The sequence below is a fragment of the Mesocricetus auratus genome, unplaced genomic scaffold (genome assembly GCF_017639785.1).
Source record: "Mesocricetus auratus isolate SY011 unplaced genomic scaffold, BCM_Maur_2.0 Super-Scaffold_100010, whole genome shotgun sequence".
Classification (NCBI taxonomy): Eukaryota; Metazoa; Chordata; class Mammalia; order Rodentia; family Cricetidae; genus Mesocricetus; species Mesocricetus auratus.
This window is the reverse complement of record NW_024429194.1, coordinates 59917881-59989969: the sequence shown is the minus strand read 5'-3', so window position 1 is coordinate 59989969 and position 72089 is coordinate 59917881. Positions and strand designations below refer to the sequence as shown.

The 72089-nt window shown below is 41.3% G+C and overlaps 1 protein-coding gene across 1 annotated transcript; it reads left to right on the top strand.

Annotated features, from left to right (window-relative positions):
- Positions 1-36196: 36196 nt before the first annotated feature.
- On the top strand, positions 36197-60901 carry Wdr75 (WD repeat domain 75). Its single transcript, XM_005084482.4, has 21 exons — positions 36197-36350; positions 39328-39457; positions 40656-40721; positions 42338-42428; positions 44481-44605; positions 45934-46004; positions 47015-47134; positions 47914-48002; positions 49184-49342; positions 50091-50150; positions 50237-50352; positions 51726-51901; positions 53185-53342; positions 53790-53970; positions 54940-55034; positions 56197-56292; positions 56853-57022; positions 57494-57553; positions 59644-59790; positions 60098-60189; positions 60576-60901. The coding sequence occupies exons 1-21, from the start codon at positions 36268-36270 to the stop codon at positions 60778-60780; spliced, it is 2490 nt and encodes an 829-aa protein (XP_005084539.1). The 5' UTR covers positions 36197-36267; the 3' UTR covers positions 60781-60901.
- Positions 60902-72089: the final 11188 nt, after the last annotated feature.

Sequence of the window (72089 nt, the reverse complement as noted above, 5' to 3'; positions counted from 1 at the left end):
GGTCAGATTAACTCAAGATGGTTTCTCTTCTAGCACTGCTCATTTACCTGCAAATTTCCTAATTTCATTTTTCTTATCAGCTGAATTTTATTCCCTTGTGTAAATGTACCACATTTTCACTATCCATTCATCAGTTGATGGGCATCTAGACTGTTTCCAATTTGGGGCTATTATGAATAGAGCAGCAATGAACACAGATAAGCAAGAATCTTTATTACAGGATGTAGAGTCCTTTTGGTATATGCCCAGAGTGGCATGGCTGGATCTTGAGTTAGATCTATTTTCAGCATTTTGAAGACTCACCACACTGATTTCCATAGTGGCTAAACCATCAGGCCCTTATACCAGCAGTGAATAAGTGTCCCCTGTCCTTGCATCCTCACCAACACGTGCTGTCCTTTGTTTTACTGACTTTGTCATTCTGACTGGCTAGGATTACATGTCAAAGCATCTCAATTTCCTGATAGCTAAGGAAGTTGCCCCTTAAAAAGTATTGCTCAACCATTTTTGCTTCATATTTTGATAAATGTTTAGTCTATACCCTATTTTTTCAGTTGTTTGTTTTCTTGATGCTCCATGTTTTTAGTCCATTGTATAGTCCAGATACTAACCCTGTAAGATGTGTAATTGGTAAAGCTTTTTTCATTTTTCTATATGCTGTCTCTTTGCTCAGGTTCCTTTGCTGTACAGAAACTTTTTAGCTTCGTGAGATTCATCTCTTGATTGGTCTTAATACTAACACTATTGAGGTCCTATTTAGAAAATCATTTCCAGATTCAGAATGCCTGGTCTTATGTTGATGTGCTTGACCATTTGGAGTTTGAGTTTTATGAAGGCTGGTAGATGTGAATCTATTCTCATTCTTTTACATGCAGCTATCCAGTTTGACCAGCAACATTTGCTGAAGAACCTGTGTGTATTTTGTTTGTTTGTCAAAAATTAGATGACTGTAGGTGTGTGAACTTATATCTGAGTCTTGATTCCATTGATCAACACACCTCTTTTCATTCCAATACCGTGCTGTTCTAATTACCATAACTCTTGAACAACTTGAGATCAGGATAGTGTACCACTAGCAGTTCTTTTATTATTCAGGATTGCTTTAGCTAGCCTGAGTTTTTTGTGTTTTCATAAAAGCTGAACATTGTTCTTTCAAGGTCTGTGAAGAATAATGAAATTTGATGGGGATTGTATTGAATCTGTAGGTTACTTTGGTAGGATGTCTATTTTCACAATATTAATCTTACCAATCCATGAGCATGGGAGATCTTTCCATCTTCTAATGTCTTCTTCAACTGCTTTCTTCAGTGTCTTAAAGTTTTTATTGTTACAAATCGTTCACTTTCTTGTGGTAATCCTAAAGCTCACGAAAGAAAACCCAACTGAGCCAAGTTTGAAGCAAACTTTATTCAAATACTGACCAGGTTGATGGACTCTGGCTAGGTTCATCCCTGGGTTCCCAGGGAATGGCCACCATGAGTCACATTTTACAGGGACTTAAAAAGGCAAATCCCAGGATTCATTGCATTTCCCATCATGTCCAATCAGATGCAAGCACACATCCTGATGTATTTCCTGCTCGTGTATCTCCTATCTACCTCCAGTTAAGCACATCCTGTGTAAACAAACTTGTTTAGGAAAGCAAAAACATGTGACTTGTTATTTCCCAAAAACTACAGCTCCTAGCATCCCAGGAAATTATATTGTCTTTGAGCAAGTAGGGTTTATGAGTTAACTTTGGCTCCTATGCTTTGTCAGAGTCATTTCCAGATATTTTGAGGCTATTGTTAAAGGTGTCGTTTCCCTGATTTCTTCCTAAGCATGTCTGTCATTTGTGTATAAGAAGAATAAGGATTTTTGTGTATTAAATTTTATGTTCTACTACTTTGCTGAAAGTATTTATTACTATGTGTCCTTCTTTTACACAGAATGACACATTGATTCCAATTTGTACTATCCATATGGTCCTGGATGTGGAGCCAGCCAGTGAGTTTAGTCAAACTCCCTGGGGATACACACTTAAAGATTATACTTCCTCAACTAGTCATTAACTGTCCATAGTTCCCCAGTTAGGTTGGTGACTTGTGAAACCCTTCCATTGCTAGAATGTTGACTGCAGAAGCTATTTTTTTCTTTTTTCTTTCTTTTTTTAACAGAACTCAAAGCATTTTAGCATTAGAGTTTCATAAACAGGAAATAGTTCAGCATTAGAGTTATACTGACAATAGATTTTCACATTAAATGAAACTAAAAGCAGCCATATAATGTAAACACACATTTAACCAATAAAATGTTTACATATAAAATATAACCTATTGCTTTCAAAATGAGTGCCACATTTCAAGCTATTGGGTTTTTTTCATTTTATTGAAAATAGGTATTTTCTCCCACATGATATATAGTGATTACTCCTTTACTCTTTGCAGTTCCTCTCCACCTCCTCTCCCATCCCCTTTCCATCTCTCACGAAAAAACAAATAGACTTCCAAGGGATAAAAATGAAATATAACAAAGTAAGTTATAAAATAAAACAAAACTGACATATTGAAGGGGTAGATCTGTGTAATCCACTAGAAATGTGGGGGAGGCCACAGCAAGTGGTCTGACACAGAATTCTAGATAAAACTGCTTTTTGGAGGATGAGACTGGGGGATTGGATTTAGAGACGCAAAGGGAGAGATGGAGATCTGCTGTCAGTCTGCCTACTTCCCTCAGAAGCTAATTTCTTAAAATAATAATTGTTATCATTAAGTTGCTTAGTTAAAATGTGAACTGAAAAGGTAAGCCATTAGTCAGGGAAAATTATCCGTTCTCAAGTTTCAAAGATTTTATTTTTAGTAATAGTAAAATAATTATTTTTAAAACTTATTTATTTATTCCACATCCCTATAGAACTTCTCCTCCCTCCTCTCCTCCCAACCTCTCCTCTACACCTCCACACCATTCCATCCCCCAATCCACCGTCCTCCGGTTTTGTTCAGGAAAAGACAGGTCTCCTGTTGGGGGAAGTCCTGTGCATTTGTCAATAAAGTACTGTTGAGCCTATAGGAAACCTAGATAGGAGGGACTAGGAGTCGAGGAGGATTCTGGGAAAGAGAAAGACAAGAGAGTTCGAGATGTGACGCCATGGGGAAGGAAGCCGGGAACTATTCTCCGGTAAGAGACATACTTAGATTAACAATTATGGGGTAATTACTTAAGGCAGAGCTAGCCAGTAAGAGACAAGCAAGGCCAACAGCTTCATAATTAATATAGCCTCCTGTGTGTTTATTTGGGACTAATGCGGCTCTGGAACCAGGCGGGCAGAAAGGCTTCTCTCAAAGAAAAAGCTTCTCTTAACAGAATGGTTGTCAGAAGCGGGATTGAATTTCCACGCAAAACAACAAAAGCTTTAAAGGAATTTTAGAAACAGAAGAACGGAGAGAAGCATAGATTTTGGTAGCAGCATTTTCTCAGGTGTGCTCTGTTTTGCTATCGACAAGCCGAGATTCATGTGGCTCGCTTACCCCGAGTCTTCCTGACTCGGCATAAAAAGAAAAAAAAAAAAAACCAACAAGGTTGTTTTAAGAGACTCTGCTAACGATTTAAAGTTGTATGTACAGCTGGAAGTGGCAGCTTTTGCTGGATGTCAGCATGGACTGAGGCGGTAAGCTGGAGTCACGCTTACGCCCGCCATCTTGAAACGGCAGTTTAAAACAGCCGCAGTTTTACAGATAAGACACGTGGCCAGAAAAACGTAAAGATTTACAGTAAAGTCAGACTTGGATAAACAAAACTTTTAAAGGTTTACAGTGTGTTTAAAAATATATGTGAGATTGAGAGAGAAAATGAAACGGCAAAGTGGTAAATAAATACAAAAGCTGGCGTTGTGGTGGCGCACGCAGGTAGGAATTGCTCCAGAGGCAGAGGCAGGCGGATTTCCAAAGAGACACCCTGTCTCAGAGAAAAAGAAATAAAAGTGAAAGGAATAAAGTAATAATAAATAAATAAGCCACGTAAAGATGGAAAATACACAGAGAGTCTGGATACTGTACGCTATTGTGTTTTTCAGTTTTTTCATTGCTAAGGAAGGAACAGCTACTGAGGTACACTTGATTATAAATGCTGCTGAATTAATTCAACTTATATCTTTCGAAAATGCCTTGACCTCAAAATTTAAGCATAAGGATATGTTACTCGGAAAAGGAGTTTTTATTTATGTTTCTACAGAAAATGAAAAGCTAAGGATTCCTTCCAGGCTTTTGTGGTTTGACGAACCAAGACCCCCGGAAGCAGTGGACCAGGTGTTCCAACAATTGAAACAGCGAAGATGATGCAGTCTTACAGACCATGAAAATATGGACTTATACAGGTTTCTGAGTTTTGTAATGATCCCCATGGTATAAACAGCGCCCCCTTCCAGCAGGAAGCAGTTTGGAATGAGCGACGTCCCAATTCCCATCTTGTTTATAAATCTTTGTTTTCATTTAAATGGGATTGTTTATAATTGGTTAATGATCACAGCCAATCTACTTTTTAATGGTAAAAAGGGGAATTGTGGTATGGGTATTGTTTTTCATTTATTGATACAAATTCAAGGTCAATTTTGTGATGTTTATATTTCTCCTCTTGATTAAGTATTGTGCTTATACTGATCTTTTAAAATGTAATGCATAATTGAATACAGACTATAGATAGTTACTTATAACAGAATTTATAGTTACATAAGTTAGGTTTTCTAGATATACAGAAAAATATTTGAGATAGATAAACAGTCTTCAAACCTCTCAAAGACCTTCAGAAAATGGCATTTAAAATGGTTTAGGGCTTTTCTTGACATTGAGAAATGTCTGCTCCTGGCAGCACCAATTACGTCTGAGAGGAAGATGGGCATCGAAGAAACTTGTTATGGAGTTTGCTTTCAACATGGCAAGATTAGCCATTTGGGCAAGAAACTGCTCTTGCCTATACTGCTTGACTGTTGTTGTATAATCTGGACATGCAGGACCCACAGGAAAGTGACTGCTGAACTCAGTCTTACAGGATTCCTGCTTCATGAAGAGTCTACGAGACTTTCTGCAGGACACAGAAAAATGACTGACAGACTGCTGATGCAGATGGACAGTTTTGAAATTTCCTGCTTTGCTGAGAAGTGTTCCAGACACATTGTGGCCTATGGGCTGAAGATGGATGCCCGGACAATACAGAGGAACTTTGGGTGACTGTCCAGATAGCAAGATGTCTCTGTCAATCCTAGTGTTTATATATTATCCTTCTGTGGTCTTTGATGGAGTTGAAGACAGATAGTTATAATTATAGTTTTCCTTAGTTATGATAAAAGAAAAGCTACATATAGGACTTTGTACTCACAAGGATGGGATGGATGATATTTTCTTTAAATCTTGCTAAATGTTGATAGACAAAATATTACAACTGTATTCTTACTTGATAACTGTTCTGTTGTATATGATTTGACTATGTCAAAGTTAAGACCTTTCTTTTTGTTTAAACAGAAAAGAGGAGATGTTGGGGGAAGTCCTGTGCATTTGTCAATAAAGTACTGTTGAGCCTATAGGAAACCTAGATAGGAGGGACTAGGAGTCGAGGAGGATTCTGGGAAAGAGAAAGACAAGAGAGTTCGAGATGTGACGCCATGGGGAAGGAAGCCGGGAACTATTCTCCGGTAAGAGACATACTTAGATTAACAATTATGGGGTAATTACTTAAGGCAGAGCTAGCCAGTAAGAGACAAGCAAGGCCAACAGCTTCATAATTAATATAGCCTCCTGTGTGTTTATTTGGGACTAATGCGGCTCTGGAACCAGGCGGGCAGAAAGGCTTCTCTCAAAGAAAAAGCTTCCTGTGCGCTGTCTTTTATGCCTTCCCCCGTAACGCCCCTAGCCATGCCCAAAAGTGGGCCTGGCTAGTGACGTAGTTCCGCCTACGTACGTATACGTCTTTACGTCCAGCCGTATACGTCTTTAGTCCTGCCTAAAGTGGGTGTGGTTAGCGGTGTGGTAAACCGCCCTTTCATTACCTCATCTGTATGCGCCTCTAGTAAGTCACATGTTAAATGGCGGCATAGACTTAGTAAGTCACATGTTTAATGGCGGCATCAGACTTCCTCCTACAGTCTCCCATGGATATCAACAAAATATTGCGTATCAAATTGCAGTAAGAATAAATTATGCACCTCCCCATGTGTCAGTACCCAGAAAAGTGACCCAGTATGAGGGAAAAAAGCCAGTAAAAGAGTCAGAGACAGCCCCTGCTCCTACTGTTAGGAGTCCCACAAGTGGACCAAGCTATGCAACTGTTAATATGTGTGCATAGGTCAATCCTATGCAGCCCCTAATTGTTGGTTCAGACTCTGAGTACCTGTGAGGCCAGGTTAGTTGATTCTGAGTTTTCTTGTTATGTCCTTGACCCCTCTGTGTCCTACAATCCTTTCTCCCACTCTTCTGCAGGATTCCCCATAATCCACCTAAAGTTTGCCTGTGGGTCTGCATCTGTTTCCATCAGTTGCTGGATGACGCCTCTCTGATGACAATTGTATTAGGCACCAATCTATGAGTATAGCAGAATATCGTTAGGTATCAATAGATTGACATTTTTTCCAGCCTAAAACCCATGCCAGGAGAGTAAGCCCACCCCAGACACTGTCTGGAGCACAGGACCCACAAGCTGGATGACCCAGAGACCTGGGAAAGAATCAAAGACTTTTTAAAACTTTTTTGAAATACACTTCAAAGCACTGATATTGTTCTGACATTGAATTTTGGCTAGACTCTTTAAGATGGCATTTAAGATTAAAATGCAACCCCCACCCGTCTTTAACACATGATATCAGACCGATGTGCTGATGTAAATGAAATTGAGATTGATACTTGAAGTTGCACAGGCTCCGAGCTGGTGTCACAGTGAGGATCATGGAGAACATTGAGTTACATTGATTCTTCTGTGCAGGTTGTAAAATGGTATAAAAGAATCTGAATGCCTCTGATTTAGCCTATTTTCCAGAGACTGGCTGTTACTTTGCCATCAGCTTAGAGGCTGAAGCTCTGTCTACTCTATTTTAGCGGCTGCCAATGCCCCACTGGTTAGGCTGTGGCATGGCAGGACTTCCCATTCCATCAGCAACTGTTCTATGACTGCCACCAAATGTAGTTTTTAACTAAGTCTCTATCATTCTATCTATCGATAAAGACTCCGGAATGAGCTGTTGGGTTGAAAACCTGCTAGCTCAGAGAGGCAGAGAAGCAAGCAGTTAAAACAGGAAGAGAGTGTCTGGCAGTCCCAAGTCAAAAAGACCACCAAACTCTACTACTTCCTATGGGTCTCTCTGTCTCTTCCTGACTCCCTCATACTCTCTATGGCTAACTCCTGTCAACTAGTTGCTGCCTCCACCTTCTGACTCAAGGTTGGTTTTATTTACACAGTCTCAGGGTTCACAGTGTGATCAAACGTCCCTCAACAACTGGCAAACTTTAAATGAGAAGATATTGTTTGTTCTTGCAAAGTAAAATAAGTTCATTTACAAAGCTGGGGAGATGGCTAGTGGGGGGGACCACAGTATGGATGCCCATATTCATATAAATACATAAACAGTGGGCAGATGTGGTGGCCCATCAATCCTAGGCCTCTGGGGAAAGAGGCAGAGGGATCCCAGAGCAAGCTAGATAACTAAAGTAGCTGAATAAGTGTAAGCTCATTGAGGGTCCTTGCCTTGATACATAAGATAAAAAGCAATCAAGAAAGACACCTGGCAGCAGCCTCTGGCATCCACCCACATGTGCTACCACACATGAACGTGCATACATACATATATACACAACACAAATATGAGGGGGAAAAGGAATCTCCCTGTTTCCTGAAATAAAGGCTGATTGCTGCATGTCACAATGTACAAAAGTGGGGCTGAACAAAGTTAATGGAGTGAAAAATGTAACTTACCCTAGATTCTCCTTTAGGAACTGAAACAGCTCAATAGCTGACATATTTAATATGTACACTGTGCCTCAAATGCATATACTGTTCTCATATAACAAATAGTCACTCATTTTGGAAACATGGATCTCAAAGGTCTTTTCTGGTACACTCAGAGACTGTATCCTTCTTATTCTGCAGCATAAAATGAACAATATAGTTTGCTCTTTTAAAGTCTTTGATTTCACATGTACCATACAAATCAAAACTTCATTTTTATGGATGATGTTTTAACTAACTGAGCACCAATTCTTTCCATTCAAAAACTATACTTTCTTATATTAAGTGCATACTAAAAATTGCTAAATTTGGCATCATTTTAGAGGGTTTTCAGTAGGAAATAACTTTTCTGAGCTATTCATGTTCAGCTGCAGAACAAGTCTGTCTTTATGAAAATGCTTGCAGGGCTGGAGAGATGATTCAGTGGCTAAGAATACTTGCTGCTGTTGCAGAGGACTAGCGCTCAGTTCCTATCACCCACAGGGGGCAGCTCACAACCTTCTAAACTCCAGCTGTAGGTGATCAGGCACCCTCTTCTGGCCTCCAAGGGCATCTACACACACATCCACATAACCACACACACACATAGACACAAATGTGAAATAAATCTTTAGGAGCTGAATATATGCTATGCGGAACTGCTATTAGCAGTTGGTGGCTGCTAGGGAGGTAAAGTCACTTTCTTTGGAAGGGTGGTTACTCGCAGGCTCCCCACAACCCAGAAGATGACCCGTGTGTAAGAGCAGCACTAGCTGAACTTGATAGATTAAATTTTTCTAATTAATTAAAAAATTGGGAGGATATGGAATTGGAGATGTGATGAGGGTTCTTGAGGGAGTTGTAGGGAAAGACTGAGGGGTGGGTAAAACCAAGATATATTGTCTACATGTGTGAACCTTGAAAAGAATAAAAGTTAATAATGTTTTTAAATATAAGGAGCTTAAAAAAGGCATTCTAAGTTCAGACATGAGGCTTAATTTAATCACTCGATTCCTTGTCACCTGAATTTGTGGGAACCGTGAATTTATGGGAAAGCTGCTGTTGTCCTAAGAATGAATACCCTTACACCTCTGCTCGTGAATTTTGATCTAGCCAGAACTAGAAATGTGGTCAACATGGAGGAGACACCTGCTCCACAACGTAGGAAAGTCCTCCTGTGACCCTTTATTTCATCACTTTCATGACATGGAACTATTACCTACTCTTTTAAACTCGCAAAATGGAATCAGAGTTTGTGTGTCCTTACCTCTGTTGTCAAAGACAGCTCTTCATACTCCAGTCTTACAGGAAAAATAGTCACATGCCCTAACAAGCAAACTATTTCCCTTCATCACCAGTCACCTAAGCTATAGACAACTTTGGACCCAGCCTTACAGTGGTTAGAGGTAGAAAAAGAAGGAAAAGAATAAAACAGGATAAGAATTCACTGCCATGGTGATAGTGAGAAGAACAGTAAATCATATGCAGAATGTGGCCCACAGCATGGGCAAGCATTTGAAGGACCATCTGTTTCCTAACCCTGCCTGGGGAACCTGCCAAGACCCAGTGATGAATTCTCCAATCACCTGGCAGCTTGGGGATTTAGTCTAGAGAATACTTAAGACATTCCACTTCCATGAATGAGAGACAAGGCTGCAGTTCTACTCTCTGGCGGGCTGTCCCACAGTCATATCCTCTAGTTCTACTCTCGTGCGGGTTGCCTCACAGTTCTGCCCTGTTGCTGCTGTTTTCTGCACGGTATCCTCCCCCAAAAAGTGAGACTTCCCTGTCTTAAGAAAGAGATTGAAACAAACTCTTTGTGAATGTGTTCCATAACATCAGATATATGCCCCTAGAAGTCACAGCCCCACACTTTTGTCAACTTTCTTAAAATATTCAAATGCTAACAGAAACCCACCAAGAAAATTCAGTGGTTACATTCCATAGGTCTAAGATCCCAATGATTTTTCCAACTTTTGAATCTCGTGATATCTATTTTATTCTTTAACACTTAAAAGGTAAGTATAAGATGAAAGGGAACTAATCCCTAAGTGGGAGTAGATCTCACTCTGGAAGTAGCTGGGAAAATTCACTCTAGATATAGCTGGGAAAAGTCAACTTTCACATTCTTATTAACTCACATTTTAATATTTTAATAAGCTCAAACACTGGCTAGAGGAAAAGAGGTCTACCTGTTTGTACTCTATTTCACATCTCTTCTTAGTTTTATGTGAGTCCCATTTACAACCAGAGATAAACATTAGTCAATTGTGGCTTACTATCTGTCTGCTGTCTGCTGAGTGAAGGGAATTTGGCAAGAAATGCTGTGGATAACAGAAAATTCAAAGTGCAGTCCCCTAGACTACAACAACACAAACCAGCTCCTAATCTACAAAGAAGGATTAACCGTAGAGTTGAGAAATAGCTACTCTTCATTCTTCTAACCCTGGAACGTCACATTGCTCTGCTGTCTCTAGTCTGAAGATAGTATAGTTTATAGGCACGAGAACTATATTGCCAGGATTCTTTCAATGTTTCTGTTACAGTGGCAAGATATCCTATGCTCTTCATAGAATGCAGGACTCTCAGCACAGTACAAACTCCCCAATGCCAACCTGCCCTTACAGCCTTCAAAGACATTTTATTCTGTATGCTGAATTTTCACTCTTTTCCAGCCATATATGTTATAGTCCCTGTCTTTGAAGGCCATCTCTCTGCATTTTGTATTGTTAGTCAGAATGAATCCCTACTTGGGCTTACTTCCTAATGACAAGTTCCCATGACAAGCAAGCCTATGCGATTGCTTAAACCGTTACTGATTATTACTGTGTTCACTTCTCAAGGGCAAATCCTGTAGCAAAAGACTTACAATGTTCCTGAGCAATGGATGGAGACCTTAACCTGCATACAGTAGACAATGTAATACAAAAGGTAGCTCAGGATATGGACTGAATGTGGACCTTAACATTTATACAGTCAACAAAGCAATGTAAAAGACAGCTCAGGATACGGACTGAGAAACACTGAAAAGATTTTAAAGAATGATGAGGCATTCCCTTAGGTTCTCCATAAAAAGCTTTTTTTTCCTTTAAAACATGAGTACTTTTGGAAATGGATGTTACGAAATGAACTTTCTTTATTTTCACCGAATTCTTATTTTTCACTTTAAAATATATATAACTATATGTTTTTAAAACATCGGTTATCCTTATTTATGATGTGCAGCTAGGAAACCAGAGAAAAACACACCAATTGGTTGTCCAGAGCCAAATGGTCAACCCTGGAAACATTTATACAGGTAGCATTAGGTAGGCTGAAAATGTTATATTTTAGTAATATATATGTTAATGCATATATATGCATGCAATAACAATTTGTTTAAAAAAAAGGAGAGTCCATGAATTTCAATACACCCATTCAGTACCCTATTGGTGTACCCTTGTGGATATGCTGACATTTATTAGTTTTTTCAGGATAATTGCTTAATATGTGTGATATCTCAGTTTCCATGTCTAGAAAATAATAATAGTTTTAAGTACTTCACAGAAGTACTTAAAGACAGACCAGCATAAGTTAGTTTAGTTAGTTAGTTAGTTAGTTAGCTAACTAGCTAGCTAGTTCCTGGGTCATGGGAAATTCTTCAAGTATTAATGTCAATTATCAATTTTCAATTGAGATTACTGTCAATATCACTATTACTATTTGGAAAATAGGACTGACCACGAAAAATAAAGGAAAACCACATTTAAAAAGTCTAATGATGCCCATGTGTGTGATTCATTACCTTTTAATAATTTCTGCATTAGAATGTAAGACTATTGTCTCCTTCAGAATGCCCTATACCTAGGCCACTGGGAGCCATCAAACAAGCACATATTTTTAAATTTCTTAACATCAGTTTTAGCACATTTTGCCACAGATTATATTCTTATCCTCATACTCCTTAACATGAAACCAAGTTCTCCCCTCTGCCTAGTTCCTCCAGAGGATGCAGTCCTTGAATTCTTACAAGAAAATTTCCATAGGTAAAACATCTATCTGCAAGTAAACATAATGGCCCAGCTTGACCTCTAGACACATGGCTGATAAAGGATTTGAAAAAATGGTTTACACTGTTTTTACTTATGTATTAAAACCTAGTTATAAAGGAGCTATTCAGATACAAGATGTCAAGAAGAAGCAGTTAATATGTGAATGCAGCTTCTAAGGCATGGGGCATTCATCATGGTGATGCAGAACTATCCCCTCTTCCCTGTGTTGCAACAAGCATCTCACAAATCATCACAGAAGCACTGAGAGGAAGTGAACCCTGAATTATAGACACTGAAGAACCTGGCAGAATCACTTCCGGTAAACTAAGAGAGAAGAGAAGTGGGATTGACCTCCTGTCTCAACTACTAAGAGGGCTGGAGAGATGGCTCAGCAGTTAAGAGCATACATACAGTTCTTGGGTTTAGTTCCCAGTGCCAATATGGTGGCTCCCAACCAGCCCAATTGCAGTTCCAGGGCATCTGATGCCCTCTTCTGAATTCTGAGGGATTTCTGGTATATTCGTGCTGCACCTACATACATGCAGTTAAAACAATCATATGCATACAACAAAAAATAGCAATAATAATAGATTCTAAGGACAACCAAGACTGAACATGTATTAACTAGCCCTGTTTGTGTTGGTGAAGGTCGTGCTCAGCAGAAAAACGTGTTTGGAGATTGAGTAATGTCTACATTATAAGAGTATTTTCAGGCTCCACAATATTCTTAAGTGGTTAAGGTTTTCCTACCATCTTCAGGCTATTGATCTCAAGTGTTAATTGAAATTCATTTTCTTTAAAAGTGCTATTTGACTGTAAAGGTAATGGCTGTGAATGCGCATGACAAGAAGAGACTGTTAAGTTTCTTAATCCTTTGCCCTGAGCCTGGAACTTGTAAGAAGACAAGGCAGGAGGCAGGGGCAATGTTTATGTCACTCGAAACAGGGCTGCGGCTGTTTTGCGTCAAACGAATGGTTGTAAAACTGTACAAAGCTTAGTTCAAAATACCTAAAAGCCGGCTCCCTGTGCGTTGAGAAGGAACAGCCACCTTCTTAAAAATGGTTCTAAGCTATTTACTGGCCAGCGTTTTAATGTGGCCATGATCTAAAGTTTTAATCACTAAAGATAAGGCTCTTAATGCCTTTGAAAAGTCCAAAACCCTGCAGCAACTGAGCAGCTGGGTATGATTAAAAATGTAAATAGGCTCAGGAGACAGATTCCATTTCCAGGCCCTCTGTTTATGAATCACCCACCCAGAGACATAATTCTAGGGGAAAGAGAATTTCCTTCCAAAGCAAAAAATACATTAAGTCACAGCGGTGGTCTGCAGCATTGTGCTGCACAACCAGGCTCAGCTTTCTTTGCCATAAGATCTTTGTAATGTTGATGTGTAATCAGGAAACGTGGGCTTCTCTGGCTTTCATTTTCATGGGAAAGGAAAATATTAAGGCTGCCTTTCCAGCACTTGCAACTTGGGCTCCAGATCTTGCTGTGGCAGATGAAAGATTTTTTTTTTATCCAGGAAGCTGTATGCTTGGTGGTAAAACGCAGCATGTTACAGAAGGGTGTGCAAACCAAGATTAGGCCAGCCAGCTGTTTACATGACCTCTGTGATCCAGAGGCAAGTGTTTGGTTTAAAGATCAAGACAGAATCCACTCTAATCTGAAGTGGCTGAGACTGCACAGGGTGGCACAGGAGTCACCCAGCTGTCACCTACTGCCAGAAGCCAACCCTTAATCTCCCTACTCACTGAGGACAAAGATAAGTGAACATCAACCCAGGTAAAACTGAGTTACCTGAAATCAGGCGCTCTGACCAAAGCTGAAGAGAAAGACAAGTTACTTCAAACACAAACAGTACCTCAAACACACAGCCAAATATATACCTGCAAAATACACACACACACATACACACACACACACACACACATACACATGCACACGCACACTCGTGCACACACTACTATGCCTGGTCACGGCTGTTTTTCCTTTCCCTCTCAGATAGTGTGATACTGAGAAAAGTAAATGCATACATAGTATTAACATGTAAAAAGAATTGACATGCTACATTCAAATCAGACATGGAAAATCTGTAGCTATTAATTCTTAAAAGTACTCTGAATAGCATATGATATGAAGCATAAAAAGAATAACCCCTAGAGACTACGGTGGACTTTAATAATCATACCTAAATTGAAATGACGAGACTTGCACTATTTCATCTTTTTATAATCACCCTGGACCCTGAATAGCAGCCATGTAGGATAGACTCACCATCACCATCCCCACCATTTCACTGACCTCCTGTAGAACACAGTCGCAACTGCACATGTGATGAAGGCGTGCCATGTAAATCTTGACACAGCTAACTATCCAGACTGTCCTGAGATATCCAGGCTTGTGAGTCAGCAGTGTGTTTTGCTATAACAAATTGAATTGTTTATTTAACACTCCGTTTACCTTTTGTTGCTGACATCTAACCTGGAAATAACAAAGCAAAGAGTAAGTGAGCAGAGCCCCAGCCAAATACTCTACAAAGCTAGTTTTCACAGCTGCTGTCGTTACCTGAAAGCCAGGATTGTTCTTTGCCTTCTTGAAGTCTTATGTAAAACTTCATGGTGTTCTCTCTTACCCAGAGATACATTTTCTCTGTGTCTTCTTTGAAGTCTTATGTAAAACTTCATGGTGTTCTCTCTTACCCAGAGATACATTTTCTCTGTGTCTTTGGTTTTGCTATGTTTGCTTCAAGACAAAATTATGGTAACAAAATGACACCATTTTGGTGCCATGGAATTACAGAGACACCTTATACTTTGAGTTTTTGGGCTTACCTTTACTACTAAGTCATGCACCCCAGCCATTGAAAATTACATGTCTAATTGCCCAACTAAAGCTGAAGGATTAAAGTAACAAAAGGTCATTGCTAATTAGTTAATACTATCTCTGAGAAGTCATTAAGATGAGAGGCAAATTACTACTTCTAATTGGGAGGAAGAGTAGCATGCTAATAATTATAAAAATTCAGATTTAGCTACCCCTTAATTACTCAAAATTTTTCCCTTACTGGTAAAATGTAAAATTAAAGTAAAACATAAGCTTTAAAATACCCTTTTACAGGACTGAATTTGTGACAAGATAATTTAATTAACCAATTATTTTTCAAGAGACTTTCCCTAATTAAATCACTGAAGCTTTCATGGTTATGAAATAACTGAAACAGACTAGAAAACCTAAAGAATTTTAAAATCATTTTCTCTCTACTTCAAACCACAGTTTTATGGAAACTTGAAGATGGCAAGAGTGCATAGAGTATATTTGTTTTAGAATTATAATTCAGGCAGAAAAAAACAAAAGCTAAATCATGTTCAATATCAGGCACTCAATGAAATCAAGCAGAATGGATGCTTCTTTTCCTGTCTTAGAAGCAAATACGTAAAATAACAGTAGAGCGGGTTCCCAGTGCTTTTAAAGATGCCCATACAGATCCCAAACAGTAATTTACTTCTCTCTCATGTATTCAAGACCAAAAGACATGTGATTTGAGACTGAAATAAATACAACACAAGCAAAGCAAAACGTAGGTTTAAATTTAGAGAGCAAGTGACATATTTCCATCAATGAGTCTAAAAAGCAATTTAACACAATTTATTTTTGAACATTTTGCACTTCGTTTTACTTTGCAAGGAACACTCTGTGTAATCAAACTGTTCCTTGGTTGTTATTAATGTACTCTAGCACTACCATGTACTCATCAAACTGGACATTTAGAAAGGTCAAATGGTCAATTAATCACTAATGTAGCTTTACCATCATGTACCTGCAACACTGTTTATGAAAGCTTAGCTTCTGGGTTAAGAAGATAAATATGAACGTGAACGATTCATTAAACCAGTGGTTTTTTTTTTCAGTCTTTATATACCAAAGCAGCCATTTCTCAGCGGTTGGGATATGATAAAATGTATAACAACACAAACATTCTGTTAATACACATGATAATGTCCACAGTTCTAATCCCCTGATATATTTTACATATGCAATTAGAAGGTAAATATTTAAATTTTCATTCTAGAAAGTCCTGCATTATCATCTTGAAATCATATCAGTCAAAGCACTTCAAAGTTATAATTCTCTGTTTTTAATTAAAGAAAGTTTTATCTTCCTATTTCCAGTCTTTTCCAACAAGGCTCTTAGCCACATCTGTCTCTCTGCTCTCATCACCTAATCTCTGTGGAGCCTCCCGAGAGCTCTAGGAACTGGACCAGCAGAGCTCATCTGTGCTCCATACACAAGCGAGTGCACATTCCACCCGTCTACCTGGAAAACATGCTGTTCTTTCAGCTCCCCGGACATCCCCTCTATTTCAATGCCTGATCACAGCACCACTTGCTCTGTTCACGCTTCCCGGTGCCTCAGAATTATGGGCTGCTTCTTCTTTGCTGTCAGAGATTTGAACTGTGGTTCATTGTCGGTGTTTCATAACTGCTACATTCAATGTTCCTTAAGAAGGAGACTCTTTTCTCCAACCCAGGAGTCAACCTTAAACTCATGTACATTGGAGCAACCCTAAATGGACTCAGTAGGTCACACACACACACACACACACAAATAATAATAATAATAATTACAGAAGATGTTATGGATGTTAAAGGGAGCAGGGACATATTTTGGAGTTGGGGTGTTATGAGAAGGGTGGAAATAACACAAAATAGTACTCATGTCAGAAATTCTCAAAAATTACAAAATATTAAAAAGAGTGAGAACCCTTAATTACCTTTTTTTTCACAGTATTAAAGACTAACCCTAGAATTTCCAATTTGTAGGCAAATACCCTACCACTAAGTGCCTTTATTTGAAACGGTTTCATTACACTGCCCAATAGGTTTCGAACTCACATTGTTGGCAGCCTCTCAAGAAGTTCTACCAGCATAATCCATTAGGTACACATTTCAACACATGTCTCTGAAAAGAGAAAGGGAATGGGGGAACAGGAAGAAGAAAAGGAAACCGAGGAAAAAAGAGGATAGATGAGTAGGTGGCTCAGATCCGCCATCCAGGCTGGCACAGGCAGACCCTAAGGGTGGCCAATGACAAGTTCTGGGCCCACCTGGGCACCAGTGTCACTTAAAACGAACCTCCTCACCGCACTGAGACCTCACCTCAGAGTAAACTCAGCCAGGGGGGCTGAAGATACACCTCAGTGGTGCTGTCCCTGATGACCATTCCTGAGTGTGATCCTCCTTCACTCGCCAGTACCCTAACATGATAGTTCCAATCGTTTTTCCTGGCGCTGGGGTGGGGGGGCGATTACTGGAAATACAAATCATCACAAGATTCGACATGTTGGTCATCAGCAAAGCACAGACACAGGAAGACACTTGAAATGCATATACCAATATAAGTCTTTAATATTTGCAATGGGAGCAGCTAAGAAGTCATATATATATTGCATAAACACCCATTTGAACTGAGCATTGGGACATAGGAATCAGAGCTATTACTTAAAAGTGACAAAATCAGGAAGATCTAGTTTGTGTTTTACCAAAACTTGCATTACTGGGCTTCCTAAATAGACAAAGCCGAAAAGTTTATAGAGATGGAAAGAAAACCATACTGGTATTAAAGACGTTTCAAACAGACTCCAACATTTATTTGGGGCAACTGTTTCCCAGGGATGAATTGCTTCACAATAATGAGGTCAAGCACACTGGATGGTTCTCCAGAGGCCTTCTCTATTCACAAGGTCTTTCAAAATCAAGTGGGAGTGGAGGAGGAGGCTAGGGAACGGCTCCTGCATGAGCCAAATGCATTCTCAGAGCACTAACATCTGTTTCAGTTTACATAGTTGAAGTATGACACTGCACATGGAAATTAAACCCAGGCACCAGGCCGAAAACGCAGCCTTTGTGCAAAAAATCTGCGTCTACAGCTGGAAATGCTAGAGATTCACCTCCTACAGAGTATAATATCGTGTGAGCCACCAATGACCCCACTCTCAGAAACCCAGATGTCACAAAGCATCATCCTAACTCTCATGAAACTTTTTTAGGAGAGGAATTTAAGATGCGTTTCTCTAGAAAAGGGGTTTAAAAACCAAATATCTTTATCATTACTTTAGTCTAAGAACTTCCTACTCTATTTCATTTCCCAAGTTTCTTTGTTGTTTAGGTAGATTATCCTAATACTTTTCAGTTCAGATAGGTTCTGGTAGATACATACACGCAAACCATCGACTGCAATGACGTGCCTTTGCTGCCCCCAAGTGGTCTTCTTGTATTTCTACAGTTACGGTTGAAGTTTTTAAGCGATCGCGTCTTCACGTTTGATTCTGAAGCGCTTTACATCGCCTCAGACTTTAGACAGGAAAGGACTGCTAAAGACTCGAAGACTGAAGGATCTGTTCACAGATACTTTGCACAGTAAAAAACAATTGATAAATTAATAGTAAGTAGGAGCCAACAGCACAAGAAGTACATATTATCTTGGGTCAAAACATGAACAAATAGAGTATAATGTGCAGCCATTCAAGAGTTACTGTAAAAGTCGTTGGCAATGTGTTAGCACCCATTGAGAGTATTTAAATGTTGCGAGCAGAAACTAGGAAGGTTCGTGCAAACATTCACAGAGGAGAACTGAGACGCCACGTACCTACTGGAAAGAGTAGATACAAACTATTTGAAAGTAAATTATCTCCAAAACTGGAAGTAATCTAGTCGGTCATGTCCTCTAATCCTGTACTCTGACGAGGCGATTTAAAACTACAGAGCCCCGAAATGAAAGAAAAGCAGACAATGCCCACCACGTCTCCTGGAGAAAAAGTTTAGAAGTTTAGAAGTTTAACAAGTTTAGAAAACTAACAAAATGGAGTTTGCACGGACGAGAAACCTGCTCTCGGTGTTTTACTTAGGCCTTGTGTCCTGATGAGGTGCGCTGTGAGAGTGAGAACCTCCCAGAAAGCAAAGAAACTCGACTCCCACAGTTCAGCACAGCTCTGCTGAACCACCCGGAAACACAGGGTAGCACAAAGGACGAGGATTCGGGACAGCTGCCTGGGGAATGAGTCTCGGAGGCAAGCACGAAACTCCAGAACTTGACCTGTTTTCTCAGAAAATTATTGGTACTTTTAATGGCTTAATGTGGACTAGATATTACCGGATGTCCTTCTTTCCTTTCTTTCTTTTTTTAATGGAGTCATGGAGCACCACAAAAAAATAAAGAATCCTCACAGTAAGGCTCAAATAGCAACTTCTCAGTCCTCACACATGTGAAGTGGCAGGAAATGTACGTAGCCCTCCAGAGAGAATAGCAATTCTAAAAAACCCACACTAAACTTCACACTGTAACTCAGTGTGTTTTCCTCGTTGTAATGCTGTAGGCCCGATGTTGGTAATCATGACAAAGGCGGGGTTTCCCACTGCGGTTCAGAAGGGCACAGCGCCCTCTCACGGCCAAACGGCTTCCTGCCACCTTTGAGATCTCTAAGAGCCGTTGAGGGTTCAAACCAGACAAGACCCCTGGAGCTATTTGCAATTGACAGCTGCTAGCAAAGGGGAAATCAGTTTTCTTCCACTGAGTGTCACTGGGATATCAGCCACACTCCAGGGCGGGCCCCATGCCCAGGAGTAATTGGCCAACACAAACTGAACTCCATGTTTTGGGCGATGTTGCTTGTTTGTTGTAGGGGGCGCTGTTTATTTTGGGGGGGATGCTTTTTGTTCCACTTTTCTGTTGTTGCTGTATTTTTTTTTTTTTTTGGTCTTACTGGGTTTTCGTTTCCGATTTTCATTTTCTGTTTTGTTTGGAAATTTTTGGAAAGAAAGTATGAAGTTGGGTGGGTGAGTGGGGAGAAACTGGAAAGAGTTTGGAAAAGGAGGAAATGTGACCAAAATATTTTTTAATGTTGAAAAATAATGCTTAGGAAACTTTAAGTCTTTTGCTTTACTCCAAAGGAGGAAATATATGACGAGGGGGGGGGGGGTGTTATTGGTCCTGCCTCAACTGAATGTGCCAGGCTTTGTTGAAGTGGGTGCAGGGTGGGTTGGGGGAGGTGGGTAGACGGGAGGATGAGAGGGAGAGGGAACTGTGCTTAGTGTGTAAAATGAATTTTAAAAAAAATTTTTTAAATCCCATACCCCCTCCCCCCCAAAAAACTGTAGAAGAAAATAAAAAGTCTTTTGCCACCTAGTGGCCACTGCTTAGTCAAGGGAAGCAGCAACATTAAATAGAAAAGTCTTTTTGTTTTTTGTTTTTTTGTTTTTTGTTTTTTTGAGACAGGGTTTCTCTGTATTGTTTCAGAGGTTGTCCTGGAACTTGCTCTGTAGACCAAGCTGGCCTCGAACTCACAGAGATCCGCCTGCCTCTGCCTCCCGAGTGCTGGGATTAAAGGCGTGCGCCACCAACGCCCGGCTTTGTTTTCTTTTTTATTTACTCTTCTCTCATATAATACATCCTGACGGAAGTTTCCCCCATGCCTCCCCTCCTCTTCTCCCAGTCGCCCACACACACACCTCCCCACGCCCCCAGATCCACACCTCCTCCAAGCTACAGAGCTGTAACATACATGCAGAGGGCTAGGTCAGACCCATGCAGGCTCCCCGATTCTTGGTTCAGTCTCTGTGAACCCTATGGGTCCTGCTTAACTGAGCCTGTGGACCATGTTCTTGTACTATCCTTATCTCCCTCTGGTTCCTACAATCCGTCCTCCCCTCTTCCACAGTATCCCCTGAGCTCTGCCTAATATTTGGCTATCAGTTGCTGGATGAAGCCTCGGTGATGAAGACTATGGTTACTGTCTACTGGTAGAGCCAAGTGTCACTAGGAATCAGTTCATCTGGTTTTTTTTTTCACTCATGTTTGGCTCTATTTTGAGTCTCAGGGCTATCCAGCCTCTGGGTCCTGGCCCTCAGGGGTGGGCTCCGTCTAGTGCCATGGGTCTCGAGTTGGACCAGTCATTGGTTGTCCTCTCCTGCAATTCTGTACCACCTTTTACCCTTGCACATCTTGCAGGCAGGACAAACTGTAGGTCAAAGGTTTTGTGGCTGCATTTGTGTATTAGTAAGGGTTCTCTAGAGTCACAGAACTTATGGAATGTAGATGTGTGTGTATACGTGGAATTTATTGGAACGATATACAGGCTGCAGTTCAACTAATCCAGCAATGCTGGCTGTGAATGGGAAATGCAAGAATCAAGCAGTTGCTCACTCCCACAAAGCTGGCTGTCTCAGCTGCTCTTCTGTCCATCCTTGAACCCTGAAGGTGTAGACCCAATGCCAGTGGAGGAATGGATGTACTGGCAAGGCAAAGGCAAGCAGGCAAAGAAGGAAATCTTGCTTCTTCCATTATCCTTACACAGGCTTCCAGCAGGAGGTGTGACTCAGATTAAAGGTGTGTCTTCCCATCTCAAGATCCAGATCAAAAGTTTGTGTCTTCCAGCCTCAAGACCAGGATCACCAGTGTGACCTCCATTTCTGTATTATAATTCACTCCAGACATAGTCAAGTTGACAACTAAGAATAACCATCAAAATTGGCGTCTGAATCCATCCACTGAAAGTCTTGCCTATTACAGGAGATAATACAGGATGGTTCAGGCCCTGTATCCCCTCTGCAGAAAAGTTTTTTAAATATGTAGGCAGGATTCCAATGAGCCTCCTGCCTCAGCCTCATACATGATGTCTTATATAGAGAACTTGGGCACTCAAGAATTGTTGAATATATAGGGGGATCCTAGAACTGTACCCCATGAAGACTCAGAGACAACTGCAACCCAGTTCATAAGAATAAGGCCTGCCAAAGGGTATTTCTCTCTCTGATTACATGTAACCTCACTTAAGAAACAGAGCACTCAGACCCAGTATCTATTAACAAGTCACTGTGGCTTGCAAGTTCAGTTCCTGTAACCTAAAGTCTTAGGTGACTATATCTGGTAGATTCCAGGCTTCAGAAACTCTGTACAGTTCCTTGGGGTTTCTCTGAGACATTTTCACACAGTGTCACTTCTAAGATGCGGCCTGGGTGTCTTGAGATTTTAAAGTTATCCATTTAATTTGGTTTGATTTGACTGCTCATCTCATCTAATTGGTGCAGAAAGCATCCTCCTAAAGAGCTGTAGAGGCCTTGCTTCCAGGGCTCATGTGGAGCACACACTCAGTTGTGGAAGAGATGACACATGTCAGAAAAGACAGACTGACAGCATGTCAGAAAAGACAGACTGGCAGCTTCCTCGTCAGATGCTGATGTGGTGTTTATGGTGCATCCTTGCTCAGATGCAACTTAAAGTGAGCAGTTGTTTGAGTATACTATTGTCTCAGTTAGTGCTCTACGATTCTGAAGAGACACTGCTTTCCATTGCCTGGCCCCCATACACTTGTAGTCATAGCTTAACACAAAATTAATTTGTCCAACTTCAAGTCTCCATAGTGTATCACAATCTCCACACCATGTAAAGTCTACTTCAGAAGGAAGCCTCTTTGATAAGGGAGTAGAGATACACATATCTGTAGGTATAAGAACTTGTACTTAGAATGCAGCCAGGAAATAAAATGGCTTAGCAAAGTAACCGTAATAGATACTCCTACAAGATCTAAAACCTCACCAGCCAGGGGTGACTAGCTGGGTCATAAGTCCTCTTAGATAGTTGTTGGTTACCACCGAAACATATTGCACCAGTATTTCACCTTTATCTTGCATCCCAAGTGCGTGGTGTGTGTATTTCGCAACAGGGATTTACCTCCAACTTTTCAGAGGCAACCAAGGGTAATGGCAGGAGTCTATGTTGTTTTGGGAGTCTCTTGGACTTCCCTGGTCAATAACTTGAAAAGAGGTTTCTTGTGCATAGCACTGAGGTTTTTGTTAGATAGTCTACGGCTCTTCGGTGTAGCAATATCATCCCAAGTGGCACAATCTCACTTACAATATACACATACATAATATACATATTCTTGCATATATGATATGTAATGTTAGGTAAAAACAAAATGATATATTTCTTATGGCTTTTTCAAGCATCCTCAGTGTAACAAGAATTTTTAGGACCCAGGAGTCATAGCAGAGGTTCCCAGCACTGTTTTCAGGCTATTCCTAATCACTTGTCCTTCAAAAACCCTTGACATCAAAATGAACAGATTGCATTCTTATTGTAGACTCACTTACTGGCCAGTGCACCACTGACAGCTCAGAAGACTGATTTTCTACAGTATGAAAGGGAAGGATATCATAGGATCTTTTTTAGCATTCGTCTTTATTACGTTAGTACTACTGTTTTCCAGCATGACCTTTGTTTCTTTCTTCTTCCATCTCTTTCTTCAAATTCCCATTGACCTTACATGTTACAGACTTTTTCCAATGAAGCCTTAGCATAAAATTCCTCTTTCTTAGCCGGGCATTGGTGGCACACGCCTTTAATCCCAGCACTCGGGAGGCAGAGGCAGGAGGGTCTTGAATTCAGTGTAAGCCTGGGCTAGATAGTGAGATCCTCCACAATTAAATCTTTGTAGAAAAGCAAATATCAAAGCAACCAATCTCAATTCAAAATGAGTGAGAAAAGACTCCTGTTTCTGGCTCTTACAGACATCATGTCCTAGCCATATTATTGTAAAACAAACAAACAAACAAAAACAAGATTTGAAAATGCTTGCTTCAACGCCGGGCATTGGTGGCACACACCTTTAATCCCAGCACTCAGGAGGCAGAGGCAGGCAGATCTCTGTAAGTTCAAGGCCACCCTGCTCTCCAGAGCGAGTTCCAGGACAGCTTCCAAAGCAATACAGAGAAATCCTGTCTCGAAAAACCAAAAAAAGCTACACAGTCTAAACACAGAACTGCTTCACATCTGATTTAATTACATTTTCATTGTCATATATTAAAAGGGTAAAAACAATAAAAATATTTTTCAGAGTTAAACTCATCTGTACCACCTTTCAACTCAGAAACACCAATAGTTATACTTTCCTTTTGATTGTACTTAATGGGATAAACTGAAGACTGAAACAACAGTCAGGTCAATAGTATTGCTAACATGTGCCCCTAAACTAAATGATTTGTTGACACTAAAATAGCAAAGGTTTATAGGAAATAGAGAAGACACTGTCTAATCAGGCAATAACAACAATGTAACTTCTCCTCTTAAAAGACAATGAATGAGGGATGTTCTCTCAGCCTGGACTCTTGTGGGAGGGCTTGGGCCCTGCCCTATATGAAATGACAGACTCTGGAGATCCACCATGGAGGGAGATTGAGTAGGGGACTGGGAGGCCTGGTGGGGAGGGTGGGGGAGGAAGGGAGGGAGAGGGAGCTGGGATTGACATGTGAAACAAGTTGTTTCTAACTTAAATTAAATAAATAAAATAAATAAAAAGACAATGAATGAAGATGCCATCAACTAAAGATGCCATGACTATAAGACATGACCAGAGATGTGAAGCCATTTCTGAGATTTGATGAAATATGGTAATGGTTTTGGATAGAGCATTCCACAGCTCTGTTTTGGTCAACTAGCACGCACAGCTGAAACTTCTTATTTTAATTAAAATATTTAGGTGTCGTGGAATAATCTTTTTGTACACTGTGAAGATACGTCTTTGCCAAGGCACCTTCTGGTTGTTTTAATAAAAAGTTGAAGGGCCAATAGCTAGGCAGAAGAGGATAGGCAGGACTTCCGGTCAGTGATAGGAACTCTTGGATGGAATTAGAGAAGCAGAGATTTAACAGCAAGATTCAGAGAAAATCAAGCATACACTGTGAAGGAAAGGTAACAAGCCACATGACAGAATGTAGATTACTGTAAATAGGTTAATTTAAGTTATAGCAGCTAGTTTAAACAAGCCTAAGTTAATGCCAAGCTTTTATAATTAATAAAAAATCTCCATGTCATTATTCAAGAGTTGGCATTCCAAATAAAGACCTGATACAGTTTTTTTTAATTCAATTTATCCTGATTATGGTTTCCCTTCCCCCACCTCTTCTAAGATCCTCCTTGCCTCTCTACCTAAATTCAAACCCTTCTTTCTCTCTCATTAGAAAATAAGCAGGCCAGGTCTGCGGATGGCTCAGTGGTTAAGAAAACTGACTGTTATTCTAGAGGTCCTGAGTTCAATTCCTAGCAACCACATGGTGGTTCACAACCTTCTATAGGGGGATCTGATACCCTCTTCTAGCAGAAAGGTACACATGCAGATAGAGCACTTATACATAAAACAAACAAATAAATCTTTAAGAAAGAATAAGATCTTGACCCCATGACTCTATAATCCCTCCTCCCTTTCTTCAGGACTCTCAGAACTCAGATCAGTGCTTGGCTGTGGATCTCTGCATCTTCTGAAGGTTCTATGATGACAATTATGGTAGTCACCAATCTGATTACAGGAAAAAGTCAATTCAGGTGACCCTCTCCACTATTGCTAGGAGTCTTATCTGGGGTTGTCCTTGTGGATTCCTGGAGGTTTTCATGGCACCAGGTTTCTTTCTCCCTAACCCCATAATGGCTCTCTCTATCAAGATATATCTTTCATTGATATCTCTCTCTCTCTCTCTCTCTCTCTCTCTCTCTCTCTCTCTCTGTCTCTCTCCTCCTTCCCCTAACTGATACCTGTGTTCCCATCCCCCACCCCACCCCGACATCCAGTTTACCAAGGAGATCCCATCTAATTTCCCTTCCCAGGGCTATCCATGTGTCCCTCTTAGGGTCTTCCTTATTACCTAACTTCTCTGGGACTGTAGACTGTATCCTGACTATGCTTTGCTTTACATCTAATATCCACTTATGAGTGAGTACCTCAAGAATTCTAGACAGACAGCTAGAGAGTCTGCATGGGCCCAATCTAGACTCTCTGCATGTGCGTTGAGAAGCTTGGTCTGTTTGTGGGGCCCCTAACAGCAGGACCAAGACCTGTCCCTGGCACTTGAGCTGGCTTTTTGGAACCTTCCCTATGGTTGGATGACTTGCTCAGCCTTGATTTAGCAGGGAGAATTTTGGTCCTGCCGCAACTTAATATGTTATACTTTGTTGATTCCCATGGGACACTTTACCCTTTCTGAGGAGTGAATGGGGGAGTTGTAAAAAGGAGGTAGTGGAGAGAATAGGAGAAGAGAGAAGGGAAACTGTGGTTGGTGTGTAAAATAAATTTAAATTTTTAATTTTAAAATGATGAAAAAGTGACCCTGAAAAAAAAGAAAATGGACAGACATCTAAAAATAATAACAAAAAAATTTTTCTAAAAAGGACAAAACAAACAGAAAAGAGTCAAAGAAAAGCACAACAAACATACAGAGCATACAAATACACAACACATTTGCATACTCTAAGTCTCATAAACATGCAAAACCAGAAACCACAATATAAATATGTATATATATACATATATATATATATAATCAAAAGATTTATAAGTGACAAGACAAAGCATTATGAAACCAAAAAAGCTTAAAAAATACCATTGAGTTTGTTTTGTGTTAATCTTATACTACTTTAGCAGAAGAGTAGTATTTGATTTTCGGGCCTATGTAGTCTCGGGTTCTTGGCTACCCAAGAAGTACTAGGCATGAATTCCTTCTCATGGAGTAGAACATATACATATACGTGTATTTATTATATTTAATTTTAGGTAAAAGTAAAATAATATGTGTTGGGGCCCATATATTTTGGAAATCTATTCCACCCAACCATGAGTTCAGGAGAATCCAGAATTTCTACTGTCTTCTAGATGTCAACTAATAGCTGCTGGATGTCCTGGCCATGGTGGAGCATGACTCTTATCTAAATAACAATAGACTTGGGCCAAGGGTGAGTCTACATGCACCCTGAAGGCTAGTGAGATGTGCTGGTGTGGGGTGCCTGAAGGCTTGGGTACATGCTACAAAGGAGTGTCTTTAGGACTAAGGGAAATAATTGCTATTAATCCTTTATACATAATAGTACATGTCTTCTGTCATTGCTCCCTACCTTTGGATGGTTACTTAAGATGATGCTTCAATACACTGGGCACCTTCAGTATTAACTGATTGCCTTCCTGTTTTGAACAGATGTCTCCATCTTTTCTTTAACGTCATTGGATAGCTAGCTTTCCCTAATCCACACTCCCCTGATCAGGTTCAGACCCGGGGTTGTTCAGCTGGTTCCAATGGCAGCCCTGAAGACATCAGTCCTCAGCAAATATATATTCCTTACGACTCTATTAGTTACATGCTGTCGGCCAATGTCCGGGGCTTCTCATTGGCTAGTTCTGTCTTAAGTATTAACCCATGACTACTAATATATATTCTATAAGGACTTATCTTTCTGAGGACAGCATCCTGACATGCATCCTGTCTTCCCCAGGGTCACATGGTGACTCTCCACTCTTGACTACATTTCCCAGAATCCTCCTTGACTCCTAATCCCACCTATCTTGCTTCCCTATTGACCAACAGTGCTTTATTTACATATACACAGAATGACTTGCCCCATCATTCAGTGGAGCTTAGTTTAGTTTGAATTCCTCTTTTTCTTATGGGGTCTTGCAGGTGGCTATAAATCTAGGTGGTATTCTTCCATCTGTTGAATTAACACAATCATATAGTTGCATGAGTAAGTGATAAGCATATTTGATCCTCAAATAATAATCATTTAACAAATTTTAAAAATAATCTAAGTATACTATTCAATATCTATTGATCACATTGGCAGTGGACTTATAGGAAACTTGCCTTCTAAGTAAATCCTAACTCTACCACTTTGTCTTAGTTGATTCTTAATCTTTTTACAGTCATTTATAACAGGGAAAACTAAGGGTAATATTATAAATAGTCAATATATCTTCCAATTCTCTTAAAATAGACAATGACTCTTCTTTTGTTAAACTTTCTTGAAATTTATTTGATAAAGAAATCAAATTTACCAGTCACAAAAAGACAAACATGGTATATACTCACACATATATGGATATTAGATATAGAAGAAAGGATTACCAGCCTACAGTCCACACTGCCAGAGAAGCTAGGAAACAAGGAGAACCCAAAGAGAGACATACATGGTCCCCTGGAGAAGGAGAAAGGGACAAGATCTCCTGAGAAAATGGGGAGCATAGGGAGAGGGGAGAGGGAGTTAGGAGAAAGAGAAGGGGAGAAAAAGAGGGCATAGGATGACACGAGGGAGCAGGAAGATTGAGTGGGGGGATAGAGGAGAGCAAGAAAAGAGATACCTTAATAGAGGGAGCCATTATAGGTTTAAAGAGGAATCTGGCACAAGGGAACTGTCCAGAGATCTACAGAGATGACCCCAACTAAGAATCTAAGCAATAGTGGAGAGGTTACCTTATATGCCTTTCCCCTAAAACAAGATTGATGACTGCCTTATATGCCATCCTAGAGCCTTCATCCAGTCTCTGATGAAAGCAGAAGAAGACACCCACAGCTAAGCATTGAGTCGAACTCCTGCAATCCAATTGCAGAGAGGGAGGAGTGATGAGCAAAGGAGTCAAGACCAGGCTGGGGAAACCCACGGATACAACTGACCTGAACACAGGGGAGCTTACGGACCTCAAACTGATAGCTGGGAAACCAGAATAGGACTGACCCAGAACCCATGAACGTGGGTGTCAGTTAGGAGGCATTTATCCCTATTGTACGAATGAACTTTGGGAGCTCATTCTACATAGAGGGATACTCTCTCAGAGTAGACACACAGCACACAGAGTGGGAGGGCCTAGGTCCTGCTCCAAATGATGTGACAGACTTTGAAGATCCCCCATGGAAGGCCTCACCCTCACCTTGAGGAGCAGAAAAGGGGATGGGATGGGAGGTCAATGGGCCCTTGGGAGGATGGAAGGGAGAGGAAACTGGGATTGATATGCAAAAACGAGATTGTTTCTGATTTAAATTTAAAAATAGACAAAAATAAAAGAAGTCAAGTTTACTCCTATGGAATGGTCATTTGTCTGATTTTGTCAACCATATTCTTAAAACATAAGCATACTTCTCCATACCTCATATTTTTGAAAATTGTCAAGTGGTATATAGACAGCATCAAATTATAGTTTTTAAGTTTATTTTACAAAGTGAATTTGAGGTCTTTATAGGAAGTGCATACTGTCTATATGTATCTTGTGATGTGAGCAGCCATAACCCATTGATTCATTAGAGACAGCAGAATAGCAATTTCATAATCTGTCAGCTCTTCTGTACTTATTATCTGTAAGGCCTTCATGAACAGAACTTTGCTTCACCAACATTTATTTACCCATAGAAAATTCATATGGAAAAGGCAGAATATATACTTGACCCTGATTTCTTTTTAATTATGTTTTGCAAACAATTCCTTCATTTTCTGGAAGCCTCCAAGATTAATCAATGAGCTTGTTTTGTTTATATCATTAGGAATTCATGCATATGAGCATAATGTCTATGTTTTGATCTATTTTAATTGCTGTTCATTTGAATGCCTATGAGCCACAACAATGACCAACAAAGCAAGATATCCCTGAAAGTGCAATAGGGGCACTTACATCTCGGTGTTAACTTGGACTTGAACTTTCCAAACTCATAAGTCAAATAACTTCTCTTTCCCTCCAACATACTGTGCATAGGGTAATTCATTATAGTGACATTAAGACTTACCAATAAAGAATGTATTCTTACCAATAAAGAATGCAAAGTTTCTAACTGAAGCTCTGTGTTCTTAGACATCATTTGATACTTTTGCCAGCATAACAAGGATAGCAGTTATAGGTGTAGTCCACAGATGCAAGCCCATTACCTGACTACTTTTGTAGGATAGCAAGCTAAGAATATTTATCTTGTTAAAGGGTTTTAGAGTTCATAATGAATAGCATATGACAAAGACTGCATGTGACCCACAAAGCCAGTAATATTTGCTATCTGTAGTTGTATGAAGTAACTTGCCAACCCTCACCTTGTCACTTAATTGAGGTTTAAGCATTCCACTCCCAGATAGTGTCATTTCACATAGGTCACACCAATCATTCATATTCATTTTTACCCTTTTTTTAAACTAAAAAGACTATTGAATGAAAATGAGTGAATGACCCCTCCTGGGTTTGGTTGAAGAAAATGGTTTTATTGTAGATGTGAGGGAATGTACAGTCAGAGACATCTGGAAGAGCCCAGACTGAACCAAGACATGAGGTAGGGGAAGAGTAGGAGAGAGAGAGGGAGAGAGAGAGAGAGAGAGAGAGAGAGAGAGAGAGAGAGAGAGAGAGAGAGAGAGAGAGGTATTACATAGGAACCAGGAACTGGGGAAAGAGAGCCCTGCCCCTGGGCAATAAGTTTAGGGTAGAGGGCAGGAGAGGAGGTGGGGGGAGGAGACACATGCCTTGCTCCCAGTTTCTTTGGGGCATGACAACTATAATGAGGTCTTTTATAATAATAGAGACTGTCTTGTTCACTAAATCTGCCACATCTGGAAGAGTGTAAGGAATTCAAAAGAATATGCAGTCTTTGTCCTCCAAGTTTTATCCCTTAGTGGTAATTTGATGACCACTATGTTCTCATAAATAACCATGTTACATGAACTAGTAGATAATATTAATGAAGAGAAACAATATTAGTGAATATTAATGAACTCATGCTTTAGGGTCTTTCTCTGCCTCCACCAGCCAACTCTCAAATAACGACACAGGGATTTCTTATTAATTATGAAAACTTGGCCTATAACTTAAGCTTGTTCAACCAGCTCTTATAACTTAAATTAACCCATGTATTTTAATCTGCATTCTGTCATGCGGTTCATCACCTCATCTCTCCATGATACCCAAGCTGCTTCCTTCCCCTCCCTCATGCCTAGACTTCTCCTCTTCTTCCTTTCTCTCCCTTACCTCCTGCCTAGCTATTGTCAGTGTAGCTTCTTATTATATCAATCACAGCAACGTACTTCCCACAGTGTCCAAATATTCCACAACAGGGGTCCAATTACACATTCATTGAAACTACAATGCACAGCACTCACTCTCAGCATGATAAGGAAAGCAGAGGAGAGTGCGTGATGAATGCTACCTATGAAAAGACATTTTTGTTTCTTTTTTCCCCTAAATCAGTTATATTTAGTCCAAAATCCTAAAATATTTCACTATTGTAATATTATGTGAGTCAGGTAGACTCTTATAAAACATCGATTTTATTATAATTTATATACCTTATTCATCATTATGCAAGCTGGTTGCTAATATTGAGAATAAACTAAAAAAAGGTGAAAATTAGTACATTCTTTTGTCTCACCTAAAACAAAACTGAAAAGAAAATTTAAAAACATGGTGGTCATAAGGTCTAGAACACTGGAAAATACATTACTAAGTGGTATTGATACTATATGATAGCACATGATTTTTAATAAGTTGTGTGTAACTCTGACAGTCAGAATCAACCTCAGATAAACTTAGCTGGAAATGTATATTACAGAGAAGGGTAGGGCAGATGTCTTAATCTCTGGATGGTACTGTGAGGCCCCCATTCCTTGGACATTCGGTGGGTTGGCTTTTGGGGGCTTGTTTTCTTTAGAGGCCCAGAAAAGTGGTTCTGTTCCACCTTGACTTAAGGCCAGAGAGTTCAAGCTTGTTATTGCTTGTTCAAGGTTAAATCACAGTATGTTTGGCCTAAGGAGTGTCTATCGTATGTCTTGCATAGACAACAGGATATTTGGTTTAGGACATGGTGACCAGATGTTTTGGTATTAAGAAGGTAATTACACTTGCTTGTTCTTTGTATCATGGTAATGAAATGTTCCCCCCACTTTGATTGGGGTATATAAGAAATTGGAGCAATAAACTGGGGTCTGACCTCAGTATTTACTAGGTAACCTCCCGGCTCTATGTCTGTCTCTAGCCTGTTTCTTTCCTCAACCTACACTCCCCTTCTCAGGCACATTTAAACATGCTGGCAGGTCCCGACAGTTTTCTTTTGTAATAGCTGTTCCCATGACAAAGTCAGGAGCCGTCATTCCTTCTTAAACAGTTTTTCATTTTAAAAAATATTTATTTATTTTCCATCATGATTGCAGTTTCCTGTCTGCTTCCCTCATCCCCATCCGCTCCACCTCCATTTCTGTTAAGAAAGGGGCAGGTTTCCGAAGGATAACAACAAAACATGTCATGTCAAGTTTGGTAAGATTAAGTACCTCCCCTTGTGTTAAGGGTGGGCAAGGCAACCCAGTGTGAGGAATAGGTTCCCATTAGCGACAGCCCCTAGTCTCACTTTTAGGAATCCCACAAGAAGACTAAACTACACACTGTCACATGTATACAGAGGGCCTAGATCAGTCCCAAGCAGGTTCCCTGGTTTTCAGGTCAGACTCTGTGAGCTCCTATGAGTCTAGGTTAGTTGATTCTGTGGGGTTTTTTGTGATCCCCCCCTCCCGTGCCCTGCTCTGCCTCATACAAACTTTCTTTCCTCTCTTCAGCAGGATACCCTGAGCTCTGCCTAAAGATTGATTGTGGGTCTCTGCATCTGTCCCCACCAGTTACTGGATGAAGGCTCTCTGATGACAATTGGGGTAGGTACCAACTGGTATTTGTTTTTTACTCTATTAACTGTTTGGGTGGCCAGATACCCAGCTCCCAGATAAATCACTCATGGAAGCTTATTTTTACTTTACTTATACATGCCCAGCCTTAGCTTGGCTTGTTTCTAGCCAGGTTTTCTTAACTTATATTAGCCCATCTACCTTTTGCTTCTGGGCTTTTAGCTTTCTCATTTCTGTATCCCTTTCTTTCCTTCTTATTCTATTCTTCCATGCCTTGCTGTGTGACTGTATGCTTGGCCCCTTGAGTCCTCCTCCTTCTCCTGCTCCTCCTTCTTGCTCCTTTTCTTCTCCTATTTATTCTCTCTGTCTGCCATCCCCGCCTATCCTTTCTTCTTTCTTGCTATTGGCCATTCAGCTTTTTATTAGACCAATTAGGTGTTTTAGACAGGCACAGTAACATTGTTTCGTAGAGTTAAACAAATGCAACATAAGAGAATGCAACACATCTTTGCATTATTAAACAAATGTTCCACAGCTTAAACAAGTGTAACACATTTTAAAACATATTTTATAGCAACAAGTCTACAATTATAGCAGAATATTGTTAGGCATCTGTGGTAGTTTGAATGTAATTGGCCCCCATAATCTCATGGGCAATGTCACTATTAGGAGGTGTGGTTTTGTTGGAGAGGGTATGACCTTGTTGGAGGAAGTTTGTAACTGTGGGGGCAGGCTTTGAGGTTTCCTGTGCTCAGGATACTGTCCAGTATTTCAGACCACTTCCCAGAGTTCTCTCTGTCTGACTCTCCCATCTACACCTCCTACTTAGCTAATGGCCACTTAGCTTTTTAGTAAACCAATCAGAAGATTCATTGGCAAAGACACATCTTCACAGTGTACAAAAAGATTATTTCACAATATCCCCAAACCTGATCTCTCATGTTCCCATCCCTACCTGCCCATAGTCAACCCATAAGACCATTTTTCACCTTCCCAGAGAGAGCCAATTGTCTCTCCTTGAACCCTCCTTGATACTTAGCCTCTTTTAGTCTGTGAATTGTAGCATGATTATTCTTTGCTTTACAACCAATATCCACTTATAAGTGAGTACATAACATGTTTGCCTTCAAATTTCATGATGCCATTTTTAACAGCTAAGTAATACTCCATTTTATAAATGTACCACATTTTCTTTATCCATTCTTTGGTTGAGGATTATCTAGGTTGTTTCAAAGTTCTGGCTAACAAGAATAATGCTGCAATGAACAAAACTGAGCAAGTGTCTTTGTGGTATGAGTGTGTATCCTTGGAGTATATGCCCAAGAGTGGTATCGATGGGTCTTGTGGTAGATTGATTCCCAGTTTTCTAAGAAACAACCATATTGATTTTTAAAGTGGCTGTACAAGTTTTTACCCCCACTTGCAATGGAGGAGTGTTCACCTTGCTCCACAGCCTCTCCAGCACGGTTGTGAAGAAAAACATAGTAAAACAACTGAAATCAAAACTGATTTGTTCATTGTTTTTTTCTTCATCGCCTCAGGATATAATAAGCTTATATCAGATCTCAGAGTTTCCAAGAGAGCTTAAAGGATTTATTACTTAGACATCAAGAGACTGGGGAGTGGGGCCTGGCGACACTAAATTCACCGTGTTCTTCCACTAAGAAAAGGCATATCATAATCATGAAAAAAACTATTTAACATAATAATCAGTGCCTCTCTGCTTAGCTCTGGTTCCCAAACTATAAAAATTTAATGTTTCTCATGTGCTTAACCCAACAGAAAGTAAATTTCTCTGTTGTTTGTTTGTTGCAATTGTGATGTGTAAAGCTGTTCTGACATTTGAGAATATATTTTCCTGCTGTGAATAAGCATACATTTATGGTGAGTTGCAAATGTACCAAGCCTCTGCTTCCGTTAGGATGAAGAGATCAGTGGCTCTTCTTTAGGGGTAGTTCAGAGCCAGCACAAATGGGAAATACTGTTGACAGATGAACGGCTCACCGCAGACAAACATACCCCAATATGCAGTGACCACATACATAATGCATATATAAAGTGTTAGAGAGGCATCAATGTTGGCTTTTCAGTCGATTTTTGGCACCAAATGTAAGTGTTCCGGGCGGATCAGGATGGAACAGGAGTGGGTCAGGTATTCTGGCTCTTGGGAGTCACAGGATACTGAGGATTACACAGCTCAGATGGAAAGGTATCCTGGAGCTTGGGAGCCAAGGACCACCACAGGTTGTAGTAAGCTTAGCTGCTTACAGCCCAGCCTCAGGGAAAGGCTTCCCCAGTGTATCTGCTCTGCTACAGCAGGACAGGGTCTTCCAGCTGGGGATGTTCACCAAGTGTAACAGTTTTGCTCGGCAGGAGGAAGTTGCTACAGTTCAGCTCTGCTCCCAAAAAGCAGAGAGCGGAGAGAGAGCGGGGAGTGGAGTGTAAGAACTCCGCTCTGCCAAGGGAAGGTTTCCCAAGCAAGTGTCACAGCCCTGCCCTGCCCTGCCCTGCCCTGCCCTGCCCTGCCCAGGGTCCCCTCTGCTCCGTTGCTGCTGCTAAAGAAGATCTTCACCCAAAGCTCATTGAAGGGGTTTATTAGGAGGGAAGGATCCAGGAGAGTGGCTGCCCTCTGCCAGAGTGGCAGAGGACAGCCTGGTAGAGCGAACAGACACAAGCTGAACAGACACAGGATTTATATAGGGCTTCCAGGGTGGGGATTGGTCAGATTTTAGTGCTGAGCTCAGATTGGCTAGAGCTCTGCTCAGTGATTGGTTAGTTTTCTGCACATGATTAGGGTCAGATTTGGCTCTGGTTTCAGAGCCAAAGTGTGTTTCTTTCTCTGGTCCTTTTTAGCCTTTTGGCTCCAATTTTAGGGCCAGGGTGCATTTCTTTCACTGACTCTGATTCCAGGGACAAAATGTGTTCTTTTGGCACTGGTTTCAGGGTCAGGGTACATTTCTTTAGTTCTGGTTGCAGGGCCAAAGTGTGTTTCTTTGGCTCTGCTCAGGGTGTGTTTCTTTGACTGGTCCCTTTTCCCTACAATCAACATCCCCTTAACTCAGGACTAAAGCCAGAGGAACTCAACAGCCTTAGCAAATCCAACAGCCATTGCAGCTTTTTTGGGGGGAGTGGGGGTTGAAGACTGGTTTTCTCTGTGTAGCCCTGGCTGGTCTGAAACTCGCTCTGTAGACCAGGCTGCTCTTGAACTCAGAGATCCGATCCGCCTGCCTCTGCAACCAGAGTGCCAGGATTAAAGGTGTGCGCCACCACTTTTAACCCTGGACGGCTTCGCCAAAGAAAAGAACATGGCAATGACAGCTGATAGCTGCAGGGATTTCAAAGATGCTGTAGGATTTTAGCGATGCTCACAAAAAACGTTGCGAGTGATAGCTAAAGGATCCCACTTCGGTTACTGCAACTAAAAACAAACAAACAAAATCCCTTAATCCGGTAACCGAGGTAAATTGGCGCGGGGTGATTGCGTCATTTTCCTGTCGCTCAATCTCTGGGACAGAAAGGGCGAGGCCTTCGGTGGGAGGAGTGGCGCTCACTTCTGCTTCTGGCCGAGGCTACAGAGTCTGATTCAAGGGGCCGGAGGGAAAGCTCTGTCTTTGTATTAAATAGCTGCGGCGGTATCGGGAACAGTTTACTTTTGTGCATGGCTGTTCGGCTTCACTCTTTCTTAAATTGACAGCGCCCACACTAAAGATGGCGGCGCAGGCGCTGACCTGACCATCGAGTCTCGGAGCTAGAGGAGCCCGGGCGGACCGAGGCGGAGAAACACGCCCAGTCGAGGCGGCCCGGAAAGGAAGTGGGTGGTGGAGCCGGCGCTCGGTGCGTCTGCGCGAAGATGGTAGAGGAGAGCGTCCGCGTGGTTCGATGCGGCGGTAGCCGGCTGAACTTCAGGAGGGCCGTGTTCTCTGCGGATTCGAAGTATGCAGCGGGCTGACGGGGCGCCGGCGGGCTCCGGCCGGGGAGGGAGCTGTTGTCAGGCGCGGCCGAGTGCGAGCCTGGACTCCGCGTGCCCAGACCCGGAGCTCCCGGGACAGCCTGGCCTTGCTTGCTGCGTGGGTGAGCCTGGGCTCCCCCGACTCGTACCGGGGAGGTCGCAGGTGCAGGGACAGGTCGCGCGGCCAAGCTAGACCAGGTCTCCTGCGCGGCTGGAAAAGGGTCCAGGCTGTGTGCTGTTCGGCCCAGGCGAGAGTTCGTACTCCGTTATTACCATTATTCCTGGAACTTTACATAGTAAAAGCCGATGTGAGGTCTCTAGGAGGTAATCCGTCTACAGCGCTTGGCCTCGATGGCACACTGCAAGTCAGCTGGCATCCTTGCTGCTGCTGCTGCTACATTGTATCATGTAGAAGAGATGCCCGCTAGTAACTACTAAATATTTTTAAATTACTAAGTAATCATTTATTTGTTTATTTACTCATTCAAAGTACTCTGAATAGAGATACTTAGTTGAAAAAAATTTTCTCTATTAGAAGGGTAAAGATTGTATTTATGGAGGGCATACTCTCCCTCGATACCATGCCCGTGAGTGTAAGATGGTAGTTGGTTGTTCATTGTATGAATGATGAAAGTAACTTCCACACACCCAAGTCAAGGGTCTTTACAAGATAGTCCTTACAAGTAAAGGGAGTTTTGTTGACATTGTTTTATGAGATAAAGGGCGGGGGGGGGGGGAAGGGGGGACGGGCTCAGAGTTGTCACAGTTCTGTCCCTCCAGACTCATCCTTATATCCAATTTCACCCTCATTTAACTGCACCTCAGCTTAGTTATTGGAATGAGGTATGTGGTCCATTTAATTTGCCAAGTCTGATAGTTGGTTTTTTTTGTTGTTGTTGCTGTTATTGTTTTGTATTTGTCAACTGTTTTATGTATAACTAGCTGATCTGACAAAAAGGCAAGACAAACTCACTGTATGGAGAAGAAAAAACAGTAGCAGCTCTTTCAAACCCAAGGCGCTTTTAAGGCTACATTACTCAGTATTGAGAAAAATGGAGATGATGCAGAGGGCTCTAGGTGTATTATATACTTTTCTGTTGCCATTACAAAACACCATGGCCACCAGGCATTGGTGGCTCACGCCTTTAATCCCAGCACTCGGGAGGCAGAGGCGGATCTCTGTGAGTTCGAGGCCAGCCTGGTCTACAGAGCAAGTTCCGGGACAACCTCCAAAGCAATACAGAGAAACCCTGTCTCGAAAAACCAAAATAAATAAATATAAATAAAAAAACAACAACAAGAAAACACAACCACCATGACCAAAGCAACTTGGAAAACAAAATGTTTAATTTGAAGCTCACAGTTGCAGAGGGTTAGAACCTGTGACCATCATGGTAGAGAGCATGATGGAAGCAGGCAGGCTTGGTGCTGGAGCAGTACCTGAGACATCCCCATCAGAGGGAATCAGCTAAGGATGGCATGGGCTTTTGAAATCTTCAAGCCTGCGCCCCCCCCCTCCCCCCGTGACACACTTCCCCAGCAAGGCCATGCCTCCTAATCCTTTAGGAACAATTCTTCCAACTGGGAACCAAGTATTCAAACATCTGAATCTATGGGGACCATTCAGTTCTCATTAAAACCACCACACTAGGCTAGGCCAAGAAGGTTGTTTATTGAGGAGATGAATGAAAGGCCTCCCTTCGGCAGGATCCAAAAAGGCAGTGGGTTGGTTTGCTTTGTTTGTGCAGCTTGGCGCTAGGACCTTGCAGATGCTACTAGCGCCATTACTTAGCTCTGCCTCCCAGCACCCCACACACACCTGCATGTGTACACCCACTTATTTTTTCTTTTGGTTTTGTTTTTTTTTTTTTTCTTTTGAAACAGGATTTCACTAAGTTTCCCTGGTTGGTTTTGAATTCGCTGTGTAGTCCAGCACCTTTATACTTATGATGCTCCTGTCTCAGCTTCCCAAGTAGATGGAATTACAGGCTTGTATCACCAGGCCCAGCATAGACATGTGTTTGTATTGAAGAGATTGTTATATGTGATGAGAACTAGTGGAGAATGAGGTTGGGAGAGAGATTATCTGGTTATTCTTTGCTGTTTAGTGAAAAAAAAAAACTTGGTTTTGTTGTATCTTTATTTGGGGAGGGATAAGGTCAAGTTTTGCAGAATTAACTTGGTGTGACTATGAAGCCTGGTTGTATCAACCACTCATGGAGACTAAGAGCACCTTAAGAGTGGTGCGGGCTACAATCATTTGCCTCTGAACCAAGATACTGAAGAAGATGGAGCACTGCAGGTGCTTTGGGGTGGTTCCCTTTCCTGAGCTGATCGTGCACAGCCACCTGTTAGCCAGTAGTTTATAGACATACAGTCCATTATGATCTGCGTTCTGTCTTTAAAGATGAGAACTGGTAAGCAACACAGTGTCATCGATTTGATAAAGCAGGGCAATAGCAACCTCTCCTCTTAGGATGTTCATGCACAGGCGCTTTGGGAGCACAGAGAATAGCCTCACTGGCTTGAGCCTTCTACCATGTGTGGCAAGTATCTTTTGTGAACTTTTCTTATGACAAGTTCTATTATGAATGTCATCACTTTGGGTTATGAAAGAGCATCTGCTTTGTGGGAGGAAGCTACAACTCCAAAGAGGTATAAACAAAATCACCATTTCAGCTGTTGGAAAAGAAGCTGATGGAATACAGGAGTGACATGGACCTCACCATTGAGAGCACTGTTCACTCAGCATCTGTGAGCTGATATCTCCAGTCAACTATGGAGCATTTTGGAGCACAGTACACATGCTGCCTGTGAACCACTGAAGAGTAACTGGACATCAGTGTCTGTGCCATTCAGCACAGAGCAGTCCAGTTGTTTGCTATCCCATAGGTTTTAACAACATAGGCCACAAAAGACTGTCTTTGTAATATGTGAGACTTAGATTTCTCTCTCTTCCAGGTATATCTTCTGTGTCTCAGGAGACTTTGTTAAGGTTTATAGCAGTGCCACAGAAGAGTGTGTACACGTTCTGCACGGGCATGAAGACGTGGTGTCAGGAATTCTCCTCAACCCCAACAACCATCTGCAGGTGCTAGTCTGGAATGGGACATGCTAGCATTGGTTTTTTTATTGACAGGAAGGTTTCAGTTAAATTTGGTGGGGGTGCTTTACCGATTATAACCAGGGAAATAATCTGTTGGGAATGAGGTCGTGGGACAAAACTAACTGATGTAAACTTGAGAGTTCTCCATTGTTTTGACAGTGCTTGTATTTGTAACTGTTTTACTAATCCGTATTTATGATTCTTAGATAAAATAACTGGCATTTATTTTTTTAACCAAGCATAATTATTTTACCTGAATACATAATACTGTCTTACTCAAATACTTTTTATTTTTAATCTCTGAATTCATGACCCAGTTCAGAAAAATCATCAAATTGGCACTTTCTTTCAAATTAAAATTACGTATAAATCTTATAAACAAGCTATCTTCACCTAACAGTACAAAACCTGTGTAACCTAGTAAAGTTAAGCTTACTTAACAATCCCATGTTATTAAGATCTGTGCTCACCAAGGGTTCACGAACTAGTCTAACACTGTCAAGCCGTCTGTGGTAACGTGCCACAAAGATGAGTCCTAGAACGTGGCAGCACTGTGGCTGTAGAATTCCTACTGTTTCTGAAAGTAATGGTCTTTAATGGGTTGGGTTAAAAAGGAAAGAAATGTGTATGCTGCCATTTGAGGAACGTATTTTAATACTTAGGTAAGATGACTGCCATGACACTAATAGGAAAGTATTGGGCGTTAGAGAAAGCAGAACGAATTCTTGAGCACACCTTCCTTACTCATCCCATGCCATATCCCCCGTCAGAACAGAAACTTGATTCCCTCCCCTTCATCTCTACCTAAGACTTGAAGTTGCTAGCTGCTGTAATTAGATTATTTTGTAGAGACCACTGACTGGTGTCCTTTATCTCAGACACTTAGGGTGGAAGTGTCTTGGATTCTGGAGCTTTGGGATTCAGGGAATATTTTACTTTGCTGGTTGAACAGCCCCAAGTCCTAAAGCTGAAACTGACACTTTTTGAGTATCATGTTGGGGCTCATGAAACTTTATACTTGGATTTTAAATGGGGATATTCAAATTTTATAAATTCTACCACCCCTTAGAGGCTAACGATGAGTTAATGAACAACAAACCAAGCAGTCCTTTAGGCCTTTAGTTATTCGTGTGTCATTTTTGGGGTACTGTTTAATCTGTTCTGTGATGTTTTACCCTTGTAGCTCTTCTCTTGTTCCTTTGATGGCACAATTAAACTGTGGGACTACCTTGATGGCATTTTGATAAAGGTGTGTATATTGCTCTTTAGTTTTCTTCTATGGGGCTTAATCTTGAAAGGACTTCCTGAACAAGTTAAGAAATTACATTATTTTATAAGGTACATCCTTGACTGAAAATTTGAAGATTCTATCATAAAAAGAAGACTAATAAAATCACTGAGAGAAAATCTTTTTTTTTTTATATATGTTTTATTTTCCAGTTTAAATTTAGATAAGAAACGAGGTTGCTTCACAAGTCAGTTCCAGGTCCCTCTCCCATTCCCTCCCCTCCTCCTGTGCCCTCCCCCAACTCCCCCCCCCCCGTTATCCCCTCATTCCCCCAGGGAGGGTGAGGCCCTCCATGGGGGTGTCCATAGTCTGTCATTTCATATAGGGCAGGGCCTAGACCCTTCCCCAAGAGTTCAGGTTGAGAGTACACCTCACATTGTTCTATGGGAGTCCAAAGTCCGTGTGTATACTTGGGATGGGTACTGATCTGCTGCCCAAGGCTCAATAGATTACCTAGGCCTCCTCACTGACACCCAGATTCAGGGGGTCTTGATCAGTCCCATGCTGGATTCCCAGGCTGATGCCTGGGATTCAAGAGTTAACCTTTGTCTGGTCAGCTGTTTCTGGGGGTTAAACCAGCCCAGTCTTAATCCCTTTGATCATCAGTCCTCCCTCTCTGTTACTGGCTTTCTTGAGTTCAGCTCAGTACTTAACCAAGGGAGTCTGCCTCTTCTTCGATCAGCCACTAAATGAAGTTTCTGTTTCCCAGACTCTCTGGCCATAGGATTGTAGGCTGTCACTCCCCAGATCTATGTCTAAAATCCATATATGAGAGAGTACATGCCATGTTTCTCTTTTTGTGACTGGGTTACCTCACTCAGGATGGTTTCTTCTAGTGTCATCCATTTGCCTGCGAATCTCATGATTTCCATTATTTTTTTCTGTTGAATAGTACTCCATTGTGTAGATGTACCACATTTGAGAGAAAATATTTTCAATACCACCAGGATGGGAAATAAATGAGCATGGACCCTGAGGATGTAGCTCAGTGATGGAGAGTCTGTGAGGTCCCAGGTTCTGTCCAGCATTCTCAGGAAAGGGTAGGGGAGGCAGGTTCAAGTTAGTAGTTGTACATAACAGCAAAAGAAATACCAGTTACCATGATGACATGGTTCATCCCATTAATTTTAAAAGTGTGAATTTAAACAGATAGCAGAGTGATTTCCCTCCTTCCCAAAATACACATTGTAAAAAGAAGTTCAGTAATGAGCACAATCTAGAGAGACATTTGTATGTTTGTCAATGAGAAGAAAACGAAAAGTATAGTACTTTTTTTTCTGTAAGAATTTCTCATTGAAATATCCTATAATGTACGTAGTTCTTAAATTGTGGTGGAAAAATCTATGTAACCTTGATGTTACTTAAAATTAAGATAGGTTTAGTCAGTGAGACACTATGTGATCATTGAAAAGTCAGGACGGTGTATAGAAGATTATTCAACAAATAGTGTGCATGGCCTCTACGGACAGGCACTCTTGTGTTAGGAAAACAGCAGTGAGAAAGCCTTCAGCTCTGCCTCGAGCACAGTGTTCTGGAGGAACTGGGCAGTGCACAGTGGGATCTGTCATCTCTTTCAGACGTTCAGAGTTGGACCTAAACTCCATGCCATCTTTATTCCTGCCCGAGCCGAAGATTCTGTCTTCCTTACAATAAGTAAAGAAGAACCAGGTACAGCACTTAGTTTGTTTTTGTGGACATCAGATGCATCTTACAGTTTCTCAAAATTATGTTTCTCAACAGTAATTTTAATCTCAAGCTAGCAGTTTTGAGTCGACATTTACATTTCTGTCATCTTTATATTGGGGGAGGTTTTGTTCTGAGGTCTTCAGTGGATAATGATTACTGCATATATATACACGTATTTATCAATTAATAATGGACTCAGATCTAGGTGTTAGAGCCAAGTTAGAATTTCTCTTTCTGCTGAATTTTAATGCCATTTCTTAGTAAGTATCACTGTCCTTTTATTTGTTGGTCTTGAGTCATATCAAATAAAATAAGTAGAAATTGATATTAAGAACCAGGAATGTGTGCCTGAGCTGTTACTGTTTAATATTAGTGAAACTATCATGTATCAGCATTTTAGGAATGTCTACAACATTGTAAGTAATCATGGAGAATTATTCTCCATGGTAGAACTTGATATAATAGATACCAACAAGAAGTTACCCAAAGAAAATTTCTGATGCTGGAATTCAAGAGTGCCACTCACTCTATAAGATACAGTTGTATCAGAATTAAAAGTTCAAAGCAGTTTTGATATAGTTACTAGATAGTCAGCTGAATTCCCCGATATTTAATTCTTTATGTAAAAATATACAAACATACACATGTCCTTAGTATGAAAATTGTTTTCATTTTTACTAAATGGTACAATTATGTATACTTAAAATTGCTTATGGTTTAATATCAGTAACTTTTTGGTTTGTGTGCCTATTTTAAGCTTATCTGTGAACGTTCTAATGGGCCATAGCTGCCTACATACATACTCATGTACACAGGTGTGCACATGGAGGGCTACTCCATGGTATCTTCCTATGTCTCCACTTAATCTCTGTACCTGCAGCTTGCTGACTCAGCTAGGCTAGCTCCCAGGACTCCTCCTGGGCACCCACCACTGTGCTGGCTTTTGTAATTGGTTGAGGATCTAACTCAGGTCTTCATATGTTCGTGGCAAGCACCACTGAGCCACCTCCCCAGCCAACATTTCAGGAAGTTCTCAGGTGGCTTCTCACCAGTCCCATTTTATCTTATTTTAGTTTAGTTTTTCAAGACAGACTTTCTCTGTGTAGCTCTGGAGCATGTCCTAGAACTCGCTCTCTAGACCAGGCTGGCCTTGAATGCATAGAGACTGCCTGCCTCTGCCTCCCAAGTCCTGGGATTAAAGGCGTGTGCCACCACTCCCATTTTATTTTTATTTATTTATTGGAGTTTTTTGTTGTTGTTTTTTGAGACAAAATCTTTATAGTTCTAGCTGTCCTGGAACTCACTGTATAGACCAGACTGACCCCAAACTCACAGAGATCCTCCTACCTCTACCTCTGACTCTAGAGTGTTGGGATTAAAGCCAAGTAGTACCAGCTCAGACCCATTTTAAACCTCAGTGTAGTACTTTGAAACAAAAGTACACCTGTGTAAAACTCCTGATACAGCCAGGAGTGTTGAGGAGTTGAGTATTAGACTTCATGAAATGAAGAGTTCAGGGACTAGGGAGATGGGTTAGCAGTTAAGAGCACTTGCTGCCCTTGCGGAAGACTCAGATTTGGTTCCCTTCGCCCACATGGCAGCTCACCACCACCCGTTACTCCACCCCCAGGACCCCTGTAGGCACCAGGCTGTGCACAAAGTGCACTTATGTATAAGCAGGCAGAACTCAGACGTAAAATACGAATAGACAAATTTTATTTATTTATTTATTTATTTATTTATTTTTGGTTTTTCGAGACAGGGTTTCTCTGTATTGTTTTCGAGGCTGTCGGTCCAGCCTGGCCTCGAACTCACAGAGATCCGCCTGCCTCTGCCTCCCGAGTGCTGGGATTAAAGGCGTGCGCCACCACCGCCCGGCGACAAATATTTTTTTTTAAATGAAGGTACGTTTTGTTCAAGATGACCTACAGTTAAGTTACAGTCGTAGCATTTGAGAGTATAGATTAGCAGTTTTGTATGATTAAATGTACTTGCTGTAGAGAAACTGTCTAACAAATTACTTCCTCTGGCTAGACATATTTCAGCTGGTTTCAGTGAAGCTGCCTAAGTCATCCAGCCAGGACGTGGAAGCTAGGGAACTGTCCTTTGTTTTGGATTATGTAAATCGCTCACCCAAGTGCATTGCCTTTGGAAATGAGGTACATTGGTTCTGTTAGCTTCTGCTTATTTTTAAAATCTGTTCCCTAAGTTTTCCCCTCAACACTGATGATTCAGTGCTATATTGTACTTTTGTTAGTAACTAAAAATCTATGATATTCTTTTGACAAGTATTCCTGGATTATGTTGTGTGTATTAGTTTATAACCTTCCGTGTGTTATATATTCTGCCCTTTGCTCTTTTATACTTTTCCCCAAAATAACAATGTGTGGTATTTGTGCTCTTCTTTGCCTGTTTCATATAAAAATCACTGATTTGTTCCATTTAAAAAAAGAAGTTGTTCCATTTTAGGCCATGTGTCTTTAAAAAATATGGACTCTGTATCTATAATTAATGTACCCACTATAGGAAATTCAGACATTGCAGAAAAAAATAATGAGGAAAGAAAATGTTCAGTCTCACGAGTGATAATATTTAAGGACTGTTTTGAACACATAGAAGATGACAGTTCCCAAAGGAAGTAGGATGAGAATAATTTTCTCTTTTCAACTTAATATTGCAACATGCATGAATGCTAACATGTTTTTGACAGGTACTTTATGGTATTTGCACCATTGTTTAGCTGCCTGTTAATATTTTTTTTAAATAAAATGCTGCTAAAGACCTATTTCATTAGCCTTGGGGTTTGTAGAATTATTTTGTCATTCTTCTGGACAGGGTTAATTCCTCAAGGGAGAGAAGGCTTTATCATTGAGTATTGAGTCTTGCTGACCATCAGTTTTGGTAAAACCATGGTTAGAATCCTCTTCACCTCTACTAAGATTACTACTGGTGTCACGATAAGGAGCAAAGTTAAATCCCCTGGCCCTAGCCCACTTCTGTACAGAGACAAAACATAACCACAGAGTAGCATGTGTAGGACTGCCAACTGTTCCACGTAACCCTGTATGGCCATTACATAAACTTAACAACCCAGAGTCAGCCAGCTAACAACAGAATCCTGGTGTACTTATTCAGCTGAATGCTACTCAACAGTGAAAAGAAATTCACAGTATACCTAAGGCAAATTTCAGAAGGTTAGTGTTGAGGTACAGTTGCAATAAAATAAGCTGTGATGTTAAAATGACAGTTGCTGGTGAGAGTTGGGACATTGAGGAATGACCAAACAGGGAAGGGACATTTTTTGTGTTGAAGGAACTGTTTCTAAATCTTGATTGTGGTAGCAGTTAATGTAGACAGAGTCAGACAGGGCATGGTATCATATGTATGCCTAATGGGAAAAAATGTAAAACACTACACTTAAAGCTAGAGAGTAAAGTTGCAGATAAAGAGATTTCTTTTTAATGTTACCTTTTGCTTAAATCACCAGGGGGAGTATATTGCTGCAGTGCGGGACTTTTACTTATCTGTTTACTTTCTCAAAAAGAAGAAAACATGCAAGTAAGACTTCCCTTTTATTAACTTTGTTGTATTTACCAGAGCACTGGGTCCAAACCTGGGTCTTGTTTCAAGAAGTGGGACCATCATATAGAGTGACAAACCTTTTGACCCACAGTGGTAGAGGATGATCTTAGCTAGGAGTCCCCTCCATCTCAAACCCTATATACAGTGCACCAAGTGTGGATTTGGTGTAAAAATTGGACTTAAATTGACAAGGCTTGGCCTGATGATTCTCATTGGCTGTAGGGCTGAAATAGGCAGTAGATTAAGGTTTTGTTGCAGTGTTCTTTCTATTGCTGCGATAAGATACCTTTACCAAAAGTAGGTGGGGAGGAAAGGGTGTATTTGGCTAACATCTTGTTTTCATAATACATCCTAAAGGGAAGTTAGAGTGGAAACTCAGGGGTGGAACTAAAGCACAGGCCTGAGTAGTAATGGTTCACTAAGCTAGTTTTTTATACCCCCCAGACCAGTATAGCCTTACAATGTTTAGTGCATTTCAGCCACCATGTAATTCAAGTTAATAAGTTTAAGTAGAGACCGTATTTAATTGAGTTGTAAGGATGAGTAAGATGCCGTGTCTAGAGAGGCTGGTGCTGAGCTGAGTGTTGTGTGGTCAGTCTGTCTTAGCCAGGGTCATCTTCCCAGCTACCCTTAAGTTAGCATGGTTTGTAGAAAGATCCTCACTTCTTCAGAAGTGGATTAGGAACCAACCTAGACAGAGCGAATGATTTTATCACTCTGTATTGTCCCTTTAGGACACACTTCACTTAGAGCTTAATAAGCATGGCCATACATTTAATGCTGAAATTCCGCTTCAGAGAGAAAGATTGAATCAGCTGTCCCCAGGCCAGAAAAAGGTGCTAAAAGGACTTACCTTAGTAGCTTCCACTGACCAGTTCTTGTGATAAGATGTGAGTCACATGAAGTTTATGCTGTATATTGGTAAATGCTTACCAAACAGAATGCTTGATTCATAACCAAGGGGAGGTTGTTTTTCTTTTTCCTAGTTTTACTTTACCATCAACCAAAAATAAGAAGAATGCTAAGAACAAGTTTACCTGTGTAGCATGCCACCCCAAGGAAGACTGCATCGCATCTGGCCACATGGATGGCAAAATCCGCCTTTGGTCAGTGAGCTTGGGAAGACCTGGGTCACTTACATGCTGCTTCACACTCATCCTGCAGAGCGGCACTGTCCCTAGGTCCAAAGGAAGGTGGCGCCAGTGTCAGTGCTGCAGAAGCGCCTCTGTGCTGCTGCCCCGTTTCTTGTCATGCTCCCTTCATGCTGTGATGCAGGGGTCCTAGCCTCAAGCTTGTGCAGACAGGGAGGCATTCTGTCACCTGGAGCCATTTTATGTCCTGTTTTAACTAAAATAAGACAGTGTGACATTCCTGAGGACCTAGTGGGTGGTCCCTAACCCTGATGCCAGAACACTTGAGACTGCTATTTGTTGGATTTAGCATGCTGTTGTTTCCTATGTTCACCCAAGGGCAAGGTAAGAGTTCTCTTTCCTCAGCCCTAAATGAATGACTCCATCAAATAACTTCTCTCATAGCTCAGGGAAGCCTGTGCAAGAGGAGGCAGACATAGTGTCCTTTACCTGTGTAGGATGGTTTCCAGTTCAGTGTTTGTATGCAATTCCTGAGCATGGCAGTGGGTCTCTGTTTCTTGTGCCTTCTCTTAGACTTTTTTCCTTTTGTTTGTTTTGTCCAATTCTGATGTGTTTTTGTTTTACTGTACTTTATTACTGTCTCAGAAGCCTGTTTGTTTTCCAATCAGAGACAGAAAAGGAAGTGGGTCTGGATGAGAGGGGAGGTGGAGAGGAGCTGGGAGGAGTTCAGGGAGGGTAATCAGGATTTATTATGTGAGGAAAAAAATGTTAAAGTGTTTTGTTTTCTCCAATAGGAGGAATTTTCATGATGATAAGAAATACACATATACGTGTTTGCATTGGCACCATGATATGGTTATGGATTTGGCTTTTACAGTGACAGGTAAGTGCCACTTTGATAATTAAAAGGAAATTTAGAAGTACCTGAATCAAATGTTGGAATTCACAGCATTTATAGTTTAAGATTTAAAATTATACCAGGTGTGGTATACAACTGTAATCCCATTTTTAGGGGCCTGAGGCAGGAGGACTACCATGAGTTCAAGGCCTGCCTAAGCTTTGTAGTGAGATCCTGTCACAAACAAAAATAGGTTATGTGAGTCAAATTGCAGACACTTTCTATGACCTTTGTTGGGCTTTGCTCACCACAATAGAAATGTGGTTTAGGTTCCAGAATATACACTGTGCTCGGTTCTACTCACATGGAGAACATATGTAGAGTGTACGCCAGGTTTTGATACAGTCTTATTGTAAAGTTGTAGTCAATAACTGCTGCTGTTTATCAGATGCCAATAGCTGCCAGTGTTTTCCATCCTCGGTCTTTGGAATAGTGAAGTTGTTAGTTGCTCTTTCACGGATGAAGGAAGTGCGAATTTGAGGTGGTGACTAGCTAGCATAAGTGTAAGGATCCCTTTATCTCCACACTCTGACAGAGTGAGGCTCTGCCTCATTTAGAGTGTGTATTTGTATTTCTGATAGTTACTGATACAGAGTGCAGAGGATTTTTTTTCATACATCTGTTGATCATCTGTGTATCTTCTGGGAAATGTCTATATTAAAGTGTTTTTATTTATTTATATTTTTTGTCCATTCTTCAATTGTACTGTTTACACTTCTGAGTTATTTGAGTTCTTTACATCTTATAACTATTAATCCCTTATCAGATGTATGATTGACAAACATTTTATCTGTAGGTCATCTTTGCTGTTTCCTCTGTTCCACAATAGGGTGGCTGTAGCTATTACTATTGTGACTATAGAAGAAGATTTTGATTGTTTCATCACAAGGAATAGATAAATACTCAAGGTGCCAGATGCTCAAATTACATGATTTGAGTATTACACTATATATGGATGCAAGCATTATGTTGTACTGTGTATATCTGCACAGCTATGTCAATTAAAATAAGACTGAAAGATAATCAATAAAGCCAGCTAAAATGATAGGAAGACAAGAAAGACACTTTTGTAAGTTTCCAAAGAGATCACTTAAATGCTGATTATGTTTGTTTTTGTTTTCTTTTTTCCTCCAAACTCTGCACATGTGGTTTCTTTGGCTGCAAAGGCACCAGTCTGCTGAGTGGCGGGCGCGAATGTGTGCTTGTAGAGTGGCGAGAAGGATCAGAGAAGAACAAGGAGTTTCTCCCTCGCTTGGGATCTACTATTGAGCACATCTCTGTGTCACCTGCGGGAGACTTGTTCTGTACTTCACACTCTGATAACAGTAAGTCTGAGCTGCTCATTGTGAGGAGGTAATAGGTAAAAGAGTTCTACTTTTCTCCACCCCTCAGCCTCACACGCCTTCAGACCCATCAGTCTCAGATCCTTTTTATGAAAACATAAGGCTAAATACGTTTTCTTGTTGCTATGGAGATTGTATTTTCAGACTCTTTAAAGTGGAAGGCAGGTTTGAAGTGGGCCTTCCTACTTTGATAAGTCGTGGCCTTTTCTGAGCATGCCAGTGAGCTTCCCTTGACGTAGCTCTACATGAGTGCTGTGGCGTGTGGTAGGAGGAAGGGCACTCACTCTTTTCCCGTTCCTTCTCACCTAGGTCAGTTTGTGAACTATCCGTTTGTCCATGAGCACTAGCTGTGAAAGCGGGTAATAGAAACCCTAATCTTAGGCAGACCCTACTCAGTTCCCAGCACCCACATCAGGCCTGCAACTCCAGTTTTGGGATACCCACTGCCTTGTCTAGATTCCCCAAGCTCTTGCACTCACATGCGCATTCTTCCCCACACCCATACATGAGCACACATAGTTTGAAAGAAAGGGCTAATGACTTCTACAGAAACTTCTATCCCCATCCCTAATTGCTCAGTTAGCTCGCAGAATATAGCCCTGATTTTCTAGTAACACTGACTTAGTTGAACTTACTGGATTTTCTTGTGTTCTGGTATATTCCAAAGGTCCTCATCACCTTGATATTCTGATCTGTTTATGTTTAATTATTTTTCTCTCTGCTTTAACAGAGATAACAGTTATTCACCGAAATCTCAGCGCATCTGCTGTCATTCAAGGCCTAGTCAAAGGTACTGCAGCCTCTAGGGGATGTGGGATTGTACCTGGTGTGTGGCTGCTGCCACAGTGCGGTTGACGTCTGTCACTTCTCTTGCAGATAGGAGTATATCTACTGGCCTGATGGTCGACCCAAGAACCAAGGCTTTGGTTTTGAATGGAAAGCCTGGTCACCTGCAATTTTATTCTCTCCAGGGTGATAAGCAGTTATATAATGTAAGATTTTGATCCATAAGCCAAGTTTTAAAATGAGTGAAAGGTCTGTACAGTGCTGCTGGGGTTGTGTGGAAACTGCAGATGTTGATCCTATGCTTTGTGTTTGAACCTAGCTGATAGTGTCTGTGATTACTCTAGTCTCTAGTGCAGTTGTTGCTGCCCACACATGTGCTTTGAGTCACAGTGAAAGGGAATGAGCCTGTGTTGATGGGGTCTGCTGGGTGGTAAAACTGTCATTCGCATGCCAGAGTTCAAAGTTAGTGTAGATTACACAAGAACACTTCAGTCCTGACACATGCGGCCCACCTTTTCCTTGTGCCCTGCAGTGCTCTTCTTACATTACTGCTGTAGTAACTAACTTTTCCTTCCTTCCTCCCTTCCCTCCCTCCCTCCCTCCTTCCTTCCTTCCTTCTCTCCCATATCCTTTAAACATAAAAACAGTTAGTACCCCCACATGTTCTGAAAGGACACTTAATACATTTAATACAGTTTTGAACATCCCCAGACTCAAAATCCAAAGGGTTTTTTTTTTGGTTTGGTTTTTTTTTTTTTCAGGGATGGGGTGGGGGGTTCAAGACAGGGCTTCTCTGTTTAGCTCTGGCTGTAGTGGTACTCACTCTGTAGACCAGGCTGACCTTGAACCCAGAGGTCTACCTGCCTTTGTCTTCTTTGTACTGGGGTTAAAAGGTATATGCCACCATGCTTGGCCAAAGTCCAAACTCTTAAATGTTTCTAGATCTAAAACTTCTGAGTACTTCCCTGATACTATGTGAGGAAAATCCCGTGCCTGACTTCATGTGAAGACTTGTCACAGCACAATGCTAAAACTACTATGTAAAATTACCCACCGGCTGCCTGTAGATTTAAGTGCATATAAAAAACGTAAAGAATTTTATATGTAGACTTGGGTCCTAGCCCCCAAATATCTCCTGTGTCTATAAAACCATTCTAAACTTCAAATGAAATCTGAAGACATTTTGGATCTATAGCTATTTAGATGAAGGCTCCTCAACCAAAAACAACCACTTTATTTTCTTAGCAACACAAGACAATTCATTTTAAGGAATTAAGAGATTAGTCATAAATAAAAAGCTAGCCTGCTTTTATGTATTTATTTTTTTTAACTCTCTTAACAGGATAGAGCATTTATTTAGCCTTTAGGTTTTCTTAGAAGAAAGCTGACTGTAGGTTAACGATACTTACATTAATAACATTTATTTAGCCTTTAGGTTTTCTTAGAAGAAAGCTGACTGTAGGTTAACGATACTTACATTAATAACATTTATTTAGCCTTTAGGTTTTCTTAGAAGAAAGCTGACTGTAGGTTAACGATACTTACATTAATAACATTTTGGACTCTTTCACCTTGTCAGTTAGATATCATACAGCAAGAGTACATCAACGATGACGGTCTAATCCAGATTGAACTAGTGAAGGCTGCCTTTGGCTGTTCTGGCACTTGGCTGGCAACAGTTGAACAACGACAAGAAAACAAAAGTGAGCTCGAACTGCAAATGAAACTGTGGACCTATAGCAAGAAAACCCAAGGGTAAGCCTACTGTGTGGCCACCTCACTTGCGTTCCTATTTCATGGTTAAAACTGCCAACCTTTCTGTTTCATTTTTACACATAGAAATGGGGCTTGGAGTATTTTTCTAACAAGAAAGCTTTAATTTAGCTCTGTTTTGAGAAAGCATTGGTGCAATGTAGATCATGTTATGTCATCACAGAAAAGATCAAACATGAGAAAGAATTGTAACTCCACAACATAACACCCAATTCTAGGCAAATCCAGAATTAGGATTCAAATGTGCCTTAGTACCTGTCAAAGTAGAACTATAACATTTGTCATGTTTAGGTAAATAACACGCTGCTTGTTTGCAGAATTGTTCACTGGGTGTTTGTGTACCAGCCTTTTTATTTTGGAGACAGGGTCTCTCTGTGTAGCCCTGGCTGTTCTGGAACTTGCTATGTAGACCATGCTGCTTCAAACTCAGATTTGCCTGTCTCTGTCTCCCTAGTGCTGGAATTCATGGCATGTACCACCACGCCTGGCTTGGTACATTTGTAAAGAATAGTAAGCTAAGCCTATGCCCCATGTTTCACAGATGAGAAAAACAGCCCAGAATTAAGAGATTCTCCTAGTCCTCTCTTGTAGCATCTGCCCCTGGAGGCACTTGATCCACAGCTAGGTGCTCTCTTAGGACAGAGCAAGCAGTGTCAACAACTGGGGTGATTTCAGTAAGTTATTTTTATCCCATGTTTTCACAATGTAAATATAGTGGAGTTTTCAAGGCCTGGCTCTCTCCCTCTCTCTCCATTTAGAAGAAACCAGACCTCTAAGTTCTGTGTAATTGCCCTACAGAGTCTGCTACAGTGGCCTTTGGTCATGGTTTGTTTTATATTAGGTTCATTTTTTTCCAGTGAGCTAGCCGCTGTCTATACTGATCAGTATTTGAGTCACCCCAGATGCATGTGGTGTTAGAGCTTGTACTGTAATGTTAGACATAGAGTGTGTGAAATTTTACCATTGTGGGTTACAATCCATCAGCTGCCTTTTTTTTTTTTTTTTTTTTTTTTTTTTTTTGGTTTTTCGAGACAGGGTTTCTCTGTATTGTTTTGGAGGCTGTCCTGGAACTCACTCTGTAGACCAGGCTAGCCTCGAACTCACAGAGATCCACTTGCCTCTGCCTCCCGAGTGCTGGGATTAAAGGTGTGCACCACCAACGCCCAGCTTCAGCTGCCCATTTTAAAGGTGTTATTGCATGATGTATAGAGTACTAGCCTACCAAGTCTTTTCTGCGAGTAAATTTGTGATTTTCCTTCTACTAGGTTTGCTCTTAACACAAAGATCACCATGCCGCATGATGACCACATCACAGCTCTCTGTTTCAATAATGCAGAAAACTATGAAAAACCCATACTGGTCACAGCTAGCAGAGATGGCCACTTCAAAGTGTGGGCGTTAGTGGATGACTCTGATATATATAGTAAGTTAACATATAGACTGTGTTGAGAAGTTACAGCTTTAAGAAGTGATATATTTGTATCATCATTAATACCCTCTTTGAGAAGGTGTTTTCTGCCTTGTCAAGTTGTGTAAACCATTGCTAATTTCAGCAGTCTTTTGCATATTAAACTTTTACATAGTCTTTCACCAGAATCTGTGCCTTGGGGAAGTGAGTGACTTTGTGTCAGTTTGGTGCAGCTGAAAGGCCTCTTGCTGCTGGGTCTTTCTCTTCTCACTAGGGGGAGGTCAAGGTCTTCAGGAAGGGAAAATACCAAAAAGGTGTTTTGTAATACTTTGCTAGCACAGTTGTGTGGAATCTGTTTTTGTTATGTTTGTTTTCTTTGTTTAACTTTTTCAGTTAATAACGTGTCTGAAATACTATTTATTAATGTTTACGCCATTTTTGTTATGTCTTGTTTTTCCACAGAAAAAGCCATTGGCTGGACCTGTGACTTTGTGGGTAGTTACCACAAGTATCAAGCAACCAACTGCTGTTTCTCTGAAGATGGCTCCTTACTAGCAGTTAGTTTCGAAGAAATAGTCACAATATGGGATTCAGAAACATGGGAACTAAAATGTACATTTTGCCAACGAGCTGGGAAGATAAGGTAGGTAAATTAGTTTATATTGCTACCAAAGTATATATTTCTTTGAAATTTCAGTGAGTCTTTAAACGTCAATAATAATGTATGTTTCCCACAATAGAAGTAATCTGTAGTTTACTGGGGAATAAGGTTAAGAAACTAATCAAAATGTTGGAAAACTGAAACTTGTGAGTACATGGGCAGCTGGCAGACATTCTTTTTTTTTTTTTTTTTTTTTTTTTGGTTTTTCGAGACAGGGTTTCTCTGTGGCTTTGGAGGCTGTCCTGGAACTAGCTCTTGTAGACCAGGCTGACCTCGAACTCACAGAGATCCGCCTGCCTCTGCCTGCCAAGTGCTGGGATTAAAGGCGTGCGCCACCAACGCCCGGCACTGGCAGACATTCTTAAACTGGGATTAACATTGGACTATCCAACTTTGTTCAGTATAATACACAATTTAATTGGCATGTTGTGTAGCAATTAAAGCTATGCCAGCCTCAGTTGATCCTGACATGGCAGTCTATGTGTTCCCATAGAAACATAACACTCAAACCATTCATTCCTTCTGGTACCCAGACGCGAGGACGGTTCTGGAAGGTGACTAATTTCATCTAATATAGCTGATTTTGAGTTTACTTTGTAAATCTTTCTTTAGAATTCTGAATATAGATCTCCCCCTGTGGGTAAAGAACGTCAGGTTTTATTAATTGTCATTATATATTTTATATAACTTGTGCTGTGCTGTGTGGTGGTTGTTACATGGTGCTGCATACAAGAGAGTTGATCCTCCAAGTTTGCTAAGGAAATACAAGTGTCTAAATGACACTTTGTATTGCCTTAGCACCTTTTCCACTGCTGTTAGAACAGCTCGGAACACAAAAGGAAAACCCACGCCTGCTTGCAAGTCTGTATTGAGCAGAACTAACCCGGTGGGCTCATCATATGCAAATGTGCTAGCGCTGCCACAGCTCACCCTGGTGTGGTTCTGACCTAGGCACCTGTGCTTCGGAAGACTAACATGCTCCAAGTACCTTCTCGCCACGACCCACAATGGCATACTCTGCTGTTGGAACCTGCTCAGCTGTTCAAGTAAGCTGCTGTGTTTCTCTGAGGGAAGCACATTTGGGAAACAGCGGTTAGACTTTAACAGGTTAGGAATAAAGGGTCCTATTTCCGTGTCTTTACCACAACACTGTAATTTTTCATTTCACCAAGATTTCAATCAGTGGGCGGGTAGCAGATTATGTACTGTAAGCCATAAGGCACTTGTGCCCAGTGTGCTCAGGGTGCAGGACTCCATCATCAGACGTTGAATTGTATGTAGGACCCCAGACAATGTAAGATTTTAAAGTACTTTGTCATAGTACTCCTGAAAAATGAGGCTTTGGTGGCATGGTACTGATTTGCCTATAGGGAAGGTATGGTATTATTTTGCAATGAATGTGTATGGTGGTCTCTGTCACCCACATTTAGTAAGAGCAGAAAAGCAACATCCATGAGTCTGAGGGAGCCCAACTTTGTCACAGTGTGTTGTGATTTTTTGTTTATGATATAACAGAAAGAACTTGCTAGATGATCAAAGTACAAAACTAGCCACACTAGCTAGTCATAGAGGCCAGGCAGTGGTGCCTCACCGCTTTAATCCCAGCACTCAAGAGACAGAAGCAGATGGATCTCTGTGAGTTCAAGGCCACCCTGGCCTGCAGGAGAGCAAATCAGTCTAAAAGAGAACCAGACCTCACACCTTTAATCACAGCACCGGGGAGGTGGCTGGGTGGAGAGAGGAATGTAAGGTGGGAGGAGACAGGAACTCATTGCAGTCTAAGGTTTGGTAGAGGCAGATGCAGTTGGATTCAGTCGAGGATTTGTGGAGACAGGACTGCCCTTTCAGTCAGAGATAGAGATGATAACTCTTTGGCTGGTTGCTTTGCTTTTCTGATATTTAGCTTGAACCACAATATGAGTCTGGGTTTTGGTTCTATGCCACAGTGTGTGGGAGGACCTGAAGTTGGTTGTGCAGCTCTGCTTTCTCCTGCCTCCCCAGGGAATGTCAGTGTATGTATGTAGTTACAGAATCGTAAACTCCTCCCTCATAAGAGTAACAGGCTGGACGCAGTGTGTATCTGTTGTTACAAAAAGAGTAAATTCCTTCCATATAAGAGTGAGGGGCTGGACTGTCCCAGGAAAGAACGCCCATTGTAAAGACTTAGAGCTTTGGTGAGCCTGTTCTTAGGGTGTCCTCTTCCCACAGTGCAGTGGAGTGCGAAACTGAACGTTAGCGTTTTGGAACCCGACCCCTACTCAGACTATGTTGCTGCAGTGTCTCGGTCTACAGCGGGCTCAGATCGTAAGTACTAACCGTGCTCTGATAGCGTGAGGCCTGCTTCCTAAGTTTTCTTTTTCATGTCTTTAGTATAAACTCAAGCCCTCTCACTTTGCATCAGAAATTCATCTGCAGCTCTTTGCCTAGGGCCCTGCCCTACCTCTCTTGCCCAACTCCTATAATGTATGCTTTCACACTTAGTGCCAGGAATGTTCTGTTATATCCCTAAATTTTCCACAGGCCAATTCACACCCAGTCTTCAAAATCTCCCTTTGGATGTCTAACTGGACCTCATCTGCTTCTGAGACAATGTCTGCATGTCTTTTCTGATGCTTAAGACCAATGTTTGGGCAGTATTCTGGTGTCACACTCTTCTACAGATGCCCCTGGTCTCTGGAATAGAATTCCTTCCTACCCTGTTTGGTGCATAGTATGCTGATTAAACAGAAACAACAGATTTGAAACAGTGCTAAGCAGGGCCATTTACCTGGTGGGCTAGGTTTGGTTGAGTGTGTTCCAGCAGCCTGAGGTTAGAACCAGCTTCCACAGGTAAAATGCTGACATCTTTCTGTTTTCTCCTTTAGTGTTTGTATTCAAACCTAGTGAGCCAAGGCCATTGTATATTCAAAAGAATGTCTCCAGAGAGGAAGTCCAGTGGGGAGTGTTTGTACCTCGAGATGTCCCTGGATCATTCACCTCAGAAGCTCACCAGTGGCTGAATAGGTCCCAGTTTTACTTCCTAACGAAATCACAGGTAATTGACTCCCTCGAAAAGTGTGATCAGTTTATAGACACCATTTAAAAAAGTTTGTATCTAGGTAGAACTCTTTCATTGAAGGTTTATTTTCCAAAAGCAGTGCTATGAATGTGGTTGGCCTAGACCTCACCCCGCCTCTGTGAGGCTTTGTGTTAACTCTGTGACACAAGAAAAGCACTACATTACTTGAAGTTGCATTTATTAGCATTTCCCCCTAATTTTATGGTTTGAGTTGCTATGGAAGAAGCCAGTGGCTTTTACTTTGTTACCAGGTCTTACATGCCTCTCAAAACATAGTCTTATAACTCTTAGCAGGACCTTTCCAACAAACTTAAATCTTTTAGAGCTTTTCTGTAAGCAAATGTGTATATCAAAATGAAAATTTGACATTTTAGGACTTTGTGTCATCTTATTTAATTTGTACCTCATTATATTCATTTTACTCCATTAATTGACCTCTCTTTTCAGTGTTTATTAACATTTAGTACGAAGTCTCCAGAAGAGAAACTCACACCAACAAGTAAACAGGTAGGCATTTGATGCTGTGGATGTGCTGTGGTGTCTTCCTAAAGAAAGTTAGCTTTTAGAATTCAGCTGTGATGAAAGTGGCTAGCTGGGCTGTAAGAAGGAATTGTAAAGTGCATACCTGTAAACTGATTTGACATTACATTGCCCTTTTAAAGTTTAGAGTACTAGAAGGATAATCATGTTTTTTAAATTGTCAGTCATTTGGCTTGCCATGTCTAATTTTTGAAATGGAATTGACTGAGTAGCCAATTGTAGATCAACAATACTGGGCTGGGTGGAGCATGCCAGAGTAGATGAGTGTATGTGATGTGCCGAGCTTATATTGAAATGACATCCAACCTAGTCCACTAAGGATCTTGGATTTTGTTGTCTGCACTGTTTTCTCAAAACAACCAACACCCCATGAACAAGAAGGGACTTCTATATCACCATCATCACAGAAACTTATTATGTGGTTAAGGTTTTGTTTCCTTGCTTGGGCTTCATATCTCTAAGGATGTGTTTAGATTATGGATTATGGATTTAACTATCTGTTGAATTTATTGAAGTTCTTGAAGCTGAAAGTTTGTATTGTCTTCACGTATAAGTGTATCCATAGCCAGGCAGTCCACACACTCACTGTCTTTCTGTGATCAACTCCTCCCCAGTTAATGATTGCCTCCTTTTTTAAATTTGCTTATTTTTTGTTTTGTTGTTCTTATTTAATTCTACTCTAGCATTTATGCAAATTAACTTAATTCTTTCAGAATTTTCAGACACATGGGTATTCTTTCAAATCATGAAAAACTGTTCTCACAAACCTATACCTTACTTCAGTCTGGACTAGTTGCTCTCAGAGTCTACTACACACTGGTCATCCTAGGCCTGGGTTCCTCATTCTTGGGATCCATGTCACCTCTAGGACAGTAGATCCGTAGAACTGCTCTTTCTTTGGTCACCTCTAGGACAGTAGATCCCATAGGACTACTCTTTTTTGGTCACTTCTTTGCTTTGGTGAAAACTATTGATGGATGTGTGGCCTAGGACCTTGTTCAAATTTAGGATCTTATAGTTTGGGCAGTATTCTTTATTCTCTCTGACTTGATTGATTAGTTGTGTATAAATGTAAACCAAACACTATTTTCTTAGCACTTTGAAGGTGGTAGCCTAAGATCATTTAGCTTCTGATGTTGCTAAATACCCAGTGCCATTCTTTATCTTTGATTGTGTATCCATAGCTTGCTTAATTTCTTCTGAAAACTCATTAAATTTATTCACAAATGTTTGTTGATTGCCATCTGTATACCAGGGACTATTGTTGTAGACAATTGGGATATGTTAGCAAAACAGCCTTGTCTGTAAAGATGTGGTATTTATAGTTACCAGGAAGATACAGATGCTAAACAGCAAATGATAAGTCAGTAAAATGTGGAGTGCTTTAGAAAATGCAAAGACGTGCAGCAGGGTTGGAGATGGAGGGACAGGGGAGTGAGGCACGTCTTTCAGTTTTAAACGGGAAGTCAAGAGAGGCCTTACTGAGTACATCCATCCATCCTTCCCCTGCGTGTACTGCGGTGCACCCTGGAGAGTTAGAATAAGGGGCTGACTCAGGAGGTGCTTGCTCTTTCTCCCACACACCCTCAGCTGCCCTGGGCTTTATTTTTAATAAAGAACAAATTCTGCTTAGTCTCCAGCCTTTCACTCTAGGTCACTTTTTGACTGTTTGTGGGCAGTTTTCTCATATTTATCAGCACACACCTTGCTCTTATCACAGCTGTCTTAGAAGATTGCTTTCTTGGCTCTACTAAGATTTCATCCTAGCATGTCACCAGGGGCCTTTCCCCATTCTCTGCCTTTGTGAGCGTATGCTCACTGTGGTCTATGTAAGTCCCAGCAAGGAACCATGGTTATTGCATCAGCATCTGAGGTGAGCTTTCCCATCTAGAAAGGTGGACACCAGACGTCTGCTGCTTTGTCTGTGCATGAAATTAACTGGGAGTAATTTCTAAGCTTTCACCAGAGCCATTTACAATTCTGTGGCACTTAGATTTTAAGTCAAAGAAGTCCACCTTTTTATTGAAATAATTTCCTTTTCTCTTCCGTCCATATAGCTGCTGGCAGAGGAAAGTCTGCCGACAACCCCATTTTCTTTGATATTGGGAAAACACAGGCAACAGCAGGAGGCAAGGTTGAATGGAACATCAGAGAATGAACTGATACAACTCCCCTTAACAGAGAACATACCTGCAATTAATGAGGTGAGTGATCAGTACACAAGGCCGTGGAAGGCAGTGGATACAGCAAGCATCTGTCTCAAGTAGCATTTGACTCGTCCTCCATCCAGATAAGCACAGTACCTTAGTGGGTGATTCTCTCCTGGACCTGGGTGAGGAGAGGGTTGCACAGGTGTGGGAAGCTGGAAGGACTGTTTCCTTTGGTTTGGTTTTTCTCCAGGAACGGCTTTTGTGTTTGCCTTGGCACTTAGAATAAAGGGTATTAGGAAGTAGGGTAAACCCTCTGTGGAGGACATCTTTTAACAAAGGCTGTCTTTCCGTGTGCCTCTAGCTGCTTCACACCCCAGCCCACGTACTGCCATCGGCTTCTTTCCTGTGCTCCCTGTTTATAAACTCACTGCTGCTGTCTAAAGAGACTAAAAGGTAAGAGCTCCAAATGGTCCGTCTTCTGTACTGTTTGGGAAATGTCGTCCACTGTATTTGCATCTTAGCTTCGAAATGTAGCTAATAACTTAAGGTTATTAAATACAATACTTGTGACAAACTGAGAGAGATAAGTTATGTGTGCTTTAAGATGTGCTGAGAATCACACGTTTTATAAGTTCACTTGCTCCTTTATGACCCATGCTCCATAAGGACACTCATCACAATGTCTTCAGTTGCTCCTTTATGACCCATGCTCCATAAGGACACTCATCACAATGTCTTCAGTTGCATTGCCTTTCTATGTGTATTTCAGGGTGGGTGTCTTAGAGTTATTATTTGCAAGTATCTAATGTTGTTTACATTTTATTCTGTTATTGTCAAAGTTCTGAAGAAATTCCTGATGATGTAGATATGGAAGACAAAGAAGAAAGTGACAGTTCAGATGAAGAAAAGGATTTCACTGAAAAAGCCCAGGAAACAAATAACACGGATTTGGGGGAAGATGTTATACATCAGCTGTCAAAATCTGAAGAGAAAGAGCTGAGAAAGTTCCGAAAAGTAGACTACAGCTGGCTAACTGCTCTGTAGGCCGAGACTCTAGCTGCCGACCGAGGCACAGCAAGTCACTATTGTACTTAATTTTTTACTGTCTGTTAGCTCTCAAAATACTTTATTTTATTAAGACAAAATATTAAAAGTCTTTTGTTTATTTGCTTGTTTAGAGTCTTGATAAGTTGCTTAGACTAACATTGAGCTTGAGATTCCTCTCAGCCTCCCATGTCAATGGTTTATAGGCCTCTACCTGAGTCTGGTCAAGTTTATTTGTGTTTGTTTAGACTTTAACTTTATGTGTATGAATGTTTTCCTCACGTGTATATATGTATACCACTGATTTCCTGGTGCCCACCAATCAGATCAGGGCATCAGGTACCTGGAACTAGTTACCCATGATAATGGGCTATCATGAGGACACTAGGACTCAAACTCTGGTCCTCTGCAAGAAAAAGAAGTGATCTAAATCACTGAGCCAACTCTCCAGCTTCTGGCCAGGCTTTTTAAGAAAGTCATAGTGTAAAGCTCCATTTGTGTCAGTTATAGGGTTTGTGCACATATCACCAGGATTCTATTGATCACAGAGGCACCCTTTTTCTGGTAGGTATTATTTCTAAATGATGTGATGCAGCCGACTGTAATTTATGTGTGTACCATCTTTAGTTTGAAGATAGGAGATTTCAAAAGTCAAGAGGCTTTGCTGCTGTTACTTTTAAATTTGACACCGAGATTTCATTTATTTGCCAGATATGATGACTAATTCACACTCCAGACATGACTCTTTTTGGTTGTTTTGCCCAGCCTCAAGACAAAGTATAAGCCACCCAGCAGTTGACTGTTGTTTTAGCACAAATAGCATATATATTTGGGGGGGGGGGGGGTTGAGACCGGGTTTCTCTGTATTGGAGACTGTCCTGGAACTCCAAATAGCCTATATTTTAATCAGTACTAAATACCAACTATATTGGTATGTAAAGTAAACAACTCAGTGAGGTCTGGTATGTTTATAGAATTGTATATCATCATGGAATCCAACTTTTGAACGACCCCACCTACCCCCTGAAAACAACCCCACCACTTCCTCCAAACTCCACACCCTGGCCACTAGGTAGCAACAGTGTGACTTGACGAGTCTGCCACTTGTGAGCAGTTCATTTCAGTGGAGCCATGCAATGGGAGCTCGTGCAGCCGGTCTCCTGCCTAATGCTCTTTACTGTAGCGTGGCTAAAAGGACAAAGACTTCGTTAGGCTCACTGTGTCTGTGGTCAGCTGGGTCCCTTGCCCCAGAGCTGTGGTGATGTAGAAGAGCTTGCCTGAGGAGAGTGTGGCATCAAGCTCCTTGTGTATAGTGACTGCAGAAAGAGAAAACGGGGTGTGGGACAAGACCCACTCTCCAAAGACACCTCAAGTGACTTCCCTTCCACTGGGCCTCATCTCTAACCCGCCATTCAGCTGTTAACTGGTGCGTTAGTCCATGGAGGAAGCAAGTCTCAGGCGCCTGACCCCGACACCAAAACTGTGATCCTACCACCTAAACGTGTCCCCGGCTGGAGACCAGGCCAACAGGTGAGCTGTGGGGAACATGAACTGCATTTTCAAACATGACAGCATTCATGTAGAGTTTATATCAGCACTTCATTCTGTGGTGGTCATTTTTCTTGCATACGTAACCTCGTAGAACTACTGGTTCATTTGTCTTCATGACGTTTGAAATGCCACACTAAACGGCATTGTTGTGTCATTGAACATTGTTTCATAACCTGTTCCATAAATATTATGTCTCTTTGGAAGAACAAGTTGTTCTGTGTTGTCTATTGGGATGCAGGGAGCTCCAAGTGCAGTACCCACAGAGGCCACTAGAGGGGAATCTGACTTCGGCGCTGGAGTTACATGAGGCGAGCAGCCTGAAGTGTGCTGAGAGATGAACTGCGATGCTCTGAGAAGGGTACGCACTCTTAACCACTGAGCCACCTCTCCAGCCCCAAGCTTTTCATCAGTTTTAAGTTCAACGCAAAACTGAGGAAAAAAGTAATAAGAAGTTTCTCAAGTTCCCTCCCCTACATTTAAGTTCTGAAATATCAACATACTGACAGTGCTAACATTTATTATAACTGATGAACCTGCATTAACTATCACATAAAAGACCCACTCCTTCCTCTGCTCATCTTTACCAAGGCATGGGCCTCAGTCACCATCGTGTCTGTGATGAGAGGTACAGCTTTTCATTCCTACAAGTATATAAACTGAACCTGAACCTTTGTGGATGGGCACAGGCTAACCACCTGCCTATGTGGTATGCATTTCACACACATTCTTATTTACTTACAATTCAGTGTATTAGCTATCACCTTAATTTGATGGGTGGAAGGGTGCTCTGGGCCCAGAGATTAACTTACTTAGATCATTGGTCTATCAAAAGTGCAACTAAAACTCAAGAAATATGCCTAACAAATCCCAAATGCTAAGCACTTCTAGTATGAACTGTCTCCAAACACAACTGCCATCTATCATTGGGAAAGAATGTAAGAAAACAAATGGCCCAGATTTAGGCCTAATCCCAACTGAAAACAAGAGCTCCGTATGGCTCTGAACCAGCTGAAGTTCTTTAAGCCGTCTGAGCATCATCCCCTTAGTCTACAAAGAATTTCTCTCCCCAAGCAGATGGTTCTGTTTTCTCAATAGTTGTATCATGTGCAGATAGGAAAGGGAAGTGTTATGTATAACTTGCACTAGAGAATAAAGAAATGTGATTTTGAAAATCTAAGTTTTTGGATAGTTGCATATTAATTAAAAACAGCTTTTGTTAATATGGGAACACTATTCTTGGATTTTTTTGGTTTGGTTTGGTTTTTAGTGTGTTTTCTTATTATAGACTAGCACTCAAAAAACTATATAAACTTAGTTGCAATGTTGTGGATGTTTTCCAAGTCTTTGTACCGTGACTACACAGGAGCTTTTCATAGGACCCTCTAAGATAAATATAACCATCTGGTTGAAATGACCTAAGTCTCATAATACACTGATTATTCTGTAAGGGTACCTTATTTGAACTTCTAGAAACTGTGTTTTCCTTTGCTAACTCTGCTGCTTGCTTGTAACACCAAATTAAATTTCTCGAAGTGGAGGTTTACAGAAAGGACGATTAATGGCACAAATACAAATGGCAAATACCTTCTAATGTTCTGTAACATATACAGGTAACACTGACTGACAGGGATCAGCTGAGTTTGAAAACAGCAAATAGTTTAAATGTTCCTGACACAAATAACCAAGGCCCAGAAGGGTTAAGTAAAATGTACGTGGTGATAAATACCAGTGTTCCTAGTCAGGTCAGTATACATGTATTCTGTATTGAAAGGTCACATCAGACCCACATAGATGAACAACCGGTCTGTGCGCTCTAAAAATAAAAATATCGTAAGTAATGAAAGAGAAGGAAAGGGCACCGAACAAGCAATTAGAAGGGCAGAGTGGTCATGAAGGGAGAGCCACCTGCAGAAAGATGCCCTTCCAGCCTGCAGCTGTCCTGCCTCACGTGGGTCCTGAGATCTCCCAGCAGGGCCACTAGAGCTCTTTACCAGCCTCTCTACAATGGCATTTCACAATTTTCTACTTCCTCTCCAGACTTTTCATTCCTCGAAGTCCCTCTGTCAACTTGCAGTGCCTTCTTGCAGCTTTCAAACAACTGAAACAGTAATTAAGATCATTTCAAATGATAGAAGTGAGTATGTGAGCACCGGGCAGTGGTGGTGCACGCCTTTAATCCCAGCACTCGGGAGGCAGAGGCAGGCAGACCTCTGTGAGTTCGAGACCAGCCTGGTCTACAAGAGCTAGTTCCAGGACAGCCTCCAAAGCCACAGAGAAACCCTGTCTCAAAAAAACAAACAAACAAAAAAAGTGAGTATGTGTACAGTGTCAAATACCTTTAGTTAGAAATGGTCTAATTGACTCAATAAGGAAGTATCACATTAGATGTCTTCTGATTTCTTGGAAGCCATACATACTCAAGAGCAAAGCCTTAATAACCCCTTATTTAATCTAGGTCTTTTTAAAAAGTAAAAGATATAAAGAATTGTTTAAAAACAGGATTCTGTATCGTCTGACGAGGCTAACTGAAGAGTCAAGAGGTAAGGCCTGGAAAGGACTTAAGGCCTGACAGAATCATCGCTGGAGAACGGTCTGAGATGATGAAATCAAAGCACACAGTCTCAGCTAGGATTGAGGCACACGGTGGGGCCTCCCTAGAATACAATCAAAACAAGCAGCAAATCACCTAAGCAGTGATCATGTTTCTTGCTTGGTTTGTTTTCCAAAAGCCATGAGCAAGCCGCTGCCTTCTGAATCACGGTTCCTTCCTCTAAACTGCAGAATCAGGCAAAATGACATCTTGCAGTTCTGCTTCTGTGTAACCACAAAATTAAATTAGGTACCAGAGCACTGCAATATGGCTCCATTCCCATCCCACCCCAAAGCAATAAACTGGTCTGTCATACTAATTCATGATTCACATAGAAAGTGTGGAACTACAGTTCTGGTCAGTTAGCCAGCTCCAACATGACACACCTTTGGCTTAGAAACTCCCTGGGAGATCAGAGCCCTGCGTTCACAGATGCAATAATCAGACATGAAAGCGCAACGGTTCCTCCCATTGTTTTGTGAGGTTTTGATAAGCCCTGGCACTCCATGGTCACCTGCCTTAACGGAAGGGGGAATGAATATGTGCTCCCAAACAAGCACTTGAAATACAAATATTGATATTGTGCTCTAGTGCACATGGAAAGTAAACATCTGGTTCCTTCAGAAATGCCTGTCTGCCTTGACGGCACCTCCCTCTTCTTGCCCAGCTCAGTGATGTCCCAAATGGCATCTATACCGGAAGAACTCCATACAGCACCAGGAGACAGCTCCATCATCTGGGCCATTGACACAGTCAGTGACTTTTACTTTCATCTTCATCAGATAATCCTCAAATGACCCTTTGTTTACTCACAAATTGTGGCTCTCTGAAGTCCCCAGAGAGTCGCTGGCCTTTTATAAAAAACTATGGAGGATCTCCAAGGTCCCCAGAGAGTTGCTGGCCTTTTATAAAAACTGACAGATGGCCTTGCTACTTAACTGCACCCTCCTTTGGTGCAGAACGGGTCATCTTTGAAGTCCATATTTTTTAAACACTTTTTTATTATATATTTAAATTAGAAATAAGCTTGCTTCCCATGTCAGTCCCAGTTCCCTCTCCCCTCCATGCCCACTCCCCCAACATTCCCCCAGCCCCCCACCCAATTCCCACTCCATTCCCCAGGGAGGGTAAGGCCCTCCATGGAGGATCTCTAGAGTCTGTCATTTTGTTCCCCCAAGTGCCCAGATTAAGAGAGTATCCCTCATTGTGGGATGGGCACCCAAAGTCCATTTGTAGGCCAGAGATAAATACTGATCTACTACCCAAGGCCCCATAGATTGCCTAGGTCTCCTCACTAACACCCACATTCAGGGGGTCTGGATCAGTCCCATGCTGGCCTCTCAGCCATCAGTCTGGGGTCCAAGATCTCCCCCTTGTTCAGGTCAGCTGTCTCTCTGAGTTTCACCAGCCCAGTCTTGACCCCTTTGCTCATAACTTCTCCCTCTCTGTCACTGGGTTCCAGGAGTTCAGTGTTTAGCTATGGGTGTTTGCCTCTGCTTCTGTCTGTCATTGGATGGAGATTCTAGGATGATATGTAAGATAGTCATCAAAATCATTATTAGGGAGGGGCATTTAAATTAGTCTCCCCACTACTGCTTAGTTTGCCAGTTGGTGTCACCCTTGTAGATCTCTGGAGATATCACTAGTGCCAGATCTCTCCTCAAACCTAGAATGACTCCCTCTATTATGGTTTCTCTCATCCTGCTTGCCTCTATTCTTCTCCCAACTCAACCTTCTTGTTCCCCCATGTTCTCTTCTCCCCCTCCTCTTCTTCCTCTCTTTTTCCTGGCTCCCTCTCCCCTCCTCCCCCATGTTCCCAGTCTGCTCAGAAGATCTTGCCTCATCCCACCTTCTCTAGGGTAACATGCATATCTCTCTTAGGGTCCTTCCTGTTTCCCGGACTCTCTGGCAGTGGAATTGCAGACTGGCACTCCCCTGATTCATATATAAAATCCATATATGAGTGAGTACATACCATGTTTGTCTTTTTTGAGACTGGGTTTCCTCACTCAGGATGGTTTCTTCTAGTGCCATCCATTTGCCTGCAAATTTCAAGATTCCATTGTCGTCCCGTCCCCGTCCCTGTCCCCGCCCCCCCCCCCCCCCACGGAATAGTACTCCATTGTGTAAATGTACCACATTTTCTCTATCCACTCTTCAGTTGAGAGGCATCTAGGTTGCTTCCAGGTTCTGGCTATTACAAATAATGCTGCTATAAACATAGCGGAACAGACGTCCTTGTTGTATGAATGTACATCTTTTGGATATATGCCTAAGAGTGGAATTACTGGGTCTTGTGGTAGACTGATTCCCATTTTCCTGAGGAATCTCTGTACTGATTTCCATAATGGCTGTACAAGTTGGCACTCCCACCAGCAGTGGAGGAGTGTTCTCCTTTCTCTGCATCCTCTCCAGCATCAACTGTCATTGTTGTTTTCGATTTTAGCCATTCTGACAGGAGTAAGATGGTATCTCTGGGTTGTTTTGATTTGCATTTCCCTGATTGCTCGGGATATTGAGCCGGTGGATCTCCAAGTTTGAGGCCACCCTGTTCTACAGAGTGAGTTTCAGGACAGTCAAAGCTACACAAAGAAACCCTGTCTCGAAAGACAAAAAAAAAAAAGGAATCTTGCTGGGGCTGTAAAGATAAAGCAGCAGTTAAAAGCACTGACTACTTTTCCTCAGGGCCAGATTTGGTTTCCAGCACCGACACTGTGGCTTACAACAACAATCTGTAATCCATTTCCAGGGGTTTTGACACCCTCTTCTGGCTCACATGGCACTGCACACATGTGGTGCAGGCATAGACACATACAGCAAAAAACCCACACACATACAAATTAAAGAAATAAAATGTAATCTTGCTGCCTTTATCTTGTAGGATAGGAAACTGAGGCCCAGAAAGGTTAAGTAAAATATCTGAGGTCAAAACAGATCTAGGGGCCATCCCTTAGACACCAGGTCCCCTAAATGAGTAAGCAGGCTTAGTCACCCCTGCCACCACACCAACCTCCTTACCCTGGGAATCGTGGAAAAGCAGGTCACTAAAGCATTCCCTTGAGAAGGCTGGGCAGAGCAGAGTCTCTTCTGCCTCACCAATTAGGCACATGATGGTTGAATGATGCCTACCTCCATCTTCCACCTAGCCTGCAGGAGGCACTTCATTTTCCTTTTCATACACTCAAGCTTTTCAGTTCTCCATTGCTTTGAAAATCCCAAGCATGATCATGACACTACTTGGCTAGGTGAATTTCCAGCGGTGACTGCTTCAGCGATTGTATTTGTACCATGCTAGCTAGCACAGGATTGTATATGTCCTGCCTGGTCCAAAGCATGGTTCACTGCAGGGTCTTCTGTTGGCTCTGCCTCTGGAACTGTAGGCCACCCACATCATTTGCATCACCACCCTCCTTGCAGCCCTGCTAGGCCTTCTGGTCTACCTCACCAAAGACAGCTAGGCCCTTTGTGAGGACAGGGATTCCATTGGTCCATTTTGGTGCTCATCCTGGAGATTGTCTTCCCCATTCTGGAACTGATTCTGATCACTGTCTCCTGGACAGCCTACATTATCATCTGAGACTCCTGAAAGAAATATGAAAGCTGTCAGAATCAAGATGAAGCCATTCATGTCAACTAACAATGAAAACACAGTTCAAAAGGCAATCCAGAAGGTTATGAAGGGTTTTTACTCATGGTTACCTAATAATATCTACTCCAAAAGACTCACTGAGGCCACAAGCTTCACAGAGGCCACCACAGCCATATACTCATCTGCCCAGTAACAATCCAACCCCAAATTAAAATCCCTATTAATGTTAATCATTATAACCAAGGGCTAATGCAAATAGATTATGTAATCTTTGAGGTTTTTTTTTTTTTTTGGTCTTTAAAATGTCCCCTCCTCCATCTCTCTAAACACACTCATAATTTTCACTATAACACTTATGTTCCTACAGCAATGCTCTACTATTCCCAAGTAACTACTATTATTCTTGGAAAAGATTTCTCTGACTTTTCATTTAAACTGACCAATTTCATCAAGTGCCAGGTAGTCACATACCTTTACCTTGGCTGTGCCTTGCCTGCCTCCTCCCTTTTGCAGGGTAGGACCCTGGTAGAGACAGAGATCTAAAATGCTGTTAAGTGTCCCCAGAGCATGTCTTTCTTAGTCTGTTAAGCTTTCAAAATACTATAGACTGAATGGCTTATAAACAACAGAAACTTATTTCTCATAGTTCCAGAGACCAGGAAGTCAAAGCCAAAGAGCTCGCTGAGTCACTGATGGGACCCTATTTTTCTTCTAGAAAGCCATCATGGAGTCCTCCAGCCTTACTTCCTAATCCCAGCATATTATGGTAGGATTTCAACACATGACTCCAGAAGTAATATGACCAACCAGTCTGTAACAATGTCCCTTCATATTCCCTCTGTCTAGCCTTGCTAATTATTTGAGGACCTCTGAGCATTGTAGTAGGATCTGTACCTGAGGATGGAAAGTGAGGTTCCCTTAACAATGGTGATGTCTTCTCTTGAACAAACACCTTCCAAAAGATGATGAGTCATGGCAGCTTTAGGTTGTGTTTAATTTAGTTTTGCTATTTGCCATTTGTGTTGTTTTTAGTATTTTTAAACCCACTGACTGGACAGAGCAAAGGAGACCTCTCAGACTCCTACCCTCAACTCTGCTGGTGGAGTTTGCAGCTGAACCCAAACAGATTATGGTTTGGAGCCTCCGAGCCTCCACTCACACCCCTTGCAGCCTTGAGTGTGGGCTCTTAGACACATCCCTACCTCAGAGGCAAACCTGGAGTGTGAACCTAGCAGGAAGGGTTGATTATTGCCCCCTGGCTCTTTCTGTGCAGTCTGTATAGAGGGAGAATTACTATTGTATCAGTAGGAGCCTCTCCAAACTTGTAGGGACCAACAATAACCTCCAGGCCTCTGAAAGCTTCCTAGCCCCTTGCCTGGATATAGCTCCTAGGACAGTAGAATCCTACTTAGTTTCTCTATTGCTGTGATAAGACACTGGCCAAAAGCAGCCAAGGGAGGAAAGGGTTTATTTCATCTTACTGCTTACAGTCCATCATTGAGGGAAGTCAAGTCAGGAACTTCAGTAGGGACTGAAGTAGAAACCACAGGGAAAGCTATTTACTGGCTTGCTTTCGATAGTTTGGTTCAGCTTACTTTCTTATAAAATGCAGGACCACCCACAGGGTGGGTCCACATTGGCTGGATCTGGGCCTTCCTATATAAATCATCAATTAAGAAAATGTCCCTCTATTACCAATCAAATAGAGGTAATTCTGCAATTGAGGTTCTCTTTTCCTAGGTAACTATAGTTTGTGTTGAGTTGAAAAAAGTAACTAGCCCAAGCAGAATCCAGGCCTCCAAGTAAGTCCCTGACCTTTGCCCCTCTTTAATCTGTTTTGTCATTCCCTCCAGGAACAGGGACTCCTAGCTCCAGATACCCAGGACTTTTTTACTTCCTAGCTACAGCCTGTGTCTTCCTTTACTTGCCTGACACTTGTAAGGTAAGGTTTTTTTTAACCTTCAATAAAATGTGTTATAGTTTGTTTCTGTTTCTTTAGAGAAGCATATGAGGATACATCCACAGTTGAGACTGTATCTTGACCATCAATTCTTCAGACTAGAAACACAAGAAATAATTTTACAATTATGTCAAAAATCATTGAGTTTTTATGTTCATCTTAATCTTGTCTAGAACATACAGAGTGTTCTGAATCAGAGACATATTTCTTGTTAATTACATTACAATAACAACAAGTGTGTGCACACCCACAGGCACATACTCAGGGGTCATATGAGGACCAGGTGAAATGTTTTACATGACAACTGGAAAGTCCAGTTTTATGAGTCATAAGAAGTGACTTCTCTCTTCTCCTAACAGGAAGGTCAGAGTTCTTAAGTCTCCTGAAATAGTGTTCTTGAAGATCATGACTCTGACTGCTTGCTTCTTGTGTAACAGCTCTCTCCAGGGGCCAGGTGTTCTTAACAGTGTGTGATTTTATGACCTGGGATGTCTTCTAAGTTTAGTCTTCATAGCACTATCATTTCCAGGCAGCTTCAGGTCTGACCTAATGACATTGTCTGTGATGTAACTATTTGTATCTCTCAGGTTTATTCCTTATCATTAGTCCATGTCATAGTCACCAACTAGGTAAACTGGTTTGATTCTCAGATCAGGGCCATCATCATCACATGCAGGCTAAAATGTCAATGACAAGAGAAATGCCATCTCATATAAAAGCAAACCAGTCAGGGTAACAACAGATTTCCCAACAGAAACTAAAATTCAAGATGTATGTCAAGCTCTGAAAGAAACAGTTGCTAATTTGGATTACTGTATCCAGCAGAACAATCAATTATAGCCAAAGAACAAAGAAACATTTCCACAATAAATGCAAACTGCAGTAATTTGTGAGCACTCAGCCATAACAGAGAAGATACCTGAAGGGATCTCATACACAGAAAAGAAAGTTGAACACAATCATGAGACCACAGGAAAGACCAAACTAAATAAACTAAGCTATTAAAAAAAATGAAGAATAATAGCAAATATTTAAAAATGATAGGAATTAAAAGGTACCTTTCAGCATAGCAATGCTAATTATCTCAATTATCCAATCAAAAGATTAGGAAATTTGATTGAAAATAAGACATATTTGTTAGAAGAAACCTAACAAGAAAAAAAAAACCTGGAAAACACAGGGTTAATGGGAAAGGAGGGAAAGGCATTCTAAGCAAATGGAACAGGAACAATCAGGTGTGGTTACACTAATATCAACAAGATAAACTTCACACCAAAGATACTCTCAAGACTGGTTTAGTTTTTAGGGCTGGAGAGATGGCTCAGCCATTAAAGGCTAGGCTTACAACCAAAAAATATAAGACTTGTTTAGTTTTTCATTTTGATTAAGGAAACGAGGAAAACTCAAAACACAGATGCACTGAACATCGGTATATCCTGTTTCATAAGCAAATACTGTTAGAGTTAAAGGTATAAGTCAACTCCAACACAAAAGTAGTAGTTGTTCTTAGAATCCTAATTTCACTAAACGACAGGTCATCCAGACATATAAATGACAATAAAGATAGTAGGCATTATGAGTTTGACAGACAACCACACACTATTATACCTCAACCCTGC

Coding starts and splice junctions, on each gene's coding strand:
- Wdr75 (XM_005084482.4), top strand. CDS start 36,268: ATGGTAGAGGAGAGCGTCCGCGTGGTTCGATGCGGCGGTAGCCGGCTG. Junction 36,351..39,327: donor GTGTTCTCTGCGGATTCGAA/GTATGCAGCGGG, acceptor TCTCTCTTCCAG/GTATATCTTCTGTGTCTCAG. Junction 59,791..60,097: donor ACATACCTGCAATTAATGAG/GTGAGTGATCAG, acceptor GTGTGCCTCTAG/CTGCTTCACACCCCAGCCCA.